General features: G+C 60.2%; 4 protein-coding genes across 4 annotated transcripts; 3 read left to right on the forward strand and 1 right to left on the reverse strand.

Moving 5' to 3' along the window:
* The first annotated feature begins 678 nt into the window (after nt 1–678).
* On the forward strand, nt 679–13,181 carry KLC2 (kinesin light chain 2). Its single transcript, XM_029060140.2, has 16 exons — nt 679–799; nt 1,930–2,206; nt 2,364–2,594; nt 3,820–3,889; nt 6,081–6,303; nt 6,622–6,709; nt 7,168–7,269; nt 7,373–7,546; nt 7,752–7,851; nt 8,058–8,107; nt 8,217–8,284; nt 8,375–8,483; nt 8,573–8,737; nt 8,912–9,036; nt 11,076–11,133; nt 11,689–13,181. The coding sequence occupies exons 2-16, from the start codon at nt 1,967–1,969 to the stop codon at nt 11,770–11,772; spliced, it is 1,887 nt and encodes a 628-aa protein (XP_028915973.1). The 5' UTR covers nt 679–799; nt 1,930–1,966; the 3' UTR covers nt 11,773–13,181.
* A 2,495-nt stretch (nt 13,182–15,676) lies between these two features.
* Nucleotides 15,677–30,638, forward strand: RAB1B (RAB1B, member RAS oncogene family). Its single transcript, XM_029060159.1, has 6 exons — nt 15,677–15,779; nt 22,933–23,005; nt 24,206–24,301; nt 24,408–24,503; nt 28,722–28,853; nt 28,964–30,638. The coding sequence occupies exons 1-6, from the start codon at nt 15,766–15,768 to the stop codon at nt 29,156–29,158; spliced, it is 606 nt and encodes a 201-aa protein (XP_028915992.1). The 5' UTR covers nt 15,677–15,765; the 3' UTR covers nt 29,159–30,638.
* Nucleotides 30,639–31,616: 978 nt separating this feature from the next.
* CNIH2 (cornichon family AMPA receptor auxiliary protein 2) lies at nt 31,617–39,333 on the forward strand. Its single transcript, XM_029060158.1, has 6 exons — nt 31,617–31,754; nt 36,538–36,606; nt 37,259–37,306; nt 37,762–37,874; nt 38,403–38,546; nt 38,679–39,333. Exons 1-6 carry the CDS (start codon nt 31,674–31,676, stop codon nt 38,704–38,706), a joined length of 483 nt encoding a protein of 160 aa, XP_028915991.1. The 5' UTR covers nt 31,617–31,673; the 3' UTR covers nt 38,707–39,333.
* An 810-nt stretch (nt 39,334–40,143) lies between these two features.
* YIF1A (Yip1 interacting factor homolog A, membrane trafficking protein) lies at nt 40,144–48,114 on the reverse strand. Its single transcript, XM_029060149.1, has 8 exons — nt 48,023–48,114; nt 46,727–46,938; nt 45,409–45,513; nt 44,288–44,366; nt 44,035–44,092; nt 43,630–43,785; nt 41,334–41,427; nt 40,144–40,351 (listed from the first exon to the last, which is right to left on the reverse strand). Exons 1-8 carry the CDS (start codon nt 48,051–48,053, stop codon nt 40,205–40,207), a joined length of 882 nt encoding a protein of 293 aa, XP_028915982.1. The 5' UTR covers nt 48,054–48,114; the 3' UTR covers nt 40,144–40,204.
* Between the last annotated feature and the right edge of the window lie 2,736 nt (nt 48,115–50,850).

Raw genomic sequence — 50,850 nt, forward strand, 5'->3', positions numbered from 1 at the left:
TGTCGGTATCCGTTAAGCGCTCACTAGGTGCCGAGCACTGTTCTAAGCGCTGGGGGAGATACAGGGTCATCGGGTGAGGCTCCCAGTCTTCATCCCCACTTTCCAGATGAGGTCACTGAGGCCCAGAGACGTGAAGTAATAATAATGTCGGTATCCGTTAAGCGCTCACTAGGTGCCGAGCACTGTTCTAAGCGCCGGGGGAGATACAGGGTCATCCGGTGAGGCTCCCAGTCTTCATCCCCACTTTCCAGATGAGGTCACTGAGGCCCAGAGAAGTGAAGTAATAATAATGTCGGTATCCGTTAAGCGCTCACTAGGTGCCGAGCACTGTTCTAAGCGCCGGGGGAGATACAGGGTCATCAGGTCGTCCCACGAGAGGCTCACAGTTAAACCCCATTTTCCGGATGAGGTCACTGAGGCCCAGAGAAGTGAAGTGACTGGCCCACGGTCACCCAGCTGACAAGTGGCGGAGCCGGGAATCGAAGCCACGACCTCTGACGCCCAAGGCCGGGCTCTTTCCACCGATGCCGTCGTTACTAAAGAAGTGTTTGGGGGTCGGTGGGGCTGGGAAGGGGGCGTCATCCCCTTTAAGGCAACCCCCCCCCCCGGGGAAAAAAAGCGTCCTCCGACGTTTTGGTGGGGAGGTGGCCTCCCCTTTAAGGGAGCGTGGAGGCTTCTGGGAGCGGAGTCTTGCTCATCCCGATCCCGCTCCCGCTCCCGCCGGTCCTGCTGGGATGGAGGCGGCGGAGCCGGGTCGGGAAGGCCGGGCTCGGTGAGGCGGAGGCGGCGTCCTGCTCAGGTAGCGGGCCGAGGGGCCGCGGGGGAGAGGGAGGAAGGGAAGGAGGGAGGGAGGGAGCCCCCCCCCCTTGGGTGGTCGGAGGGGGCAGGTCCTCGCCCAGCCGCGGGGGCCGGAGCACCCCTCTCTCCGGAGGGAAGGGGCGGCCTGCGGGCGGAGGAAGGCGGCCCGGGAGGCAAGGGGTTGGAAGGGGCCGGGCCGGGCCGGGCCGGGGCGCCCAGAGGGGAGGCGGTCGGGCCGGGTCGGGTCGGGCCGGGCCAGGACCGGCCCTTAGCGACGGGAGACTCCCCGCCCCGCCACGCCCCGCCCGCCGAGGGAGGGGGAGGAGGAGGAGGAGCAGGAAAGGCAGAGCTGCGCCGTAGCCGAGCGCCCTCCGGCCGGGGCTCGGGGCTCGGGGGTCCCGCGGGGCCGAGCGTGGCCGAGCGGAGCCGAGCCGGGCCGAGCCGGGCCGAGCGGAGCCGGGGGGACCCGAGCCGCATTGCGTCTCCCGGGCCGCCGGCCGCCGAGGCGCGCCCCCTGCAGGCCCACGGAGGCACCGCGCCCGGACCCCCGGACCATCCCCTCTCCCTCCTCCCCCCCTCCTCTCCAACTACCCTTTCCAGCTTCTCTCCCCCTTCCTCTCCCTTCTCTCCTCCCCCCTCCTCTCCAACTACTCTTTCCTGCTTCTCTCCCCTCTCCTCTCCGCCTCTCCCCTCCTCGGCCTTCGCTCCTCCCCCCTCCTCCCTTCTCTTCTCCCCCCTCCTCCCTTCTCTTCTCCCCCCTCCTCCCTTCTCTTCTCCCCCTCCTCCCTTCTCTTCTCCCCCCTCCTCCCTTCTCCCCCCTCCTCTCCCCCCCTTTTCCTGCTTCTCTCCCCCTCCCCTTTCCCTCCTCTGCCCCTCCCACCTTCTCTTCCCCCCTCCTCCCCTTCCCCTCCTCTCCTCCCCTTCCCCTCCTCCTCCTCTCCCCTCCCACCTTCTTTGCCCCCCTTCTCTCCCTCTCCCCCTTCCCTCCCTTCCACCCGCCGAACCGGGCCGTCCCCCTCGGCCACCCCGAGACTTCTGAGAGCGCGGCGATCCTCTCCCCTCCCCCGGCCTCCCGCAGCCCCGCGCCTGTCCTGCCCCCCTCCCCACCGCCGCCTCCCGGCCCTCCCCCAGGCCGTGTCGTCCGTCCGGTCCGTCCGTCCGCCCGGCCATGGCCACCATGGTGATCCCCCGGGAGGAGAAGCTGAGCCAGGATGAGATCGTGCTGGGCACCAAGGCGGTGATCCAGGGCCTGGAGACCCTGCGCGGGGAGCACCGGGCCCTGCTGGCCTCCCTGCTGGACAGCGTGGCCGGCCGGGAGCCCGACGACGCGGAGCCCGCCGCCCAGGAGCGCTCCGGCCTCCTCCGCCGCTCCCTGGAGGCCATAGAGCTGGGCCTCGGGGAAGCCCAGGTACTGGGGGTGGGACGCACCGGGGGCACGGACCGGGGAGGGGGAGGCTCCGAGGAGGGGCGGGACACCCTCCCGTCCCCTCCCCTCCCCTCCCCTCCCCTCCCCGGCTGAGCTGGGCGCCCTCGCCCTCCGGCCCGGCCGTCTCCGCGGGCCCTAGGTGATCCTGGCCCTGTCGGGCCACCTGGGCGCGGTGGAGTCGGAGAAGCAGAAGCTGCGGGCCCAGGTGCGGCGGCTGGTGCAGGAGAACCAGTGGCTGCGGGAGGAGCTGGCCGGGACGCAGCAGAAGCTGCAGCGCAGCGAGCAGGCCGTGGCCCAGCTGGAGGAGGAGAAGCAGCACCTGCTCTTCATGAGCCAGATCCGAAAGCTGGACGACGACGGATCCCCCAGTGTGAGCCCGAGCCCCGCCGGGGGCGGGGGGCGGGGGGCGGAGCTTCGTGGAAAGCAGGATGCCGACGGAGACGAGTGATGGTTATTCGTTCAGCGCTGACCATGTGCCGAGCGCTGTGCTAAGCGCCGGGCGGATCTCCGAGTGGGAGTGCGGCCGCCGGCCGCCAGGGGGCGGGGTTTCCCGCTCAGCCGGCTCCCCCCGGCGGGAGTCCCGCCGCCGGCCGCCAGGGGGCGGCGCCGCCAGGGGGAGTACCCGGCCTGGCCAGAAGGGGGCGGAGTTTCGGGGTAAACCGGCCGCGGGCGGACCGTAACGGTGGGATTTTATTAAGCGCTTACTATGTATTAAGCGCTTACTATGTGCCAAGCGCCGTTTTGAGCGCTGGGCGGATCCCCGGGTGGGAGTGCGGCCGCCGGCCGGCAGGGGGCGTGTGTCCGGGGCCAGGGAGAGGACCGACCCGGGCCGCCCGCCTCCATCTCACCCTCGGTGCCCCCCCCCCCACCGTCCTTTTCCGTGTACTCTACTCTCTCGAGCGCTTAGTACAGTGCTCTGCACACAGTAAGCGCTCGGGAAATACTGATGATTGATTGATTTCCATGACCACCCCCAGCCCACCGTCCTCTTCCGTGTACTGTAGTCCCCCGAGTGTTTAGTACATTGCTCTGCGCACACTAAGCACTCGGTAGATACCAATGGTTGATTTTCATGACTGCCCCAGCCCACCATCCTTTTCTGTATACTGTAGTCTCCCGAGTGGTTAGTACAGTGCTCTGCACACGGTAAGCGCTCAGGAAATACCAATGATTGATTTGCGTGACCGCCACCCCCCAGCCCAACGTCCTTCTCCATATACTGTACTTTCCCAAGCGCTTAATACAGTGCTCCGAACACAGCGCTCAGGAAATACCAATGATTGATTTCCGTGACCGCCCCCAGCCCCGCCATCCTCCTCCGTGACCATCACCAGCCCACTGTCCTTTTCCACGATCGTCCCCAGCCTCACTGTCCTCCTCCTTGATGGCCCCCAGGCCTACCCCGGGCGGGGGGGGGGGGAGATCCTGGAGCTCAGCTAGTCACAGCCCCGCCCTGACCCACCCAGGAATTGCCCCCCAGCCTCTCACCCTTCTGTTAATGCCTCCGGTGGGCCTCTGGGAGTCTTCTGCCCTGCAGACTGCCAGCGCCCCGGGCCCCGACCCTCCCCTGACCCTGCGTCCTCCGCGCCCCGTAGGAAGAGAAGGGGGACGTGTCGAAGGACTCTCTGGATGACCTGTTTCCTAACGAGGACGAGCAGAGCCCAGGTAAGGAGGCCGCGAGACCGCGCTCTCTCTCCGTTCGGACCCGGCCGGGCTCGGGGCGGGAGCGGAACCCGGGGCCTCCGACCTGGGAGACGGGGTCAGTTCAGGGCGAGCGAACGGAGGCGTCTCGGTTCCAGCGGGGAGGCGGCGTGGCCTGGCCGAAGGAGGCCGGGCTTGGGAATTGGGAGTCACGGGTTCTGGGCCCGGCTGTGCCGCTTGACTGCTGTGGGACCTTGGGCAAGTCGCTTAACATCTCTGGGCCTCCGTTGCCTCATCTGTCGAATGGGGACGAAATACGTGTTCTCCCTCCCGCTTAGACTGTGAGCCCCAGGTGGGGCAGGGACTTTGCACTACCCGATTGTCTTATATCGGTCGATGGCTGATATTTATTGAGCGTTCGGTGAGAGTTCAGTACAACAGAGTCGGTAGGCGAGATTCCTGCCCACAGAGAGTATACCCTCTGGAGGAGGAGACGGACGTTAAAATCAGTAATGGAGCGTGGGCCTGGGAGTCGGAAGGTCATGGGTTCTAATCCTGGTCCCGCCACTTGCCCGCTGCGTGACCTTGGGCGAGTCACTTCGCTTCTCTGGGCCTCCGTTCCCTCACCTGGAAAATGGGGATTTGAGACTGTGAGCACCGTGTGGGTCGGGGGCTTTGTCTACCGACTCATACTTTGTACTCTCCTAAGCATTTAATACAGTTTCTGGCACGTAGTAAGCGCTTTGCAAATGTAATTATTGTTATTAGTAGTATTAAATTATACTTCGGGGCAGCAGCAGAGTGTGATCCCTCAATTGTATCTATTGAGGGCTTATTCAGGCCAGGGATTGTCACTGTTTTTAATTGCATCGTTCTTTCCCAAGCCCTCAGTACGGTGCTCTGCACCCAGACCTGCTCAATAAAGACGATTGAACGAAAGAATGAGAGCACAGAGTAAGAGCCGGTAGACCCGTTCTCCACCCCCAGTGAGCTCACGGTCTAGACGGAGAAACGGACATTAATATAAATAAATTACCGATGTGCACATAACGTGCTGTGGGACCGAGGAAGGGGTGACTAAAAGGAGAAATGATAATAATGTTGGTATTTGTTAAGCGCTTACTCTGTGCAGAGCACCGTTCTAAGCACTGGGGTAGATACAAGGTAATCGGGTTGTCCCACGTGAGGCTCACAGTCTTAATCCCCATTTTACAGATGAGGTAACTGAGGCCCAGAGAAGTGAAGTGACTCGCCCGAAGTCACCCAGCTGACAAGTGGCAGAGCCGGGATTCGAACCCATGACCTCTAACTCCCAAGCCCGGGCTCTTTCCACTGAGCCACGCTGCTTCTCCCCGCTGCCGGTGCAGAACGGGGTGGGAGGAGAGGAAATGAGGGCTTAGTCAGGGAAGGCCTCTCGGAGGAGACGGGGCCATCGATGAGGATTTGAAGATGGGGAGAGTCACTATCTGTCGGCTATGACGAGGGAGGGCGTTGCAGGCCAGAGGCAGGATGTGGGCGAGAGGTCGGCAGCGTGACAGAGGAGATCGAGGCACGGTGATCTGGATGAAAGTGCTGTGGGGCTGGGGGGTGGGGAAGGGAGGCAGACCCAAGTACCCAGGTGACGCAGAAGGAAGGGAGAGCGACGGAGGGGAAGCGAGGGATCGATCGGGGAAGGCCTCCGGGAGGGGAGACGATTTTAGTGGGGCTTTGAAGAAGGGACGGTGGTGGTCTGTCATTCATTCATTGATTCATTCAGTCGTATGTGTGCAGAGCACTCTACTGAGCGCTTGGGAGAACCCAGTACCGGGGAGAGTTGGTAGACGTTGTTCCTGCCCACAAGAAGCTCGTAGTCGAGCCGGGGAGGCAGACGTGAAAATAGACTACGGCTGAGGGAAGCGGCAGAGGCTAAGGGCGTGGTCTCAGTGCTCTGGGGTGGCGTGGGGCGTCAACGGGCGAGGCGGGGTGAGAATCGAAGTGCTTCAGGGGTCCGGACCCAGGTGCCTAGGTGACGCGGAGGGGTTGGGCAGGGAAGGCTTCCTGGGGGAGACCCCGCGAAGTCGCTGGAGCCGCGGGTGAGCTCCTAGACGGTCAGCGCGCTGCTGGGCCGAGACGGGGTCCCGGCCTCGTGCGGCTCCGGGGCCCCGTGCGGCTCCTCGTTGGCCCGGGTTTCCCGGTCGGGGAGGCGTCCCAGCCCGACTCCCTGTCCCCCGCGCAGCCCAGGGCCCGGGCGGGGGGGACGCCGCGGCCCAGCACGGGGGCTACGAGATCCCGGCCCGCCTGCGCACGCTGCACAACCTGGTGATCCAGTACGCCTCCCAGGGCCGCTACGAGGTGGCCGTGCCGCTCTGCAAACAGGCCCTGGAGGACCTGGAGAAGACGTCCGGCCACGACCACCCAGATGTGGCCACCATGCTCAACATCCTGGCCTTGGTCTACCGGTGAGCTGGGGGCGGACCCCGGGTGGGGCGGCCGGGGGCTCACCCACCCCTAGCTCCTCCCGCTCGGTCGCGGGACCGGGAGGACCGGGGGCTCACCGAGCTGGAGCTCCCCCTGCTTGGCCGTGGGGCGCGGGGGTGGCGGCCGGGAGCTCACCCACCTGAAGTTCCTCCCGCTCGACCGTGGGGTGGGGGTCGGTGGGAGCGGCCGGGGGCTCACCCAGCCGGAGATCCTCCCCGCCCCCCCCCCCCCCCCCGGCTCGGTCGCGGGGCGGCCGGAGGCGGCCAGGGGCGGGACGGCTGAGCGCTCCCACCCCCCAGAGACCAGAACAAGTACAAAGAGGCCGCTCACCTGCTCAATGACGCTCTGGCCATCCGCGAGAAGACCCTGGGCAAGGACCACCCGGCCGTGAGTGGGGTCGGGGGCCGGGGGCGAGGTCGAGGGAGGCAGCGGGGCCCAGTGGGAAGGGCACGGCGCCCCGGGTTCTGGTCCCGGCTCGGCCCCCGGCCCGCTGCGTGACCTCGGGCGAGTCACTGAACCTCTGTGGGCTTCCCCTTCCTCCTCTGTGATATCTGCGCGCTCTCCCCACCCCTTGGATGTGAGCCCCCGGGGGGGTCGGCGACCGGCTCCCAGGTGACTATCCCGTATCTACCCCCGGCGATCAGCACGGTGACTGGCAGCTAGCGAACGCTCAATAAGTACCGTCATCGCCGTGGGTCGGTTTCGGGGGGCTGCGAGCCCCTTCCCCTCGGACATCTGTCTTCCGGGGAGACGGAGCGGGGCCCCGGTCCCTCTGGGGCAGCCGAGCCAGCGGGCCGGCGATCACCGGTCCGTCCCCCACCTCCCCGGCCCTCCCCCTATCCCAGGTGGCGGCCACGCTGAACAACCTGGCAGTCCTGTACGGCAAGAGGGGCAAGTACAAGGAAGCCGAGCCTCTGTGCAAGCGGGCCCTGGAGATCCGGGAGAAGGTAGCCCGTCTGGCCCCGGCCCTCCGAGGGGAGCGGAGGGGGGGCGGGGGCCGGCCGGGAGCCGGCCGCCGGGGTCTCTCTCTCCCTCCCTGTCTCTCGGCAGGTGCTGGGCAAGTTCCACCCGGACGTGGCAAAGCAGCTGAACAACCTGGCGCTGCTCTGCCAGAACCAGGGCAAGGCGGACGAGGTGGAGTATTACTACCGGCGAGCCCTGGACATCTACCAGGCCCGGCTCGGCCCCGACGACCCCAACGTGGCCAAGACCAAGAACAATCTGGTGCGGTTGTCGCTGGCCCCCGACCGCGGGGCGGGGCGGGGCCCGGGACGGGGGCGAGGGGAGCGCGGGGGCCCGGGAGCGGCGGCCTCGGAGATGAGCCGGGACGACGACCGACTACCCTGCCGTCTCTTCCCAGCGCTTAGAACAGTGCTTGGCACATAGTAAGCGCTTAACAAATACCAACATTATTATTCCTCCTCCTCAGGCCTCCTGCTACCTGAAGCAGGGCAAGTACCAAGATGCCGAGATTCTGTACAAGGAGATCCTGACCCGGGCCCACGAGAAAGAGTTCGGCTCCGTCAACGGTGCGTGGCCCCGGGTGACCCGCGACCCTAGGCGGGAGGCTGTTCCGTCCCCTCCTTCCCAGGCCTAGAGTTCCCACCCCCGGCACCTCCTTCGGTGAAGCGGGCACCGGTGGGGCCTGGGCCCATCCCACCCCACGGGCACGGGCAGCGGGGAGGGCGGGGGCGGCACCGACACCGCTCTTCTCGGTTCCGTCCTTCCCCCGCAGGGGACAACAAGCCCATCTGGATGCACGCGGAAGAGCGGGAGGAGAGCAAGGTAAGGGGATGGGGGGGTGGGGGTTCCCCCCCGCCAGCCGGGGGCCGGGCCTCGGCAGCCCTTGGCCCAGGTTGCCCCATCCCCTACCCACCCCCTGCCCTCCCGGTAGGACAGACAACAAGACAGCGCCCTCCACGGGGAATACGGCAGCTGGTACAAAGCCTGCAAGGTGGACAGGTGAGTGGGGGCGGGGCAGGGTGGGGCGGGCAGGAGGGGCCCGGCCCGGGTGGCACCCCACGCCCACCCCCCTTGTGCCCTCGGTCCCAGCCCCACGGTGAACACGACCCTGCGCAGCCTGGGGGCCCTCTACCGGCGCCAGGGCAAGATGGAGGCCGCGCACACGCTGGAGGATTGCGCCAGCCGAAGCCGCAAGCAGGTACGGGGGCGGGCGGGGGGAGGCGGGGCGGGGCGGGGGGCGGCTGAGACCCGACCCGCCGCCTGCCAGCTGACGGGGTCCCGCTCCAGGGCCTGGATGCCGCCAGCCAGAACAAAGTGGTGGAGCTGCTGAAGCAGGGCGGGGGACGGGGCGAGCGGCGGAGCGGCCGCGAGGGCTCCTCCTCCCCCGGGGCCGCGGGGCCGCGGGCCGACACCGAGCCCGACGACGCGGGCGCCCCCGCCGAGTGGTCCGGGGTGAGTGGGGCCGCCGGGGGGCCCGCGGGCGGAGCGGGGCGGGCGGCGTGGTCGCGGAGACCCCCCGGGAGGGGGCCGGGCTTCCCAAGGGGCCGGGCCGGGCGGACGGGGGGCGGGGGTGGGCCCACGGCCTCCTTCCCTCGCCCGCTCACCCGCCCGCCCGCCCCCGCGTAGGACGGAAGCGGGTCCCTGCGGCGCAGCGGCTCCTTCGGGAAGCTCCGGGACGCCCTGAGGCGCAGCAGCGAGATGCTGGTGAAGAAGCTGCAGGGGGGCGGCCCTCAGGAGCCCCCGAACCCCCGGTGAGAGCTCCCGCCCTCCCCCACCCGCACACCCAGCCTCCCCCACGGTCGGGGCCCAGCAGCGGCCGCCCCGGATCGTTCACAGTCGTCTTGGCCACGTTGGGGTCGTCGGGGCCGAGCCGGGCCCGGTAGATGTCCAGGGCGCGCCGGTACTCCTCCTTGACCGCCTTGCCCTGGTTCCGGCAGAGCCGCGCCAGGTCGCTCGGCTGCTTGGCCACGTCTGGGTGGAACTTGCCCACCGCCTGCCGAGGGAGAGAGAGACCCTGGCATCCGGCTTCCCGCCCCCTCCCCCATCTCTTCTCTCCCAGGAGTCCTTAGGACCTCGACCCCCCGACTCCTCCGCCTCCCCTGGCTCCTCACTCATTATACCTCTGCCCTCCTGACACCCTGACTCCTCAGTCATTCAGTCAATCGTATTTACTGAGCGCTTACTGCGTGCAGAGCACCGTATTAGGCGCTTGGAAAGTACAGTATCCTCAGGCTTCCTGACTCCCCCCACACCACTTCCTATGCCCCTTTCTGGCCTCCCCACTCGGCCCCCCCCCCCCCGGCGCCCAACTCCTAGTGTCCCTGCGCCCCCAACCCCGCTCTCCTCGGGCTCCCAAGACGTGACCCGTGGCCTGCCCACAAGGAGCTTACACACTAGCCGGGGCGAGTCGTTAAAACCTGAACGGAGCAGGCAAAAGAATCGATTGAGTAGCGAGTAGGAGAAGCAGCGTGGCCTAGTGGATAGGATACGGGTTCTAATGCCGGCTCTGCCACTTGACTGCTGTGTGACCTTGGGGAAGTCACCTCACTTCTCTGGGCCTCAGTCACCTCATCTGTAAAATGGGGATTAAGATCGCGGGCCCCATGTGGGACGTGGACTTCGTCCAACCTGATGAGCCTGTAGCCACCCCAGCGTCGAGAACAGCGCCTGGCACATAGTAAGTGCCTAAAAGATACCATAGAAACAGCACTTAGGATTCACTCCACTTCCACGGCCCTTTGGACTCACATCCTTATACCCCGTCGCTTCTCCTATCTGTCATTTACTTTCACCTCTCTCCCCGGCTAGACCGTAAGCTCCTCAAGGGCGGGGATCTCGTCCACTTGCACCGTGGTAGTCTCCGAAGAGCTTAGCACGGCGTTCTGCCCGGAGCGAGCACTCGATAAATAGCGGGGATTGGTGGACAGCTTGCACATAAGTCGATACACGTTAGATACGGCTTGTGGGTTTCTATGAGTTAGAGGGCTAGAAGAGGTCAGCTACTTTCCCTCCTGCGTCCCGGCCTGGAGGGCGTCGCGGCCACCCCCTCGGGCATCCCCTGGGCTAGAAGATGAGGAGATGGAGGCCCGCCCTCGCCGGGCCGCCTGTCTGCTGGGAAAACACACTTTGAAGCCCCCCGCTTCAAAGCCTTATCGAAGGCCCATCTCCTCCAAGAGGCCTTCCCCGACTAAGCCCTCCTTTCCTCATCTCCCACTCCCTTCTGCGCGGCTCTGACTTGCTCCCTTTTTTCACCACCCCCCTCCCAGTCCCACGGCACTCAAGTCCCTATCTGTCATTCATTTATTTCTATTAATATCTGTCTCCCCTTCTAGACTGTAAGCTCGCAGTGGGCGGGGAATGTGTCTGTTTAGTGTTACGTGGCCCTCTCCCAAGTGTTTAGTACAGTGCTCTGCACACAGTAAGCACTCAATAAATCCAGCGTACTGACCGAAGCCACGGACGGAACTAGAATCCAGGGAGACGCAGGGCAGGGGCCAGGGCCTCATATCCCCAGGTTCTGCGGCCCGGACTCCACGGCCGCCGGCCACCGGCTACCTACCGATCTCCGGCCACCTCCGCCTTCCCTGCGCTCCTTGCTTGGACCCCGCTGTGCCTCTCCCCCCACGTCTCCTCCCAGACCTTCCCCCGTCTCTTCTCTCCCCTCCCGCCCTCACCTCCCGCTTCTCTCCCGTCCCCTCCCCCGTCTCTCTTCCCTCTCCTGTCTCTCCCGTCCCCTCCCCTCCCGACCCGGTCCCTCCTCCGCTGAGGCCTACCCACCCATCCCCTGCAGGATGAAGCGGGCCAGCTCCCTCAACTTCCTCAACAAGAGCACGGAGGAGCCCGTCCAGGTCAGAGTGCGCTTTTCTCTTCCTCCCTCGCACCCCCCGGCTGAGGCGGGATCCCTCTCCCCTTGAGACCGTGGGTACCTCCCTCCCTCCCTCCGCCCAGACCGGGACCTCACCCACACCCACCCACGTCCCTCTGAGCAGAACGACCGTGTCATCACCCACCCATCACCCACACCGGGCCCTGCCTGGTCGGAGCCCTTCCGCTTGGGCGAGTGAAGCAGAGTAAGTGCCTAGAGCCCGGGCCTCCAGTCAGAAGGACCCGGGTTCTGCTCCCAACTCTGCCACATGTCTGCTCTGTGACCTTGGGCGGGGTGCTTTGCTTCTCTGAGCCTCCGTTCCCTCACCTGTGAAATGGGGATTAAGACCGTGAGCCCCACGTGCGACGGGGACTGGGTCCGACCTGGTCATCTCGCTTTAGTAAAGTGCCTAGCACGCTTGCCGGATACCATTTTTAAAAAAAGGTTTGGACCCCCAGGGCGGGCTGGGGGCAAGGGGGTGGGGGGGGGGTTCCCCACGAGCCCCCAGCCTCAGCTCTCCCTCTCGGTCTGCCCTCAGTCCGGGACCACCAACCTGTCAGACAGCCGGACGCTCAGCTCCAGCTCCGTGGATCTCTCGCGTCGCAGCTCTCTCGTCGGCTAACGGGGAGACCCGCCCCCCAGCACCATCCTGCTGCTTGTCACGTCTCGGGGTGAGGGGCCGGGGAGGGGGAGTCCCCGTTTCCGCCCGCCTCGATTCTTCCCCTCCCCACTATCGGCCGGCTCACCCAGGGCCCCCCCTGTCTTTTCTGTTCGATCTCAGGGTAACCCCCTCCCCCTTCTCCCACTCTCCGCCCCCGACCGGCGACGCCCCAAGCGGCCCCGCTCTGCTTGCGGGGGTCGGAGCAGCCCGGGATTTCCACCCTGTTATTTATTCTCCACTTCGGGGGGCGCGGGGGGGGGAAGGGGCGAGCGGGGGTGCGAGGAGGGGCGGCGCAGGAGGCTGGACTCCCACCGGCGGGAGAACGGGCAAAACCTGGGAGCCGGAAGCAGGGGCCCGCGGAGGGCCGGCCGCCCCCTCCCACCCCCGTGGGCTTCTCAGATGAGAGGCAGGAGCTTGGGCCTCCCGACCCTGACGGAGGCAACGGTGACCACCTCCTCCTCCCTCCCCTCCCTCCCCCCGCCCCCCTCCCCAGCCCCTGGCCGCCGCTTCTGTATATAGAGAGATAAGTTATTGGCCACGACCCCTCCCCCGTCCTCCACCCCACCGTCGGCAGCACTGGAGTTATTCTCCCCTGGGTGGGGGCCGCCCGTGGGACGACCCCCTCGGGGGGATTGGCTGTGGGGGCTCATGGCCGTTTGTCCCTGACCTCTGCCCAGGGTAGCACTGGAGCCTTTACTCTCCACTCCCCGCCCTTCCCCCCATCTCCCTTTTCCGATGGTACAGCTCAGGCCTTAATCCCCTCCATCCGCTTGGCGGTATCTCCCAGGCTGTTACGTACACATCCCCACACGCACACGGAGACACACACCCCTCCTTTCTCTGCCCTCCCCGCAGAGTCGGGTGGCCCGGTACCAGATTAGGCCTTCTTCCACGAGTCCACCTCGCACTTGCTGATTCCTCACCTCCCCCCGGTCCCCGCTCCTTGTCCCCAGATGGAATGTCTTGAGCTTTAATTCCCCCGCCCACCCAATCCCTCCACCCTACCTTCCCACCTGTAGTTCCCTCCATCGTTAACGGCCTCTCCCTTTCCCGGCTTCCCCGCCCTCTGACCTCTCCATTCTGACCCGGTACCTCTCCCGGGGCCTCATAGCACTCTCGGAGCCCGGGCCCTCGGTGCCCCAGCCCCACGTCCTTCTTACGGTACCTCCCTCGGGAGCCACCGATCCCTCCCCGTCCGGAGTGGCTCCCGACGCTTCCGCTCCCCCCCCCCCCCCCCACCACCCGGGACTGCGGGACGGGTGGGCCCTGCCCCCTTCCCCTCTCGGTTGGGCGGGGACTGGGGTCCGGGAGCCCCATCTGCTCTGTATTTACGACGTCGCCGTAGGAATAAAAGATGGTTTGAATCGGCATCGGTGGTGACTCGGGCTAGAGGGTGAGGTCGAGGCGAGCGCCGAGGCAAGTGTGCCGCACACGGGAGGCGCTCAAGGAATGCCGCTGCTGGATCGGTCCTCTGCACCGCGAACCGGAGCTCGGCCGAGGGGGGCCGGTGAAGAACCAGCTTCCTCCCTGCGCGTGGCGGAGTTGGCGGTGGGAGTCGAGAGCTGGGGCTCGGGGGCCCCGGGAGTGTCGGGGGGAGATTGAAAGACTTCCCGAGCCCCAGAGAAGCAAGGATGCGTCGACCTGCCCGGACCGGCCTCCGACGGATCGAGGGTTGCGGGAGAGGGGTCTGAGCTCAGTCTTTCCCGTTGCCTTCGCTTGCGAGAGCGAGGCACCGGTGAGGAGTCGACGCCTGAGCCCCCTCTGCTTCAGATTTTAGGGGGCTTCAGCAGGAAATAGGCCCAGCTCCTGTCCTAGGGGCACTTGCTGCCAGAGTAGAGAATATTCTACTCGTTCCCCCGTTACTAACCCCTTTTAATGTCTGCCCTTGTAGACTGTAAAGCTCCTTGGGGTGGGGATCCGTATCCACTGACCCTGATGAATTGCATTTTGCCATGCCCGGTGCGCCCGCCCGGTGCTCTACACACAGTAAATGCTCAATAATTACCCCCGATTGATTGATGGGGGAGACACAGACCGAGTCGAGGAAGAGGGATAGGTCACAGCCTGTGGGAGCTAATCAGGGAAGGCTCCTTGGAGGCGCCTGAGATTAGAGGAGGGGACTCTACTAGCTCTATTGTATTCTACATGGGAGCAGCGTGGCCTAGGGGATCGAGTCTGGGCCTGGGAGTCAGAGGGACCTGAGTTCTAATCCTAGCTCCACCACTTGTCTGCTCTGTGACTTTGGGTGAGTCACTTCACTTCTCTGCCTCAGTTCCCTCCTCCGGAAAATGGGGATTGAGACCAGGAGCCCTATGTGGGGCAGGGACTGTGTCCAACGCGATTATCTTGTATCTACCCCAGCGTTTAGTACTGTGTCTGGCGCATAGTAAGTGCTTAACAAAAACTGTTGTTATCATTATTATTGTTACTCTACCCAGTGCTTAGTCCAGTGCTCTGCACACAGTAAGTGCTCACTCATATCATTAATACTCTTGAGCACTTTGACCACCAGCCTTCTCAATTTAGGCAGGGCCCCCACCCATATGCTTGTACTTCCCAAATCCAATCCTCCCTCAGAATCTTCTTTCCACTTTTCCCAACTCTTCTTTTTAAATGGCCTTCCCCAATTAAATCCTCTTCTTCCCCTCCCATCCCACCCGGATCACTCTCCCTCCTGGGTCATCTATGCACTTTGCTCTCTGACCTTTTGGCATTTGATATTTGCCCCACCCCCAACCCCACGGCACTTATGTACATATCTTGGAATCATTTATTATAAATTATATTAATGCCTGTCCCCCTCTCAAATGCTAATAACTGTGGTATTCATTAAGCGCTTAGTACGGGCCGGGCACTGTTCTGAACGCTGGGGTGGATACAAGCACATCGGGTTGGATGAAGTCCCCGTCGCACATGGCTTTCCCCATTTTACAGGTAAGGGAACTGAGGCACAGAGAAGTGAAGTGACTTGTCCAAGTTCACACAGATAAGTGGCAGGGCCGGAAAAAGAACCCAGGCCCTCCTGACTCCCAGGACCGGTTTCTTACCACTCGGCCACGAGCTTGTTACGGGCAGGGAACGTAACATATTATAACATATAATACCAACATTATTATTATTAAAATGGGGATTAAAACTGTGAGCCCCACGTGGGTCAACCTGATCACCTTGTATCCCCCACAGCGCTTAGAACAGTGCTTTGCACATAGTAAGCGCTTAACAAATGCCATCATTATTATTCAATCGTATTTATTGAGCGCCTACTGTGGGCAGAGCACTGTGTTAAGCGCTTGGAATGTACAATTCGGCAACAGAGAGACAATCCCTGCCCAACGACGGGCTCGCAGTCTAAATAATAATAATAACGTTGGTATTTGTTAAGCGCTTACTATGTGCAGAGCACTGTTCTAAGCGCTGGGGGTGATAGAGGGTCATCAGGTTGTCCCACGTGGGGCTCACAGTTAATTCCCATTTTGCAGATGAGGTAACTCGGGCCCAGAGAAGTGAAGTGACTTGCCCACAGTCGCACAGCTGACAAGTGGCAGAGCCACGATTGGAACCCATGACCTCTGACTCCCAAGCCCAGGCTCCTTTCACTGAGCCACGCTGCTTCTCAAAGGCGGGGGGCGGACAGTCAGCAAAACGAAACAATAAATATCACTGATTGATTGATCGGCCCTGGGAAGAACCAGCTAAAAGCGGAGTCTGCGCCTGCGCACAAGAAGGAGGCCCGACCAGCGCCCCCGGCGGGAGGGGGTTGTAAATGATCGAGGACTCGGCGCCTGCGCACCGGGGCTGAGTTGCGAGGACTACATTTCCCAAGAGGCAACGGGGCGAAGAAGCGACGGCTGCGCCTGCGCGGCGGAGGCGGGGACTGTGGGGTGGAGCGGCCACCATCTTGGAGCGGGAGGCGGAGCGGAGCCGACGGGGAGCGACCGGGCCGCTGTCGCCGCCATGAACCCCGAGTAGTGAGTGACCCCGCTTCCCTTACTCAGCCCCCATCGCGGAGGGGCCGCCGGAAGCCCCCTCCTCCCCTTTCCATCGCCGCTTCGGTCCGCGCGGTGTCTTCCTCCCCGGGGACCCCGCTGCCCTTCCCCCGCCGCCGCTACATCCGGGTTCCTCCCCCGCTGACCCTCTGCATCCGGGTCCTGGCCACCCCTTGCCCGGGGGGAGGGGCGGGAGGAGGGGGCGCCCCCCTCCCCCCCCAGGACCTTCCACCCCGGTTGGGGGGGGGGGGAAGGGCGGGGCAGATTTTGAGGGTCCTAACGTGTCCCGCAAAGTGTAGCGGCGATGACACATCTCCAGTCGCCATTCTCTCCACCCCTCGGGATTAACAACGATAATGACGATCGAGGGATTTGCAAAACGCTGGGATGGATTCCTTTATTCCATCGGCTTTATTGAGCGCTGACTGTGTGCGGAGCACTGGGCTAAACGCTTGGAATGGCAACAGCCCCTCCCTGCCTGTCAGCGGGCTCCCAGGCTAAACGGGGGAAACGAGGAGTGTGGATGCTAATGTTGGGATTTGTTAAGCGCTTACTAATAATAATAATAATAATGTTGGTATTTGTTAAGCGCTTACTATGTGCCGAGCACTGTTCTAAGCGCTGGGGTAGACATAGGGGAATCAGGTTGTCCCACGTGGGGCTCACAGTCTTAATCCCCATTTTACAGATGAGGGAACTGAGGCGCAGAGAAGTGAAGTGACTCGCCCACAGTCACACAGCCGACAAGTGGCAGAGCTGGGATTCGAACTCATGAGCCCTGACTCCCAAGCTTGTGCTCTTTCCACTGAGCCACGCTGCTTCTCACTATGTGCAGAGCACCGTTCTAAGCGCTGGGGGAGATACAGGGTCATCAGGTTGTCCCACGGGAGGCTCACAGTCTTCATTCCCATTTTACAGATGAGGGAACTGAGGCCCAGTGAAGTGACTTGCCCGCAGTCACACAGCTAAGTGGCAGAGTCGGGATTCGAACCCGTGACCTCTGACTCCCAAGCCCGGCCTCTTTCCACTCGGCTTGGACACCAGTCCCGGGCCCCCGTGGGGCTCCCGGTGTCAATCCCCATTTTGCAGAGGAGGGAGCTGAGGCCCAGTGAAGCGACTTGCCCAAGGTCGCCCAGCAGACAAGTGGCCGAGTCGGGATTGGAACCCACGACCTTCCGACTTCCAGGCCCGGTGTCTAGCCAGTGGGCCGAGCCGCTTCTCCCTTGAGGGACGCTTTGGGGCTTGGGCACGGCTCACCCCCAGCCTCCCTCCTTTGCGGGGGTTAGTGGGGCAGACTGCCCCATGGCGGGGATCACAGCCGCTTTGCAGGCCCAGCTCCCCTCCCCGCACGACCGTCCGGCTCCAGGACATCTCTCCACCCTGGCAGGGTGAGGGGTGGGCTGGCCGGTTGAGACACTTTTCATCACCCCAGTTTCACACGTCACGGGGCGTGCAATCATTCTATCCCCCGCAGAGTTGAGGTGCACTCTCTTAAACCTGGGCACTGGCTTGGGCAAGAATTTCCCACCGGGGAGGTTGTCGGGTGGCGAAGCCTCCACTGGACCTTTAGTAATAATGGCAATAATAATAGTCGTTCAGCACAGCGGGCCATACCCCGTACTGGACGCCCGGTTAGATTCGGTACTGTCCCGATCAGACATGGCCCTTGGCCCACATGGGGCTCCGCAGTGTAAGGGGGAGGGAGGGTGGGTAAATCCCCATTTTGCAGATGAGGAAACTGTGGCCCAGAGAGGGGAAGTGATTTATCCTAGATTAACCAGCAGGCAAGTAGTAGAATTCAGAATTAGAGAAGCAGCGTGGCTTAGGGGAAAGCGCACGGGTTTGGGAGTCAGAGGACGTGGACCCTGATCCCGGCTCTGCCACTTGTCTGCTGCGTGACCGTGGGCAAGGAACTTTACTTCTCTGTGCCTCAGTTACCTCATGAGGATTAAGACTGTGAGCCCCACGTGGACACCCGATTACCTTGCCTCTCTCCCAGCGTTTAGAACACTGTTTGGCACATAGTAAACGCTTAATGAACACCATCATTATTATTATTAATTCAGGCCTCCTGACTCCCAATGCCTGGGCTCTTTCCACCAGGTTATGCTGCTTTCCTGCCCATTCACCTGGGTTTTTGTTTTTTTTTAATGTCATCTGTTAAGCATTTACTCCATGCCAGGCACTGTAGTAAGTGCTGCGGAAGAGACAGGCTAATCAGGTTGGACACAGTCCATGTCCTACGTGGAGTTCACAGTCCTAATCCCCATTTTACAGATGAGGGACCTGAGGCCCAGAGAAGTGAAGCGACTTGCCCGAGGTCACCCAGCAGGCACGTGGCGGGGCCGGGATTGGAACCCAGGTCCTCCGGCTCCCAGGCCCATGCTCCTTCCACGAGGCCACGCTGTGATTGTGCTGGGAGGCAGGGGATTGGACTCGCTGACGTACGGCACTTCCAGCTTGGAGTGGCCTTGGCATTCCCAGCGCGTCCGTCTGCGTTACCTCCCCGCTTGGCAGAGGTGCCGAGGCCTCCCCTTTCCCCTCGATGGCAGAATTCTGAACGTTTTTGTTACATGGCCTGGACTACTGGGCTTTGCCTCTTGTCTATCCATCCATCCCCCCCGCCCGACACAAGTGTTCAATAATTATCGTATTTGTTAAGCGCTTACTATGTGCCGAGCACTGTTCTAAGCGCCGGGATAGATACAGAGCAATCAGGCTGTCCCCTGTGGGGCACACAGGCTTAATCCCCATTTTACAGATGAGGCAACTGAGTCACAGAGAAGTTAAGTGGCTTGCCCAAGGTCACACAGCAGACAAGTGGCAGAGCCGGGATTAGAACCCACGTCCTCTCACTCCCAAGTCCGGGCTCTTTCCACTAAACCACGCTGCTTCTCCAGTTTCGTTCTCTATTCTATTCTCTGTTCCTCTACTTCATTCCAACTCCTCTCCCTACCTGTAGGGTTGGACCTTCTGTGGATCGATTAGAGAAGCGGCGTGGCTCAGTGGAAAGATCACGGGCTTAGGAGTCAAAGGTCATGGGTTCTAATCTCGGCTCCGCCACTTGTCAGCTGTGTGACTTTGGGCAAGTCACTTAACTTCTCGGGGCCTCAGTTCCCTCATCTGTAAAATAGGGATTAAGACTGTGAGCCTCATGTGGGACAACCTGATTACCTTGTATCTCCCCCCGTGCTTAGAACAGTGCTCGGCACATAGTAAGGGCTTAACAAATACCAACATTATTATCGATTACCTTGTATCACCTCCCAGAGCTCAGCCCAGTGTTTTGGCACGTTAGAAAGGACTTAATAAATGCCATTGTCGTTATTGTGTTCATCATCTCCGGGGCGTACGGTCCGCTGTCGACGGCCGGAGGGATTGCAGGCCTCCTCTCCTTTGTCTGTAACCCTCACCGCCCCAACCCCTGCTCCAGACCGAGAACCAGATGGAGCCCACGCAGGCTCCCTTCTTTTGGATTCTTTGGGGTCGGGCTTCTCCCCGTAGGAGCGGAGAAACAGTGTGGCTTAGTGGCTAGAGCCCGGGCCTGGGAGGCAGACGGACCTGGGTTCTAATCCCGGTTCCGCCACACGTCTGCTGTGTGACCTCAGGCAAGTCACTTCACTTCTCTGGGCCTCGGCTACCTCATCTGTAAGATGGGGATCGAGAGCGTGAGCCCGTGTGGGACGGGGACTGTGTCCAACCTCATTAACCTGGATCTACCCAAGTGCTTCATTCAGTCGTATTTATTGAGCGCTTACTGTGTGCAGAGAACTGGACGAAGCGCTTGGAAAATATCATTCGGCAACAGAGAGAGACAATCCCTGCCTGCTATGGGCTCAAAGTTTAGAAGGGGGGAGACAGACATCAAAACAAATAAGGAGGCATCAGTAGCGTCGATATCAATAGAATTATAGGTACAGACACATCAGAACAAGTAAACAGGCATTAATATAAATAAATAGAATTGTAGATATATAGCTTCAAAGCCCTACTGAAAGCTCAACTCCTCCAGGAGACCTTCCCAGATTGAGCCCCCCTTTTCCTCTACTCCTCCTCCCCTCCCCATCGCCCCGACTCCCTCCCTCTGCTCTACCTCCTCTCCCCGCCCCACAGCACTTGCGTATGTATGTACATATGTATTATTCTATTTATTTTATTATGTGTATATCTATAATTCCATTTATGCTGATGCTATCGATACCTGTCCACTTGCTCGGTTTCGTTTTGTCGTCTGTCGCCCCCCCCTTCTAGACTGTGAGCCCGTTGGGTAGGGATTGTCTCTGTTTGTTGCCAGCTTGTACTTTCCAAGTGCTTAGTACAGTGCTCTGCGCACAGTAAGCGCTCAATAAATATGATTGAATGAATGAATGCACAAGTGCTGTGGGGTGGGCGGGGGGCGTAGAGCAAAGGGAACAAGTTGAAGCGATAGGGAAGGGGGAGCTGAAGCAAAGGGGGGCTTAGTCTGGGAAGGCCTCTTGGAGGAGGTGAGCCTTCAGGAGGGCTTTGAAGAGGGAAAGAGAGTTAGTTTGGTGGCTGTGAGGAGGGAGGGCGATCCAGGTCAGAGGCAGGACGTAGGCCGGGGCTCAACGAGAATGAGGAGGAGAGTGAGAAGGTGCTTGGCCTATAGTAAGCATTTAACAAGTACCATTTTTTATTATTATTATCTAGAGAAAAGGGGAGGTGATAGCTTGCCTTGCCTTTCCCGAGGGTTCCCTCTTGCCTCTCATCCCCTTCCTCTGGATACTCATCGGGTTCCCTTTCCTTCTCAGTCAATCAGTCGTATTTGTTGAGCGCTTAGTGTGTGCAGAGCACGGTACTAAGCCCTTGGGAGAGGACAACAACAGACGCACACATTCCCTGCCCACAATGAGCTGACAGTCTAGAGGGGCCAACGACCCACCTTCCCCGTTGATAAAGAAGGACCCCTCCCGCTGAGGAGTCTAAGCTCATTATGGGCAGGGAACACGTCTGTCTGCGTATTCTGCAGCTCTGCACACAGTCAGCGCTCAATAAATATGACTGAATGACTGACTGACACTACTAAAAAGAAACCCTTGCAGGAGATGGAGAAGTCATTCATCCGGCTGGATTGTCCGACTTCTGACTGTCCTTCCCCGAAGCAGCGTGGCTCAGTGGGAAGAGCCCGGGCTCGGGAGTCAGAAGGTCTTGGGTTCTAATCCCGGCTCCGCCACTCGCCTGCTGTGTGACCTTGAGCAGGTCGCTTCACTTCTCTGGGCCTCAGTTCCCTCATCTGGAAAATGGGGATGGAGACTGGGAGCCCCACGTGGGACAGGGACTGTGTCCAAACCGATTCGTTCGCATCCACCCCAGCGCTTAGTGCAATGTGTGACGCTTAGTAAGCGCTGAACAAATGCCATTATTCTTATTGTTATCATCGCACGCTCCCAAGCACTCAGTAAATGCCCCTGATTGATTAAAGAGAAGTTTTAATAATAATAATATTGGTATTTGTTAAGCGCTTACTATGTGCGAAGCACTGTTCTAAGCGCTGGGGCGGATACAGAGTAATCAGGTTGTCCCACGTGGGGCTCCCAGTCTTCATCCCCATTTTACAGATGAGGGAACTGAGACCCAGTGAAGTGACGTGCCCAAAGTCACATAGCTGACAAGTGGCGTAGCCAGGATTAGAACCCCTAACCTCTGACTCCCAAGCCCGGGCTCTCCCCACTGAGCCACGCTGCTTCGGGGAAGGACGGTCAGAAGCCGGGCAATCCAGCCGGATGAATGACTCCTCCACCTCCTGCAAGGATTTCATTTTAGTAGTCAGTCATTCAGTCGTATTTATTGAGCGCTGACTGTGTGCCGAGCACTGTACTAAGCGCTTGGAAATGACAGTTCAGCAACAGAGACAATCCCTACCCAACAGCAGGTTCACAGTCTAGAAGGGAGAGAGAGACAACGAAACAAAACAACTGGTGGAATTTTTTTTTAGTAGTATTTTTTAGACTAACAGAGCTGGAGGGACCCCAGCCGCCGGAGGTGGGCCACCATCTGCCTACCAGCCTGGCTGGAGGAAGTTCTTCCGCAGCTCTGACTGAGTGCTCTCTTCCTGCCTAGCCACCTAACTTCTCTGTGCCTCGGTGACCTCATCTGTAAAATGGGGATTAAGACTGTGAGCCCCACGTGGGACAACCTGATCACCTTGTAGCCCCCCCCCCCAGCGCTTAGCACATAGTAAGCGCTTAACAGATGCCATCCTTCGTATTTCTGGAGTCGTGGCTCAGTGGAAAGAGCCTGGGCTTTGGAGTCAAAGATCATGGGTTCGACTCCCGGCTCTGCCACTTGTCAGCTGTGTGACTGTGGGCAAGTCACTTAACTTCTCTGTGCCTCAGTTACCTCATCTGTAAAATGGGGCTTAACTGTGAGCCTCCCGTGGGACAACCTGATTACCCTGTATCTATCCCAGCGCTTAGAACAGTGCTCTGCACATAGTAAGTGCTTAACAAATACCAACACTATTGTTATTAATATTTGAGCTTGTTCCCTCTGGATCCTCTCTGAATGCAGATCCCAGCCAGGATGCAGGGGGCCTAGTGGCTAGAGCCCAGCTCTGCTACTTGTCTGCTGGGGGACCTTGGCCGAGTCACATCACTCCTCTGGGCCTCAGTTGCCTCATCTCTAAAATGGGAAGTAAGACTGTGAGCCCCAAGTGGGACAGGGATCGGGTCCAACCTGATGAGCTTGTAGCCGCCCCGACCTTGGCCGAGTCACATCACTCCTCTGGGCCTCAGTTGCCTCATCTCCAAAATGGGAAGTAAGACTGTGAGCCCCAAGTGGGACTGGGATCGGGTCTAACCTGATTAGCTTGTTGCCGCCCCGGCGCTCAGGACAGTGCCTGGCACATAGTAAGTGCCCAACAGATGTCATTAAGAGAAGGGCGCAGAACAAGCGGGGGGCACTGGTCAGACATCTCCAGGTACCAGGGAGGTGCTGGTGGGCAACAAGGAGAAGTGTGTGTGTGTGTGTGAAAAGGCATTTTTAAAATACTTGCACAAGGGATGATATTGCAGAGGAATTTTCCTTGTAAGCGGGAGTCAGGGAGGGTGCGAAGAGGGAAGGGCGCAGAGAGCTCCCCTGCTTCCCATCTTACTTCCCAATCCCCCCTCTCCTCCAGTGACTACCTGTTCAAGCTGCTGTTGATTGGTGACTCGGGTGTTGGGAAGTCTTGCCTGCTGCTACGATTCGCTGTGAGTCCCCTTCCTCCATTTGGACTTTGGGCTTTCTTTAGTCAGTCACATCTACTGAGCGCCTACCGTGGGCAGAGCACTGTACTAAACGCCTGGGAGAGGCCAGAGAGTCAGCAGGAACGATCCCCGCCCTCCCAGAGCCTGTACTTTGGGAGCTTCTCCCCGTCTAGGCGGGGAGCTCCTTGTGGGGCGGGAACGTGTCTACCAATTCTGTTGTAGTGGACTCTCCCCAGCGCTTAGCACAGCACCCTGCACAGAATAAACACTCTTGTTGATCGGTTGCAAGCCGGCGCGTACAAGCAGCGTATTGCGTGCTTGGGAGAGCAAAATCAAAGCAGTAGACGCGATCCCTGGCCTCAGCGAGCTTGCAGTCTAGCTGGGGGGGGGGGGGGGGGCGCTTAGAATAAATTACACTCTTCCAAGTGGATAGTCAGTGCTCTGCATCCAGTAAGCAACTGTTCAGTAAATACCCTTGATTGGTTGGTGAGAGGAGAGGCTCCGTGGCTCCGTGGATGAGGAAACGCTTGGGGATTTGATCCTGGATCAGGGAACGGACCCAGGCATCGCATCCACCGGCGCCTCGTTCCGTGTAAAGAGTTCCACGGGCCAGGAGGCGGGCAGGGTGGCCGAGGGTCACGGGGCCTGAGGCCAGGCGGGACGGCAGGGGGTCGGGGGCAGTTGGGACACCAGGGATCCTCAGGCCAGGGGCCAGGCGGAGCAGACAGGACGGTTGAGGTGTGTGGGGCCGGGGGCAGACGGGCGGGATGGCAGGGGGGCAGTTGGGATGACTGGTCCACGGGTCGGGGGACAGGCAGAGCGGACAGGACGGTCGGGGATCGTGGGGCCAGGTGGGTCGGGACAGCCAGGGCCCCTGGGGTTAGGGTTAGGTGGGATTGCCGGGGGCCGTTGGGCCCTGAGGTGGGGCCAGCTGGCTGGGCACTGCAAGGAGCCAAGGTTTGGTTGGGACGGCGGAGGGCTGCGAAGGGGCCGGGGGCAGAGGCGGAAACTGGGTTTCGAATGGAGAAGAGTAGCGAGCCGGGTCTAGGGAACAAGAAGACGGGAGAAGGGTGTGCTGCAGGGGGTGGCGGGGCCATGATGTGGGGCCGGGGGGACAGGAGGGGCCTGTCGGGAAAGAGTCGTGGCGGGCGGTGCCCGGCACTGGCCAGGAGCCTCAGCGTGGCTCCCCCCGCCCCCACCCAGGATGACACGTACACGGAGAGCTACATCAGCACCATCGGGGTGGACTTCAAAATCCGAACCATCGAGCTGGACGGCAAAACCATCAAACTGCAGATCGTGAGTGGACCCGTGGTCTCCCCCAGCCCGGCGGGGAGGGGAAGGGAGGGAGAGGCCCCCGGGGCTGGAGCGGCCCCCGTCCTGACGGCCCTGATGTCCGGCACAGTGGGATACGGCGGGGCAGGAGCGGTTCCGGACCATCACCTCCAGCTATTACCGCGGGGCCCACGGCATCATCGTGGTGTACGATGTCACTGACCAGGTGAGGCCTCGTCACCCTCTTCTCCCCCTCCCTTCGCAGCCACACACGGGCCAGGTGTCGGGAGGGAGCTGGACCTTTGACCCATGGGCCTGCTCTGACTCTCGCTCCTTGAACAGGGCTCTCCCACCCCAGTCCCCCAGGGCTCCAGGCAGGGTTGGTCCAGGCTGCTGCCAATGTTCCAAGGAAGCGGGGAATACACTCAATCGATTAATCGTATTTATTGAGCACTTACTGTGCGCAGAGTACTGTTCTGAGCACCGGGGAGAGTATAATAGAACAATATAAGACACATTCCCTGCCCACGAGAAGCTTACAGTCTAGAATGGGAGACGGACATTAATAGAAATCAATAAATGAAGGTTCTGGACATAAGTGCTGTGGGGCTGGGAGAGGGGGTGAATAAAGGGAGCAAGTCAGGGGATCACAGAAGGGAGTGGGAGAAGAGGAAAGGAGGGCGTCGTCAGGGAAGGGCTCTTGGAGGAGACGTGCCTTCATTGAGGCTTCGAAGGTGGGGAGAGTCTTTGTCTGTCTGATAGGAGGAGGGAGGGCGTTCCAGGCCAGAGGCAGGATGTGGGTGAGAGGTCGGCGGCGAGATAGACGAGATCAAGGTACAGTGAGTAGGTTGGCGTCAGAGGAGTGAAGTGTGCGGGCTGGGTTGGAGTAGAGTAGCAAGATGAGGTGAGAGGGGGGAAGCTGATGGAGCGCTTAAAAGCCAGAGGTGAAGAGTTTCTGTTTGTTGAGGAGGTGGGTGGGAAACCCCTGGAGGTTCTTGAGGAGCGGGGAAGCGTGGACCCAGTGTTTTTATAGAAAAATGATCCGGGCAGCGGAGCGAAGTATGGACCGGAGAGGAGAGAGACACGAGGCAGGGAGGTCAGCAAGGAGGCTGATACGGCGGGGCGGGGATGAATAAGCGATAGTATGAACGTGGTAGCCGTTGGATGGAGGGGAAAGGGCGGATTTTGGCGATGTCGTGAAGGTTGAACCGACGGGAATTATTGATAGGCCGAATACCTGGGTTGAACGAGAGAGATGGGTGGAGGATAACACCCAGGTAACGGACTTAAAGACGGTGGCGCTGCCTACGGTGATGGGAAGGTAAGGAGTTGTGTTTTGGACAATGTAGAACAGTTGGAGGACCTTCCCGGGAACCTCCGGGGCTTGTTCCCGGTACCTGCTGACCTCCCATCGAGTCCAGGGGCTTAATGATAATAGAAATAATAATAATGGTATTTGTTAAGCGCCTATTGTGGACCAAGCGCTGGGGTAGATAGAAGATGATCAGATCGGGCACAATCCCTGCTCAACGTGGAGCCCACGGCCTAAGTAAGAGGGAGATAAGGTATTGGATCCCCATTCTGCAGATGAGGAAACTGAGGTCCAGAGAAGCAAAGAGACTTGCCCAGAGTCACCCAGCAGGTAAGTGGCAGAGCTGGGATTAGAGGCCAGGTCCTTCTGACTCCCAGGGCCGGGCTCCCTCCGCTAGGCCACGCTGCTGGTCTTCCCTCATCTTCCCTTCCCCTCTCCCACCGAGCGGGCACTCCGGCCGTCATGGCCGGTCCCGGGTCCTTCCCGGTGCTCCCGGGAGTGCCTTCACACTGGCAGTGCAGTCTAGTCCAGGTGGGACCCGACCCCCTCTCTTCAAATGGGGGGAAGGGACGGCGGGACACGGACACACCCTCGGGGAGAGGCTGTGTGGCCTGGTGCAAAAAGGGCACCGGGTGGGACGACAGGAACCCTCGGTTCTAATCCCATCTGCGCTCTCGACCCGCTCCGGGGCCACGGGCAAGTCTTAACCGCTCGGGGCCTCGGTTTCCCCATCAGTAAAACGGCAGTAAGACGCCTGCTCACGGTCCCTGCCAGGGCCTGTGTCCGATGGGATTATCTTGCAGTATTGACACTCAGTAAGGACTTGATAACCCCCCCATCGACACAAATGCCACATGAGGCATGACTGGTACCCCTTGGGCAACCCATAGCCGATTCCCCTCCCTGGCCCGGGAGCGAAGCACCCAGCCACCCTCCCTGGGGCCGTGCCCAGGTCTTCCTCCCCAAAATATCTTGTGGGGCAGTACCTGCCACACTGCACACGCATGAGCTTACTGTGTGCAGCGCACTGTATTAAGCGTTTTGGAAAGCACAGTACATCAGTAAGGAGAGACAGTCCCTGTCCGTAACCAGCTCACAGTCTAGAGGCGGGGGAGACAGGCATCAATACAAGTAAACAGACATCAATACAAATAAATAAAATGACAGATATATACATAAGTGCCGCGGGGCGGGGAGGAGGAGATTGTGCCTTCGGTAAGGTTTTGACGGGGGGAAAGTGTCATTGTCTGTGGGATTTGAGGAGGGAGAGCGTTCCAGGCCAGAGATAGGATGTGAGCCGGTGGTCGGCGGCGAGTCAGACACGATGGAGGCCCAGTGAGAAGGTTAGCGGCACCAGAGGAGCAAAGTGTGCGAGCTGCATTGTAGGAGAGAAGCAAAGTGAGGTAAGAGGGGGCAAGGTGATGGCCCAGAGAAGCTACGTGACCTTCCCGGGGTCACCCAGCAGGCCGGTGGTGGCAGCCAAACTCTCTGGGGCTCCTGGATCCCAGCCCAGGCCCCGCAGGGGAAAAAGAATGGGCCAGAAACGCCTGGGCCCAGACTGGACAGCAGTTTTTAACTGGAGTCCACCCCCCCGCCCCCGTTGGGAATGGGGAGACACTGGTTTGAAGAGCCACAGGCCCAGAGGATTCAGCCTCACTTCCACCCTGCCCCCCCCATTTTTAATTAATGGTATTGGTTAAACACTTAACATGTACCAGGCGAGGTACTAAATGCTGCAGTAGAGGAAGGATAATCAGGTTGGACACAGTCCCTGTCCCATACAGGGCTCACGGTCTCAATCCCCATTTTACAGGAGAGGGAACTGAGGCGCAGAGAAGTAGCATTGCCTAGTGGATGGACCCCGGGCCTGGGAGTCGGAAGGACCTGGTTTCTAATCCCGGATCCACCACCTGTCTGCTGTGGGACCACGGACTGGTCACTGAACTTCCCTGTGCCTCAGTTCCCTCATCCGGAAAATGGAATTAAGGCTGTGAGCCCCATATGGAACATGGACTGTGTCCACCCTTCATTTTTTCATTCAGTCATATTTAGGGAGCGCTTTCTGTGTGCAGGGCACTGTACTAAGCGCTTGGGAAAGTACAATACAGCAATAAAAAGAGAGTCCCTGCCCACAACCAGCTCACAGTCTAGGAGGTGGGGACAGACAGTACAAATAAACAGGTCTTGAAACATCAATACAAGTAAACAGGCATCAATATAAATAAGGTTACGGGTATATACGTAAGCGCTGTGGGGCGGGGAGATGGGGGAAGAGCAAAGGGAGCGGGTCAGGGTGATGCGGGAGAGGGAGATGAGGAAAAGCGGGGCTTAGTTTGGGAAGGTCTCTTGGAGGAGATGCACCTTCATCAGGGCTTTGAAGAGGGGGAGAATGATTGCGGATTTGGGGAGGGAGAGTGTTCCAGGCCAGAGGTAGGACGTGGGCCAGGGGTCGGCGGCGAGACAGGTGAGAACGAGGCCCAGTGAGAAGATTAGCGGCACCAGAGGAGCGTGCGGGCTGGGTTGCCGAAGGAGAGAAGGGAGGTGAGGTAGGAGGGGGCAAGGTGATGGACGGCTTTAAAGCCAATAGTGAGGAGTTTTCGTTTCATACGGAGGTGGACGGGCAACCTCAGGAGATTTTTGAAGAGGGGGCGTTGACCGGCCCCGAACATTTCTGTAGAGAGATCATCCAGGCAGGGGAGTGAGGTATGGACTGAAGTGGGGAAGAGGCAGAAGGTTGGGAGGTCAGAAAGGAGGCTGATGCAGTAATCCCGGCAGGAGAGGATGAGTGATTGTACTAACCTTATGTCTACCCCCCCACTGCTTAGCACAGTGCCTGGCACATAGCAAATGCCATAAAAAAACAAACGGGAAGAGAGATGACTTGCCCAGGGTCACACAGCCAACACGTGGCGGAGCTGGGATTAGAACCCAGGTCCTTCTGACTCCCAGGCCTGGACTCTTTTCTCCTGTTCACACCGCTTCCCCCTCCGTAAAACACACGCAAACTCCCCCTCACTCTGCTCTCTCTCTCACACACACACACACACACACACACACTCTGGTGTGCTCGCGCTGTGTGTGTCTGTCTCTCTCTGTCTGTCTCCTTTCCCTCTCTCCGTCCCTCCCCGCCAGGAGTCCTACAGCAACGTGAAGCAGTGGCTGCAGGAGATCGACCGCTACGCCAGCGAGAACGTCAACAAGCTTCTGGTGGGGAACAAGAGCGACCTGACCACCAAGAAAGTGGTGGACAACACCACCGCCAAGGTGAGGGGCGGGGACCGGGGGGACCGGGCCCCGGGCCGAGCCTCCCCCACCCCCCTCCTCTCCCGGCCCCCTTCCCGCGGTCGCCCACCGGCCCGCGTCGTTCCACGCAGGAGTTTGCCGATTCCCTGGGCATCCCGTTCCTGGAGACCAGCGCCAAGAACGCCACCAACGTGGAGCAGGCCTTCATGACCATGGCGGCCGAGATCAAGAAGCGGATGGGCCCCGGGGCCGCCTCGGGGGGCGAGCGGCCCAACCTCAAGATCGACAGCACCCCCGTGAAGCCCGCCGGCGGGGGCTGCTGCTAGGGGGCGGGGGCTGCCGTTCAGGGGCCGGGGTCGGGGCCGACGACCGGCCCCGTCTCCCCTCGGATGATGCCCTCGAGGAAGGGAGGGAGGGGGCCTGCCCGGCCCCTCCGCCTCACCCCCGCAGGGTGTGTGATTCTGCAGCTTCTGGGGGTGACTCCTGCCGCACCCCCCGCACCCCCTGACCCCCGCGCCCAGTCAGCGCCGGGCTCCCGGAGCCGTCTCGGTGGGGGGCTCCCAGCGGGAAAGTAGGGACGCGTTCGGGGCCCCCACCCCCGCCCCCCCAAGTCACTTTAAGGTCCCCCCTCCTCTGCCCCCCTCCTTCTCCTGCGGGTGGGAGGGCCTCCGCCTCTCTTCCCGCTTTATTTAGGCCCCCCCTCCCCCTCCCCCACGTCTTTCTCCCCCCACTCAGCCCCGCTGCCCTCCGGTCTCCAGGGTCCGGGGGGGAGGGTGGGGGGCGGCTGGGACCGGCAGGAAGGGGTGCCGCCCGCGTGGGAAGAGGACGGGGGCCGGGGCCCTCCCTCCGGCCCCGCGCCCCTTCCGGCCCGCCGCCCCCGCCCGCACACCCGCGCTCTGTCGGCCGACCCGGTGGGGCTTCAGAAATCCGTCCAGGTTCGGGCCCTCTGGGGTCTGAGCACAAAAGCCAAACGGGTGTGGGCGGTAGCAGTTCCCCATAGGAACCGGTGCCCGGTGGGGGGGTCCCCCTTTCCCGCCCCCACCCTCACACACACGGCCTTCCGGCCCGCGGGAGCCCGCTCCCCCGCCCGCCTCACCTTCCGTCCCCGCCGGGCCGCGGGGGAGGCGGGCGGGCACGGACCCTTAACCCCCTCGGCTCCGGGCCCGGCCCGCGGCCCGATCCGGCCCTCGGGTTCCCGCCTTGGCCCCGGGAGGGGGCTTGGGGCTCCCCTTCCCCTGTCCACCGGGCTGCGGCCCCTGCCCTCCCGCCCCATCTGCCCACGTCAGTCCTTCCTGGCTGGGACCGAAGTCCAGGCCTAGGGGGTGGGGTCCCCCCAGTCTGCTGGGCCCCGCCCCACCCCCCCGCAGCCCCAGATAGCGTCCTCAGCTCTATAGGAATCCGGGTCTGGGGGTGTCTCTCTCCCCCCCCGCCCCGGGGAGCAGCGGGATCTTGTCTTGGGGCCTTTCGTCGCTCAGCCCCCTTCCCCCCTTTTCTGAAGCTGACAGAGCCCAGGGTTTGGTCAGAGGCAATGGAAATCTCTCCGTCTCTTCTAAAAAGCCATGAGCCTCATCTGTTGCCTCTCCCTCTGCCTCCGTCTCTTTTTCCACCCCTCCCCATATATTTAAGTACTCTGGTGGGGGCCCGGGGCAGCCCCGCTCGGTGCACCCATGTTCTCCCCGCCCCCCCCCCCCCCATCCTCCCCCTGTGTCACGGGCGTTTTGCAAGGAAAAGCCACTTGGAAAAGGACAAAAAAATCGTCAATAAATCTCCACGGCCCTCGGGAGAGCCGAGGGGTTTTGCAAGGAAGCTGGCGGGTGGCCGGTGTGGTTTTGTGGGCCGCCGGGCGGGGGGGTGGGGGCGTCCCGGGCCGAGTCCTGCCCCCGGTGAGAGCCTCTGACCCACTTCGGGGGCCCGGCGACCTCCATCCTCCCCCTTTAATCCCGCCGCAGGCCCCAACCGGGCCCGGCTCGCCTCCCTGCCGTCGTCTCCGTCAGTCGCCGCCCCCAAGCCCCCCGACCCACCTCTCAGTCTTCTCTAATGGGGGGCCGAAAAAGCAAAATCCCCAAGCCCCCCGGCCCTTCCCTGCCCGCAGGCCTTCGTGACGCGGAGCCTTTCCCCCTCCCTCTCTCCAGCCTCCCGCCGGCCGAGAAGCGGAGAGGGGGACCGGCAGATCCCGCCCCCCTCGCCGGGGGTCCAACCGGTCCCCGTGCCCGCCTCGGGGGAGCGAAGCCCTCCCGGCGGGCCGTGCGTGGGAGGGGACACGATTGCGGGGCCAGGGTGCGTGTGCACGCGGGCTTCCAGGGCGGGGGGGGGGGTCTGTCTGGGAGCTGTGCACTTGCAGCACAGCGTGTGCCGAGGGGAGGGAGACGGTCCTCCGTGTGTGCACCTGTGTGTGCGCTGGGGGGGCGGCGGCGCTTCCCCCGTCGGGCCGAGCTCCGCCAGGGGGCGCCCCTGCGCCCGGCGCCGCTCCGCCCCCTGGTGGGCGGAGTGGGAGGTGTGCCCCGGCTCGACTCCGCCCCCTGGCGGCGCCCGCGCCCCTGCCGCCCCAGCCGCCGCCGCCGCCGCCGCCGGGCGAGCGCGGGATGAGGCAGAGGGGCCCGGGCGGCCCGCAGCCCGCCCCGCCCCCGCCCCGCCCCGCCCGGGGACCCCCCTCCCCGCCGCTCCCGGACACCGCCCCCATGCCAGCCCGGGCCTGACACCCAAGGGGGGCACAGCCGCCGACCCCGCAGACGCCGCCCGGCCCGTCCCGTCCCGTCCCGTCCCGCCGGCCCGGCCCGGCCCGGGGCCGCCCCCCGCCTCCCCGCGCTGGCGCCCCCCGGCCCGGCGCTGGGCTCCGGAGCCATGGCCTTCACCTTCGCCGCTTTCTGCTACATGCTCACCCTGGTGCTCTGCGCCTCCCTCATCTTCTTTGTCATCTGGCACGTAAGGCCCGGGGGGCTGACGGGGGGCTAGCGGGGGGGGGGGAAACGGGGACCGGGAGGGCGGGGGGCGGCGGGGCTCAGCGGCTCCGGGGGACCCGGGACTCGGTGCCCCGGGAGATGAGGGGAAACTCGGCGCCTGTCCCTGCCCCTGCCTCGGCTCCCACCCCTGTCCGTCGCTTTCCCTTCTCCTCTCTTGCCCACCCGCCCCGTTTCCCATCTCCTTTTCTCCTCGCCTGCCCGCTGCCCCCGATTTCCTTCTGCTCCCTCCTTTCTCCTCTTTTTGGTGTCTGGCGGACTCAGGTCTCAGCCCCTCCCGCGGTGCCCCCCTCGGGCTGGTCCTTTCGGATGCCGATGGTCCCCGCCCCCCCCCCCCCGCCCATCCCCCGTCCTCCGGTCCGGTCCGATCCGGTCCGGCCGTCCACCCGCCCGCGGCTCTGTCCGCCGGGGCTGTCCTCTCTCTATCCCCGTTTTCTCCATTGTGGGTTTTTCCAGCCGAAATGATGGAGCCGGTCACCATGGCAACTGCATCTGTTTACAGGGACCCGCATCTCCAGGTTCCCCGTTAACCCTTTCCCTGGGGCGGCCCCCACCCCCGAGTCTCTGGCCCCCTCCCCCTTCCTTCCCTCCCTCTCTCTCCGGGCCGACCCCCTTCCCCCCCCACCCGACCACCCCCAAGCCCGGCCTCGGCTGGCAGGCTGAAGGATCGTCCCGCTGCCGAACCCCCCTCCTCCCATCCCCCACCCCGGCCTTCTCCTTCTTCCCAACCCTCTTCTCCCTCCTGAGTGTCTCTCGGCTTTTCCGGTGTCCTCCTTTTGCTTCTGCTCTTTCGCCCCATTCCTCTTCTGAGCTATTTCCCGTCGGACTCACTATCTCTCTCTCTGTCTACCTCTCTCTCTGTCTTCCTCTCTGTGACTCGACCTCCCGGCTCTCTCCCCGGGCCCATCTCCCAATCTAGGTCTCCCGCTTCTCTTCAGTTTCCTTCTCCCCGTCATCCCCGTCTCATCTGGTCCTTCTCTCCTACCTCCCAGGCCTCCTCTGTCCCGTGCCCCCCCCCCCAGCCCACCACCACCTCCTTTCTCCCCCTCCCACCTTCCCGCTCCTCTGTCTCATCCCTCCATGTCTCTCTCCCCTCTCTTTCTCCAAGTCGGACCCCTCCCTCTGTCTCTCTCCCTCCTTCCCTCTGTTCCTCCTGGTCTCTTTCCCCGTGGGTCCGTCTGCCCTCCGTCTGTCACTCGGTCTCTCTGACGCCCCCACCGCTCTCCCTCCCTTCTCCCCCCCCCCCCCCCCCCGGTGCAGCTCCTGTGCTGTAGCAGCTCCCCCCACCCCGATCTCCCTGGGCCACTGGAAGGTCAGAGGGGGAGCAGAAGCAGAGCTGGAGGGGTGAAGGGAGAGCAGAGCTCGGGTAGGAGTAAGGGGGAGCAGACAGGGGGCTGGGATGGAGGGGGGCAGGTAGAGCTGGGTCAGGGGGAGGGAGGGAGCAAAGCTAGGGAAGGGGTCGGGGAAGCAGAGCTGAGGGAGGGGAGGGAGAGGAGCTGGGACAGGAGTTGGAGCAAAGCTGGGGTAGAGAAAGAGCAAATCTAGGTCAGGGGCCGGGAGAGCAGAGCTAGGGCTGGGGTTTGGAGGGAGCAGAGCTGGGGCAGGGATGGGGGGCAGCAGAACTGAGGCAGGGGTCGGGGGGAAGCAGAGCTGGAGCTGGGAGACGGAGGAAACTGAGCCGGAGGGAATGAGAGCTCTGGGGCAAAGGGAGAGGAAGCAGAGTTGGGGCAGGAGGAAGGAAAGCAGAGGTGGGAGAGGGGGAGCAGAGGCGGAAGAGGGGGAGCAGAGCTGGGAGAGGGAGAGCAGAGCTGGGAGAGGGAGAGCAGAGCCAGGGCAGGCTGGAGCTGGGGAGAGGTGAGGGGCAGGGAGAGGAGCCGGAGCAGAATAGAAAGAAGTGATCACAAGAAAGCCCTCTCCTATTTCTCTTTCTCGCTCCTTTCCCTCCCCGCTGCCTTCTTCCTCTTCTTCTTCCCTCTACCTTTTCCTCAGCCTCCCCGCCCACTCTTTCTCCTGGACTCAGGCATCCCGTCAGTCCCGTGACCCTTCCATGCCCCAGGGGCCGGCCTGCCCTCAGAGCTGAAACTTAAGGTGTCCCCAGGAGGAAGGAACAGTTGTGTGTAGGGGGGGGCGGAGGGCTCTGTTCAGCTTCAGTGCTGCTAATCGGTGGGTGGGGAGTGGAGGGGCATCTGGACACTAAGAGCCCCCGGGAGGCCTGAGGGGAGCTGCTTCTGAAGGGACATTGAGCCTAGACCTGGGAAGGGATGTGGGTTCTAATCCCAGTTCTGCCCCATGTCTGTTATGTGACCTTGGGTAAATCACTTAATTTCTCTGTTACTCAGTTACCTCATCTGTACAATGGGGATTAAGACTGTGAGCCCCCTGTGGGACAGAGATTATGTCCAACCAGATTACCTTGTTTCTACTCCAGGGCTTATTATTATTATTAAGGATAATAACTGTGGTGTTTCTTAAGAGCTTACTATGTGCCAGGCATTGTACTAAGCGCTGGGATGGATACCAGCAAATCAGTTTGGACACAATCCCTGTCCCATGTGGAACTCACAGTCCCAATCCCCATTTTTACAGAGGAGGGTACAGAGGCACAGAGAAGTGAAGTGACTTGCATAAGGTTGGCACATAGTAATAAATACCACCGTTATTATTAGTATTATTATTATCGTTATGGACCTAGATCACTATGAGTTGGAGATTTCAGTCCTGAGATACACTTGGCTCTGGGATGGAGTAGTTTTTAGAGAGGAAGGAGAGGTTAGGGGAGCCCCTCCGTTTTGGCTGAAGGAGCTGTGGAAGAGATGGCTCTCTCTCCCACCGAGAGACAAGGAAAGTGCCCTCCTTCTCCCACCTGGGCCTCCGTCTCAGATCCCCTGCTCTTTTAGCATCAAGTTGGAGAGAGAGCCCCTGCCTTCTCAGACCCCTTGGACACCCTCCAACCCTTCAGATTGGAGGCCAGAGCCCCCTGAAGCAATCCCCCCCCCCACCAACCCACCTCCCAGTCTCCCCTAACCCTTCAGCCCTTGTGCTGGGGAGATGAGGTGCCATCTGCTGGTTGCCAGGCAACCCCGGAGCCACCATTCTTGACAGGTGCCGTCGGGTGAGTGACGCGTGTCAGCTGTCGCCGTGGGGGGAGAAGCTTGTTTATTCCCGTGGGACTGAGTCACTGGCAGGCGAGGAGGGTAGGGGGTGGTGTAGACACCCGCCTGGACGTTTGTTCCCGCCTGTTGCGAGGGGGCACGGCCGCTTCCTTTCCGCCTCCCGGGCCCCGCCGCCGTCGTCTGTGACCCCGCGGCCCACCAGAAGCGGCCACGTGGAGGGACCGAGTTGGGCGCCGGGCCCGGCTGGGAGCCAGGCTGGGGACCGCTGAGGGCCCCCGGCTCCGGGCCTCGGGGAGGAGCAGCAGGGCCGGGTGGCTCGGGCTCTGGTGGGTTCCAGATGGCAGCGCCAGGCGTCGGGAACAGGGGAAGCACGATGTTCTCACACGCGGGCCTGGCGCGGAGCTCCGAAAGAGAAGACTCTGGAGCCGCGACGGCTGGGCGGGGAGGAGAGGCCCGGTGGAGGCCAGATAGCCTGGGTCCCTGGAGGACAGAGCTGCAGGAGGCTGCAGGCAGAACACCTGGGGCCGAGGAAGGCCGGGGTGTGGGGGGACAGAGGGGAGGGACAGCAGAGCCCGGGCCTTGGGGGCCCAACACCTGGGCCCTGGAAGTGGACGGCGAGAAGATGGGGAGAAACCCAAGGCCGCTCTGGTTGCCCAGTTTTTAAAACAGCGCCTGACACCTCATAGGTACTTAACTTAAATACCATGAGTAAGGAGTCTTCCTTCCCGTGGTCTTGCTTTCCCCCTCCGCACCGGGCACCCAGACCTCTTGGCCCTGAGATCGAAGCTGGAACCTAGTGGCGATGACCCTTCTTCCCCCATCACATTGACAGAATAATAAGAATAATAACTGTGGTATTTGTTAAGCACTTACCGTGCCAGACACCGTACTAAGCGCTGGGTTGGATACAAGCAAATCGGGTTGGACTCAGTCCCTGTCCCACCTGGGGCTCACAGTCTCAATCCTCATTTTACAGATGAGGGAACTGAGGCCCAGAGAAGGGAAGTGACTTGCCTACGTTCACAGAGCAGACTAGTGGTGGAGCAGGATTAGAATCCACGACCTCTTCAATGCCTCCATTACTTCTAATTCCAGACCTAGAAGGGGATGGGAAGCATTGCTGGCGGGGGTTGGGGAGAAACCCGGTCTCTTCCCTCTGAAGCAGTGTGGCCTAGTGGATAGAGCACAGGCCCGGGAGTCAGAAGGACGTCGTTCTAATCCCAGCTCCTGCACTTGTCTTCTGGGTGACCTTGGACCAGTCACTTCACTTCTCTGGGTCTCAGTTCCCTCATCTCTAAAATGGGGATCGAGACTGTGAGCCCCATGCGGGACAGGGACTGCGTCCACTCTGATTAGCCTGTACCCACCCCAGCACTGATCAGTGCCTGGCACAGAGGTGCTTAACGAATACTTTTAAAACAAATACCAGTGCTCAGGGGTTGGGAGAAAGAGTTAAGGGACGGGGATGTCTGGGTGCCAGCAAACCTGACCCCTGGTGAGGAAGGAGGGGAGACCGGGACCCTCGAGAGCAGGCCGCAGCTGGGCTCTGGGATCTGCATCTGCCACCAAGGGGGCTGACGGGGTGGAGGTGGTGGGGGCATCTCTCTAACGCCCGCTCTCCCAATCCCTCCGCAGATCATTGCCTTCGATGAGCTGAGGACAGACTTCAAGAACCCAATCGATCAAGGCAACCCCGCCAGGGCCGTAAGTCAATACATGTGATGTGCAGAGGTGTGTTTGTCCGTCTGTCCGTCCGTCTCTGGGTGTGAGGGTGACCCGGGGGCTTCTCAAAGGGACAGACATGGGGTTTGGGAGGAAGGGTCTGTGGATTCTGGGAGGGGAAGCGGGCCCTAGTGCCCTCGCCCCAGATTAGGGGAAAGTCTCCAATACCCCCTCACACTCCCTTTCACCTTCCTCCCGTTCCCCACCCCCAGGCCCCTGAACCCGGGGCAGGGATCCCCTAGTCTGCCTCTCGACAACTGTGATGGAATCCCGCTCCGTTGCCTTGGAGATGAGGGTGAAGTTCCTTTCCCGGTGACAGTTGCCATGGAGATGGTAGCAGGTCGCTTCCCCTCCTCAGTGACATCCCCATGGAAACGGGGCCGACCGCCACGGTGGGGGGGAAGGGGGGAGGGCAAAGAAGGGGGGGTTGGATGTCAGGCCTCTGACTTCTCTCCTCCCACCTTCCCCATCAACCCAGACTGTTCCTGCCAACACCTTCTGCCCAGCAGGAGCCAACCCTTGCCCACCTGCCCAGCCTGGCCTAGCCGCCCTGGCCCGGCCCCTCAGCCCCGATGTCCTTATGGCCTTTCTCAGTCCTCCCCGTCTCCCTGACCCCCTTCTCTCCTTCCCACAGCGAGAGCGATTGAAAAACATCGAGCGGATCTGCTGCCTCTTACGGAAGGTCAGTGGGGGGGGGGGGGGCCCGGGCGCCTGACAGGTCACCTGCGGAGGAGAGGGAGAGTCGAGCCCCTCCCACCGCCTAGGGACCCCTACACCTGTGGCCTGCTCTCCCATTTTCCGCCCCATTTCCCCCAGAGGCGGATGCACTGGGTGGGAATAATGAAATGCTCATTGGAAACCATTGTGCAGATGATGTCCTTTTTCCCAGAGGGCTCGGAGGAGGCCGGGGGTTGGGGGGCGGCCTCGGCTCCCTCCACCTGGGCCTCCCCCTTCTTCCCTCCCCACCCCCGCACCTCAACTCCATTGCTGCACACTGGGCACCCGGACCTAAATACAGCAAGCTCAAGTTTGGTCCTAAATAGAAGGCAGGCAGGCAGACGGGCTGCTCAGGGTTGGTGAGGGGGGGATCTCGGCTGGGGAGGGGGCTTGATCCTAACCGGTGCCCGCCCCCACCAGCTGGTGGTCCCCGAGTACTCCATCCACGGCCTCTTCTGCCTGATGTTCCTGTGCGCGGCCGAGTGGGTCACGTTGGGCCTCAACATCCCCCTCCTCTTCTACCACCTCTGGAGGTGATTCGGGGTTGGGGGGGAGGGTTGGGGGGAAGGAGAGACCCGAGGCGAGGGGGAGCAACCCCAGGCCGGGGGTGGGGTGTGTGTGTGTGTGTGAGGATGGGGGAGACACCCTGAGACTGAGGGGGTTGGTAAAGAGGGAGCAAGCCACGGGGCTGAGGTGACAGGTGGGAGAACGGGGAGCAATCCCAGGACCGAGATGTGTAACATCATCATTGTGGTATTCGTTAAGCGCTTACTATGTGCCACTGTACTGAGCACTGGGGTACATACAAGCTAATCGGGTTGGACATAGAGCGTGACCCACATAGGGCTGTGTGTGTGTGTGTGTGTATTTTGGGGAGAAGACGGACATCCTGAACCCGAGGTGAGAGGGGATTAAGTCTGGGGCTGAGATGGGGCAGGGGCAGCCACCCCAGGCCCGAGGTGGGTGAGTGGTGGGTCTATGGGTGAGCGACCCCGATTGAGGGTCGGAGGGGACAATGGCTGGGGTCAGCAGCAGGACAGCCGACCCCCGCCTCCGCCCAGGTACTTCCACCGCCCGGCCGACGGCTCCGAGGTCATGTACGACGCCGTGTCCATCATGAACGCCGACATCCTCAACTACTGCCAGAAGGAGTCCTGGTGCAAACTTGCCTTCTACCTGCTCTCCTTCTTCTATTACCTGTACAGGTGAGGCCCACTCCACTCCGCCCCGCTGCTCCCCTAGGCCCACCCAGCTGGGACTTCCTCCTCCTCCTCTTGCTGTTTCCCCGCTCCCCCGGGGTTCCTGTTCTCCCTCACGCCTCCCTCTCTTCCCCACAGTATGGTTTATACGTTGGTGAGTTTCTAAAGGGGGAAGCCGGCCAGGGAGTGAACCCCAAGAACAGACCGGACGCCTGTGTACCCCTGTCCCCTCACCCCCGTTTTGGGCAGCAGAGAGCACCCCCCTCACCCCCCCTCGATCGCTGTGACACTTCTGACCCCAAGGGGTGGAAGGAGGCAGCCCTCCCCTCCAGCCCACCCCCCAGATCCTCTCTTCTGCTGCTGCTGCGGGGGCGGCTCTGTTCTCACTACCTGAACCTCCCTCCCCTGCAGCTGCTAAGACTGAAGCAGGGGAGAGGGGTCCTGTGGTCCTTATCCCTTCCCCGGGGGGGACTAAGGGCAGGGGGAGAGGATCGCCCCCCACCCCTAGTGCAGCCCCAGGGCTGGGGTGGACGGGAGGAAGCCAATGGGATGATTGGATTTAAAGATGTGACTGTGAAGCTCCCCTTTTCCCCTCCCCCCCCCCCATTCTGGCATTCCCCGCTCTCCCCCTTTCTCTTCCTTCCTGGCCCAGCCCGGTCCCCTGCTGTCCCCCGTTTTCTATGTCGCTGGGGGGGGGTCTCTCCAGCTCTCCGGGGCCCCGGAGAACTTCGTGTGTAAAGGATCTCTCGGCCCCACCCCCGGCCATTTGTGACTGAATAAATAATTGCAAACATTTTGGGGGCCTGTGTCCGCGGGGTGGGGGCGGCGTACGAGGGCAACCAGTACAGGGGAGGCGGGTGTGGATCCGGTGGCGGGGAGCACAGTGCGGGGAGCAGAGTGCGAGCACGGCCACAGCATGAATAAGCAGCGTGGCTCAGTGGAAAGAGCACGGGCTTTGGAGTCAGAGGTCATGGGTTCGAATCCCGGCTCGGCCACTTGTCAGCTGGGTGACTTTGGGCAAGTCACTTAACTTCTCGGTGCCTCAGTTACCTCATCTGTAAAATGGGGATGAAGACTGTGAGCCTCATGTGGGACAACTTGATGACCCTGTATCTCCCCCAGCGCTTAGAACAGTGCTCGGCACATAGTAAGCGCTTAACAAATACCAACATCATCATCATCATCATCATCATCACAGGAGCCCGGGAGGGCGGTGCAGCTGCTCCCCCTAGCGGCCAGCGCCGAGCACTGCAAGGACCGGCAAGCGCAATGTGGCAGGCGATGGAGGCTCCTTGCCCCAGGAGGGCCCGGATCTGCCCCAAGAAATCGGGCAGGGGAGGCCGGTGCCACACTGGACGGCCCGCTCGGCTCGCCTCCTCCCACGGGGCTCCCGGCCCGGATCCCTGTCTGCCGAGCCCCCTCGGTCCCAGGATGCACGGGGGGCTGAAATAAAATGGAAGGTGGGGGGACGGAAGGGGAGGCGGGGAACGTCTCTGCAGGCCAAATACTCCCCCTTAGCGACCCCCTCCACCATCCACCACTGCCCCTGAGGCTTAGGGACCCCGGGGGTCCTGCCTCAATAATGCTGGGCCAGAAAAGCAGGTGGAGGAAATAAAAGCTTCAATACACGGAGAACAAAAGTCAGCCCTGAGCGGAGGGGCCGGTCACCGGACGAGGTGAAAGGTCAGCCAGTAGATGATCAGGGGCTGGAAGACGGCGGCGCTCAGGGTCAGGTAGAGCTGCAGGCGCTGGCGGGAGCCCGAGCCCCCCAGGCTCTCCGGGCCCAGTGACGTCATCCTCAGCGAGCGCACCTGCGGGAGGAACCATCCGATGGGAACGCGGGGGGGAGGCCGAGTCCACGTGACGCTGGAAAGGGGGGCGCCAGAAAGGGGCAGGCGAGACCATGGGGAAGCCCTACGCGGGGAAGGAATATCTAGAAGCTGGATTATACCACGTAACTCCCAAGGACCGGCCGGTCGGGAGGGTGGGAACACAAGGCGGAGCCCAGGGGGAGGAGGGCGAGTTCATGTTGCACAGGAAAAAGGGGGGGAAGAAAGGGACAGGCGAGAGCCCAGGGAGGTCCTACGAGGGAAGGGGGGACAATAAATACAGACTGGATTATAGGGCGAGTCCATATTGCACAGGAAAAGGGGGGAGAAAGGGGCAGACGAGACCAGAGGGAGGCCCTACGGGAGGGGGGGGGATAACTAGAAATTGGATTATAGTGCGAGCCCATGTTGCACAGGAAAAGGGGGGAGAAAGGGAGAAAGGAGCAGACAAGCCACAGGGAGGCCCTACACGGGGGGGGGAAGAATAACTACAGAGTGGATTATAGGGCGAGTCCATGTTGCACACGAAAAGGGGGGAGAAAGGGGCAGACGAGACCACAGGGAGGCCTTATGGGGGGGGAGAATAACTAGAAATTGGATTATAGGGCGAGTCCATGTTGCACAGGAAAAGGGGGAGAAAGGGGCAGACGAGACCACAGGGAGGCCCTGGGGGGGGGGGAGAATAGAGACCGGATTATACCATGTAACTGAGCGGGGGGTAGGCACTCTACCCTGCTCTGGTCAGGGAGGTCACCCAGAGGGCTGGTTATACGGGAGGGAGAATGGCAGGTGGGGCTGGTGGGGGCAGCTGAAGGAGAGGAGTGTGGGAGAGAACGCTTAGTACAGTGCTTTGCACACAGTGCCCGCTCAATAAATACAACGGACTGAATGAATGAGAGGGAGGAAGACGTGGACAGCGAGAGGCTCGGGGAGACCCCTCCAGCCAGCTCCTCCCTTGACTCACAATGAAGTACATGAGGGCCGAAGAGGTCCAGGCCAGGGCGACATAGTAGCCATCGCTGCCAAAGAGCAGGCCCGTGATGACGCTCAGGATCATCCTGTGGGCCGGCACAGACCGTCAGAGACCCTCCCCGTGACCCTCCCCACACACCTGCTCCGGCTTCTTCCGCCTCCCACAGCTTCTTGCTCCTCTCTCCCAAACGCAGTGCTCTGCACAGAGTGAACGAGAAGCAGCACGGCCTAACGGACAGAGCCTGGGCCTGGGACTCTGAGGGTCAGGGGTTCTAGTCCCAGCTCTGCCACTTGTCTGCTGTGTGACCTTGCAAGTCACTTCACTTCTCTGGGCATCAGTTACCTCATCTGTTAAATGGGGATTACGACCGTTAGTCCGACGTGGGACAGGGACTTCGTCCAACCTTGCGTTCCCACCTTGTCCGGGCTTGTATTCCCCTCAGCGCTTAGTACAGTGCACAGCGCACAGTAAGCGCTTAACAAATACCACGATTGTTATTATTACTATTAAATCCCACTGATCGATGGCTTGCCCTTGCTCCTTTGCCCGCCCCCCCACTCCCGCTAAACCTCACTCCACGGCAGTCTGGGCATCCTACCCACCGTCACGTCTTTCCCCCAACTCTGAGATGGCAGGATAAAATGGAGCCAGAGGCTGGGGTCCCGGCTGAGTTGGGAGGATTGTTCCAGCCTCTCTAGACTTCCCAGATTCCCTTCAATGCCTCCTGAGGCTTCAGGGCCCCCCCAACCACAAAGCTCAGGAGAGATTAAGCCAGGGCAGTAACTGGTTTCCATCCACCTCGATGGGGATCCTAACCCTTATTTATTCATTTATTTTTAATGGTAACAGGCACAGACAAGTGGCAGAGTCAGGATTAGAATCCATGTCCTTTTTTTTTTAATGTTATTTGTTAAGTGCTTACTATATGCCAAGCATCGTATTGAGCGCTGGGATAGTGCTGGATAGATAGATGCTGCCGCGAAGGAGCATGGCGTAGTGGACAGAACATGGGGCTGGGAGTCAGAAGGTCATGGGTTCTAATCCCGGCTCTGCTACTTGCCTGCTGCGTGACCTTGGGCAAGTCACTTCACTTCTCTGGGCCTCAGTTACCTTATCTGTAAAATGGGGATTGAGACTGGGAGCCCCACGTGGGTCAGGGACTGTGTCCAACCTGATTTGTTTGTGCCCACCCCAGCATTTAGAACAGTGCCTGGCACATAAGTCCTTAACAAATACCATGATTAATTATTATTATACAAGATAATCAGGTTGGACACAGTCCAACCAGTCTTAATCTCCATTTTACGGATGAGGTAACAAGCCCAGAGAAGTTAAATGACTTGCCCAAGGTCGCTCAGTAGATAAGTGGCAGTGGACCCTGGTCCTTCTGACTCCCAGGCCCGCGCTCTATCCATTAGGCCACACTGTTTCTTGACACGTGGCAGAGCCGCGATTAGTACCCAGGTCCTCTGACTCCCAGATCTGTGCTCTTGCCACTAGCCGATGCTGCTTCCCAACCCTTAACCTCCTCCCATCAGGCCCCAACCTCCACATGCTCTAACCTTCTTAGGACTCAAATCCCTCCATGGATTGCACACCCAATTTGTTCCTGCCTGTCACTCTCTTCCCTCACTGGGTCTCAGACTTTGATTCCTCACTTAAAACAACCTCTCCCTGCCCTGCACTGCTTCTTCCACCGCTTCCCGCAGAGTCCCCAGCCCTTCCCCCCCGTGTATACCTCACGACCGTCTTTGTTAACCGCTTTCTCGGCGCTCAACCCTCTGGCTGGTCCGAGATCATCGGATCCGACACAGTCCCTGCCCCGCAAGGGGCTCACACGGTCCAAGGGCGGAGGGGGAGACAACATCTATTTTATTCCCCATTTTACAGATGAGAAAACCGAGGCCCAGAGAGGTTAAAGTGACTTGCCCAAAGGACGCCCAGCGGGCCGGTGGCGCGGTGGGGACCAGAACTGTCCTCTAGACTTTAAGCTCATTGTGGATAGGGATTGTGTCTTTTTATTGTTCTGCTGTACTCTCCTAAGTGTTTAGTACAGTGCTCTGCACACAGAAAGCGCTCAATAAATACCACTGAATGAATGAATGAACCAGGATCTCCGGATTCCCAGCCCTGGGTTCTTGCCTTTTCCCCCCGCACCACCAGACTCTGACCTCTGACCTCTCCCCCATCTGACCTCCGCTCCGGGCAGCCCCTCTGGATGTCGGTCCCCACCCTCGCACCGGCCGCCGAGGCCATCCCGATCCTCACCGGGCTACTCCAGACTCACCCCACATATTTGTAGCCGCTGAAGGCGAGCAGGTGGAAAGTGCTGAGGTCGTTGCGCACGGTGGCCAGGTAGAGCCCCAGGAGCAGAGCCAGCACCTCGATCACCACCCAGACCAGCGCCGAGCTGGCACAGAGACCCAGCACCTCCGGGGAGAACCTGAGGACCCGGTCGGCTGCGTCAACCCCGGGGGGACGGGGGAGCGGGAGGGGGCGGAGGCTGAGGGAGGGGATGGGAGGGAGGGAAGGGAGAGCCACACTGGCAGCTAGCTCCGGCAGGAACTGCGTATCGTGGGAAGAGCGGAAAAGTCGCTCCTGGCGGACTCCCAGCGGGGCCTTGGGGAGCCTCAGTGGAGAGACGCATACGATCTGGGGGAATTTGGGGGGTGGCGGGGAGCGGGGCACTGACCTCTTCTGAATTCCCAGGGCCATCCCGGCCAGGAGAATGTAGGTGATGAAGGCCATGGCTGTAAAAAGAGGGGGGACCCCGTCAGCCGACGTCCCTTTCTTTCCCTCCGCCGCCCCGAGCAGCCTCAACCCTCCAACAGGCCTCCGTTCCCCCGGCTCCCCTCGCCCTCCTGTCTGCCCGCCACCGCCCCCGGCTCCCTCTGCCCCGCTCCAACCCCGGCCCCTCCAGGCTCTGGCGAGAACGAGCTACTTACTGGGGATGTACAGGTCAGGGGCGTTGACGTCCTGTCGCGGGGGGAGGGGCACATCCCGGCTGTATTGGACTTCCCAGTTCTCACCAGCAATGACGAAGGGGACAGAGAGAGAAGCGCACAGTCGGCGACACGGGATATTTACGAACTTATTTCTATTTTGGCCCTCGGCATCCGGATGTACCAGTCAATCAATCAGTGGCATTTATTGAGCGCTTACTGGGTGCGGAGCACTGGACTGAACGCTTGGGAGAGTCCGACATAAAAGGGTTGGTAGATACGTTCTCTGCTCACAACTACCATGGCTATTCAAGGAGCTTACGCTCTAATCGGAGGCGAACATAAAAAAAAGTTAATGTTTAGTCAAAATATGCCCCCCTTGAATATTCAATTGCTTATTTTGACTAATCATTAACTTTCTTTTATGTTCCCCTCCCAGTTAGAGTGTCAGCTCCTTAAGGGCAGCGAAGGAGTCCCTTCTTAAATCTGCACTTCCCCACACGACTAGTACAGTGTACTACACTAAATGGAAACTCAACAGATATTACTGCTACTATTACAACCACCTTACATCTGAGCCCTTTCAGAGTCCCCGACCTCCCAGATTTTCAGTTCTGCTCCTCACACACCTCCGCTTTCAAAAATAATCTCCAGTGTGCGCTTTTCCGACAGAGTCTGGGAATCGTACGTTTGCCACGCGACGTTTGTATTGTCGCCTCTTTATGAACCTGAAAACGGGCGGAGCAACAAGGCAGGGACTTCCAGCCCAGAAGGCAGCAGGTAGATGGCAGAGTAGCCAAAACCCAAGTCTGGGAGTCAGAAGGTCATGGGTTCTAATCCCAGCTCTGCCACTTGTCTGCTGTGTGACTTTGGACAAGTCACTTCGGTTCTTTGTGCCTCAATTCCTTCATCTGTAAAAAGGGGATTGAGACTTTGAGCCCCATGTGGGAGAGGGACTGTGTCCAACTGATTTGCTTGTATCCACCCGGTGTTTAGTACGGTGCCTGGCACATACTAAGCGCTTAACAAATACCACAACGATGAAGATGATTATTTTTGGCTAGGGGAAGATAAGAGGAGGAAGTTCAGGGAGGGGTTGGAGGAGGGAAGGGAAGAGGAGCTACCTGGTGTGTGTAGGGGAAGACCAGCAGCCCCAGCTTCTTGGCTACGTAGGTGGTGTCCACGGCGAAGAAATACTTGAGCTTGTTCACGGAGACAAAGCGATGGAGCTGGGAGAGCAGATGCAAATGAGTCAGGCTTAGGGGGGGTGGTCCCAGCTCCATCAATCAATCGTATCAGCTGAGCTCTCACTCTGTGCTTGGGGGACAAGGGCTTGGGGGACAAGGGAATATGTTTATTATTTTATTGTACTCTCCTAAGCTCTTAGTACAGTGTTCTGCACACAGTAAGTGCACTCTGCACGCAACTAACTACAATAACAACAGAATTAGCAGAAATGTTCCCTGCTCATTATGAGTGCCTTCTGTCAAACCCTTGTCTTCTGGTATACCTTCTCCCATGGATCAGTGGTATTTATTGAGTGCTTACTATGTGCTGAACTAAGCGTTTGGGGGAATACAATGCAACTAAATTGAGCTTACAGCCTAAAGGATCATCCCCGAGGACCCTCTTAGCCTCATCCTCATCCTCCATCATTCTAAGTTGCCAGCTGCCCCCCCAATTCATTAATTCATTCAATAGTATTTATTGAGCGCTTACTATGTGCAGAGCACTGTACTCAGCGCTTGGAATGAACAATTCGGCAACAGATAGAGACAATCCCTGCCCAGTGACGGGCTCACAGTCTAAACGGGGGAGACAGAAAGCAGAGCAAAACAGAACAAAACAAAAACATCATCAAGATAAATAGAAGCAAGGGGATGTTCACATTAACAAAATAAATAGGGTAATAAATAATATATACAAATGAGCACAGTGCTGAGGGGAAGGGAAGGGGAAGGAGTGGGGGGGAGGGGAAGGGGAGCAGAGGGAAAGGGAGGGCTCAGTGTGGGAAGGCTTCTTGGAGGAGGTGAGCTCTCAGGAGGGCTTCGAAGAGGGGAAGAGAGTTAGTTTGGCGGAGGTGAGGAGGGAGGGTGTTCCAGACCAGGGGTTGGACACGGGCCGGGGGTCGACGGCGGGACAGGCACAAACGGGGGATGGTGAGGAGGTGAGTAGCAGAGGGGCGGAGTGTCCGGGGTGGGCGGCAGAAAGAGAGAAGGGAGGAGAGGTAGGAAGGGGCAAGGTGATGGAGAGCCTTGAAGCCTAGAGTGAGGAGTTTTTGTTTCATGCAAAGGTTTAGAGGCAACCACTGGAGGTGTTTGAGGAGGGGAATTCCACTTCCCTTTTGCGGGTCACTGATTCGGACAAACAGATCTGGATTCAGGATTCAGATAGGGAGGAGCCCCTCTGGCCCCCCGACCCCGGCTTCCCCCGTCCACTCACCTCCTTGTGCACGATGTCCTTGCCCTGGGAGGCGATGGAGCTGCCGTAGGCCATGGCCACGTTGGCCATGGGGTCCCCGAGCAGGTGGTTGACGTTGAAGGCCACATCGGCGCCCTGGGGCGGGTAACCTCCGGGCTGGGCCGGGTAGCCCCCGCTGGTGTCATCGAACAGAGGGGTTGGGTCTGGGGCGGCGCGGGTCCGGTGCTTGGAGCCTGCAGGAGGCAACAAGGGTGGAGGGGGTGGGGAAGGGGACCCCCAGGCGCCCCCTCCCCGGCCCAGGGGCCTTGGCCCCAATCGTGGCTCAGAGGCCAGAGCCGGGGCCTGCGACGCAGAATGATGATGGTATTTGTTAAGCGCTTACTGTGTGCAAAGCACTGTTCTAAGCGCTGGGGGAACACAAGGTGAACAGGTTCATTCATTCATTCAATAGTATTTATTGAGCGCTTACTATGTGCAGAGCACTGTACTAAGCGCTGGGAATGTACAAATCGGTAACAGATAGAGACAGTCCCTGCCCTTTGACGGGCTTACTGTCTAATCGGGGGAGACAGACAGACAAAACAATAGCAATAAATGGGGCTCACAGTCTTAATCCCCATTTTACAGATGAGGTAACTGAGGCCCAGAGAAGTGAAGTGACTTGCCCAAAGTCACACAGCTGACAATCGGCGGAAGCAGGATTAGAACCCACGAGCTCTGACTCCTAAACCCGTGTTCTTTCCACTGAGCCACGCTGCTTCTCTGAGGAGGCCCTGGGCTCTCATCCCGGCTCTGCCGCTTCTTCATTCACTCAATCGTATTTATTGAGCGCTTACTAGGTGCAGAGCACTGTACTAAGCGCTTGCACTGGTCTGCCGTGTGACCAAGGGGGACCCGCTTCTCTCTGCCTCAGTTCCCTCATCTGTCAAATCTGAAGACTGGGAACTCCCTGCGGGACGGGGACTGGGCCCAACCCCATTTGCTGCGATCCACCCCCAGCGCTTAGTACAGTGCCTGGCCCAGAGTAAGGGCTTAACAGACACGCCAGTGATGACGGGGAGGGCGTAGCTCAGGGGCAAGAGCCCGGGCTTGGGAGTCAGAGGTCACGGGCTCGAATCCCGGCTCTGCCCCTGGTCAGCTGGGTGACCTTGGGCCAGTCACTTCTCTGAGCCTCAGTGACCTCATCTGCAAAATGGGGATGAGCCCTAAGTGGGACCACCTGATGACCTCGTTTCTACCCCGGCGCTTAGAACAGTGCTTGGCACAGAGTAAGAGCTTAACAAATGCTAAGCAACTCCCCCGGGTCCCCGCTCTCACCTTGGCCCCCGAAGCCGGCATGATGAGCCATGGCAGGACCCGCGTCGCCGGGAAGGCCGGACAACCGGAGCTCCGGACAACCGGTCCCCGCCCCCCCCTTCCCGCGCCGGCCACGCCCCCCTCCAACCCCATTGGTCGTCGCTCCTCCAGCCGGCCCGCGGATTGGCTGGAAACCCTTCCTGAAGCCCGTTCATTGGACGACAGCGGCCGAGGACCTGGGGGCGGGGTGTTGGAGGCCGGCGCCTGCGCAGTAGAGCGGGTGAAGTCCGCCGTGCCACGACTGCACCAGGTGCGGGCGACGGGAGGGCGGGGCTCTGCCCTCCCCCGAGCGCTTAGCACAGCCCTCTGCACGCGGTAATTGCTCACTATTCATTCAATGGTATTTATTGAGCGCTTACTATGGGCCGAGCGCTGGGCTAAGCGCTCGGAATGGACAAGTCGGCAACAGATACAGTCTAGTCGATGGAATGAATCAAAGAATTCATTCAATAATATTTATTGAGCGCTTACTCTGTGCAGAGCGCTCGACTAAGCGCTTGCTCACTATTCATTCAATAGTATTTATTGAGCGCTTACTATGTGAAGAGCGCTGGACTAAGCGCTTGCTCACTATTCATTCAATAATATTTACTGAGCGCTTACTATGTGCAGAGCGCTGGACTAAGCGCTTGCTCACTATTCATTCAATAGTATTTACTGAGCGCTTACTACGTGCAGAGCGCTGGACTAAGCGCTTGCTCACTATTCATTCAATAGTATTTATTGAGCGCTTACTATGGGCCGAGCGCTGGACTAAGCGCTTGCTCACTATTCATTCAATAGTATTTACTGAGCGCTTACTACGTGCAGAGCGCTGGACTAAGCGCTTGCTCACTATTCATTCAATAGTATTTACTGAGCGCTTACTATGTGCAGAACGCTGGACTAAGCGCTTGGAATGGACAAGTCGGCAACAGATACAGTCTAATCGATGGAATGAATCAAATAATTCATTCAATAATATTTATTGAGCGCTTACTCTGGGCAGAGCGCTGGACTAAGCGCTTGCTCACTATTCATTCAATAGTATTTATTGAGCGCTTACTATGGGCAGAGCACTGGACTAAGCGCTTGGAATGGACAAGTCGGCAACCGATACAGTCTAATCGATGGAATGAATCAAAAATTCATTCATTCATTCAATAATATTTATTGAGCGCTTACTATGTGCAGAGCATTGGACTAAGCGCTTGCTCACTATTCATTCAATAGTATTTATTGAGCGCTTACTATGGGCAGAGCACTGGACTAAGCGCTTGGAATGGACAAGTCGGCAACCGATACAGTCTAATCGATGGAATGAATCAAAGAATTCATTCATTCGTTCAATAGTATTTATTGAGCGCTTACTATGTGCAGAGCATTGGACTAAGCGCTTGCTCACTATTCATTCAATAGTATTTATTGAGCGCTTACTATGGGCAGAGCACTGGACTAAGCGCTTGGAATGGACAAGTCGGCAACCGATACAGTCTAATCGATGGAATGAATCAAAGAATTCATTCATTCGTTCAATAGTATTTATTGAGCGCTCACCATGGGCAGAGCACTGGACTAAGCGCTTGGAATGGACAAGTTGGCAACAGATAGAGACGGTCCCTGCCGTTTGACGGGCTTACGGTCTAATCGGGGGAGAAGGAGGGGGAGGGCTGGGGGGCGGGGCAGGGATGGGGCAGGCCCGGGAGCCCAGGGTTGTGCACACCATGCGCTGTGTTTGTTGAAGCAATTACTCTGTGCCAAGCACTGTTCTAAGCGCTGGAGTAGATGCAAGGTCAACAGGTTGTCCCCCATGGGGCCCACAGTCTTCATCCCCATTTTAGAGAAGGGGTGGCTGAGGCCTAGAGAATAATAATAATAATAATGCTGGTATTTGTTAAGCATTTACTATGTGCCGAGCACTGTTCTAAGCGCTGAAGTAGATACAGGGTAATCAAGTTGTCCCACGTGAGGCTCACAGTTAATCCCCATTTTACAGATGAGGGAATTTAGGCCCAGAGAAGTTAAGTGACTTGCCCACAGTCACACAGCCGGGATTCAAACCCATGACCTCTGACTCCCAAGCTCGGGCTCTTTCCACTGAGCCACGCTGCTTCCCATAATGTTGGTATTTGTTAAGCGCTTACTATGTGCCGAGCACTGTTCTAAGCGCTGGGGTAGATACAGGGTAATCAGGTCCCATGCGGGGCTCACAGTCTTAATCACCATTTTCCAGATGAGGTCACTGAGACCCAGAGAAGTTAAGTGACTTGCCTAAAGTCACACAGCTGACAAACGGCGGAGCTGGGATTAGAACCCATGATCTCTGACTCCTAAGCCCGTGCTCTTTCCACTGAGCCACGCAGCTTGGTATTTGTTAAGCGCAGAGCCCTGTTCTAAGCGCTGGGGGAGAGATACAGGGTCATCAGGTTGTCCCACATGAGGCTCACAGTTAATCCCCATTTTACAGATGAGGGAACCGAGGCCCAGAGAAGTGAAGTGACTTGCCCACAGTCACACAGCTGACAAGTGGCGGAGCCTGAAGCGGCTTGCCCAAGGTCACCCAGCAGACAAGTGGAGGAGGCGGGATTAGAACCCACGACCTCTGACTCCCCAGCCCGGGCTCTTGCCACTAGGCCTCGCATCCCCCGCCCATCCGGGGGTCGGGGTGGGGGGAGGAAGGGGGAGAGCGGCCCCCTCCCCCTTCTTTCCCTGTTCTCGCTCCTCCCTTGCAGCCCCCTCCCCCGAACCCCCATCCCCCCCATGCCCCCCCCGATTGCCCCCTGGGCCCCCGAGTCCCGGGAGGTGCGGGG

This window comes from Ornithorhynchus anatinus, chromosome 3 (assembly GCF_004115215.2).
Source record: "Ornithorhynchus anatinus isolate Pmale09 chromosome 3, mOrnAna1.pri.v4, whole genome shotgun sequence".
Classification (NCBI taxonomy): domain Eukaryota; kingdom Metazoa; phylum Chordata; class Mammalia; order Monotremata; family Ornithorhynchidae; genus Ornithorhynchus; species Ornithorhynchus anatinus.

What these genes read in the sequence shown, in the direction of transcription:
- RAB1B (XM_029060159.1), top strand. An exon ending in GCCTGCTGCTACGATTCGCT is followed by an intron (nt 23,006 to 24,205) that starts GTGAGTCCCCTT and finishes GCCCCCACCCAG; the next exon opens with GATGACACGTACACGGAGAG. An exon ending in TGGACAACACCACCGCCAAG is followed by an intron (nt 28,854 to 28,963) that starts GTGAGGGGCGGG and finishes CGTTCCACGCAG; the next exon opens with GAGTTTGCCGATTCCCTGGG.
- CNIH2 (XM_029060158.1), top strand. Translation starts at nt 31,674, where the DNA reads ATGGCCTTCACCTTCGCCGCTTTCTGCTACATGCTCACCCTGGTGCTC. An exon ending in TCTTCTTTGTCATCTGGCAC is followed by an intron (nt 31,755 to 36,537) that starts GTAAGGCCCGGG and finishes ATCCCTCCGCAG; the next exon opens with ATCATTGCCTTCGATGAGCT. An exon ending in TCTGCTGCCTCTTACGGAAG is followed by an intron (nt 37,307 to 37,761) that starts GTCAGTGGGGGG and finishes CGCCCCCACCAG; the next exon opens with CTGGTGGTCCCCGAGTACTC.
- YIF1A (XM_029060149.1), bottom strand. Translation starts at nt 48,053, where the DNA reads ATGGCTCATCATGCCGGCTTCGGGGGCCAAG. An exon ending in TGCCGGCTTCGGGGGCCAAG is followed by an intron (nt 46,939 to 48,022) that starts GTGAGAGCGGGG and finishes TGCCTCCTGCAG; the next exon opens with GCTCCAAGCACCGGACCCGC. An exon ending in AGGACATCGTGCACAAGGAG is followed by an intron (nt 45,514 to 46,726) that starts GTGAGTGGACGG and finishes CTGCTCTCCCAG; the next exon opens with CTCCATCGCTTTGTCTCCGT.
- KLC2 (XM_029060140.2), top strand. Translation starts at nt 1,967, where the DNA reads ATGGCCACCATGGTGATCCCCCGGGAGGAGAAGCTGAGCCAGGATGAG. An exon ending in AGAGTTCGGCTCCGTCAACG is followed by an intron (nt 7,852 to 8,057) that starts GTGCGTGGCCCC and finishes CTTCCCCCGCAG; the next exon opens with GGGACAACAAGCCCATCTGG. An exon ending in CCAGCCGAAGCCGCAAGCAG is followed by an intron (nt 8,484 to 8,572) that starts GTACGGGGGCGG and finishes GTCCCGCTCCAG; the next exon opens with GGCCTGGATGCCGCCAGCCA.